Below are 72,089 nucleotides of genomic sequence, written 5' to 3' on the forward strand. Positions count from 1 at the left end.
GCCGTTCCTGGTCACTTATTGGCCCATCGCCACTTTTTTCATGTTTGTGTCAGGATTTGTATCGCCATGACACTAACCTTAATGCCGGACATTTCACCCGGTAGTGGAAATTATCGCCTGTCAGCGGCGCGTTGTGAATACGCCTCTAACACTGCGATAAATGTTTGCGGTAGATGGCAATAAAAAATTTAAAGCTAACTGAGGTTAGCATTAGTTTACACTGGATGTTTTGAATACCCCCCTGAGTCTGTTTTTATTGCGCCATGTCCTCTATGAGACTGAGTGCCATTTATTTTCGGTCTTGGAGCTGTGTCTGCCCACACCGGTTCGGAAGAACTTATTTCAGAACATTTAAACAAATAGTGCACATGTTTATTTTTGCCAAATTGTTTATTATTTGCTCTTTGTTTTTGCCCATGGTTTAGTCTGGCAGAATCTTCTTTAGCTGAGTTGCAATTTTATACAAAGATATACAATAAATATGTAGAGAGAGGCGCAATAGGTCAGCCCCTTGAGCCATGTATGTTGAAAGTGTCATTCACATTTAGGATCAGCTCACACTGCTGCAATTGAATACTGGACATTTACTGGCTACAGTGGAACCTTTGCAACAATGGTTTGCAACTGTAATCCTAGTTACAAACCACTGACTAGTTACAGACTTACTTCAATCCTTTCTACTTTTGAATCCATTACCCTTTTGGAATCATGACAACAGTTTCAGGGCACCGCTGCCTGCTCTCACAGAAGTATTCTGAAACGGAAAACTTTAAAATAAGGAAAAAAATCCCCGTTTAATTCAGGGAATCGGGGCTGCTCTAAAAAATCTATTTTGAAATACTTTCACAATGATGGTAGACTGCTATCCCGTACAGGTCACAATCCCTGTCAACACAGTCAATCAGAAAGAGTCCCAATTGGCACCAGCCTAATAAAAGTTAATTAGACAGGCTGCTTTGCGACCCCCTCTGATTCCTTATTTTGAGAACCAACCTATTACTACACAGGTCGCAAAATACATTTCTGATCTCCAAAAGTCAATGGGCTATTTTTTACTGCTACTTTCAAACAGCACAATAGTACAGTGGCTCATAGTTCCTAAATCAATTTCCTTTACCAGCAACTGGATTGTACACTTCCTTCTCTCTCTGTCCATGTACTACAGATGTAAATGGGCCCAGCAAACATGTACATACACCTGAGATGTCTGTGATCATAATACAAATGTCTTAGAGCAAGAAGAAACATTAAAATAAAAAAGAATCATTCAGCCATTTTCCTCTGATACTTATAAAGTGGACAAAATAATAAGAAGTAGGTGACAGACACCAGGTGGACAAAATCACACTTGTCCTTAATGGAGTTCAGAGGAAGAACACCTAAACAGAATTTCAAATGCAACATTTGTAGTTCAGGGGGATATGCTATGCTAAGGTACTCACCAAGGCCTAAATTTGGTTTTGCAGTAAAGACTTGAACGAGGAAGAGATGTATCCTCAGTTGCAGTATGTTGTAGGCAACCATTGTTTAAACTTGCCTATTATAAACAATCTAGCAGTATCCCTCAGCAACTCTGGATGCCCTCAACATTCTCCACACTCGATCTCATACACGAATCCTGATTTGTTTGAGCACAGCAAACCAAAATAACCGAACTTTTCCATTACACCAGAAACAAAACATGTTTGTGTAGCCCCCCTTGTAAGAGGCTCATCCATATTGATAACAAAAATAGGCTTAACCATAACCTGCTCTCTATAAAACAAATGTCTGTCACAAAGTACAGCTGGGTAAAAGGAGAACCGCAACACAATGCAGTAGGCACCTAATAAATCTGCTTTTCTTCAGTGGAGTGTGTTTTTCATCAGCACGTCCCCATTTCCTGCACCATAAGAAGCAGAGGACCCTACTTTCACATCATACACTATTAGCACAAAGTCCACAATTTATTTCAAGCCTGATCTTAACATAACCTATTGCATTAGTACCCTTGCAATGAACAACAACTCCTTTACTAATTTCATTTCTCCAGCCTAAACTATCAGAATACCTACCCATTAATTATTCAAATGTGTCTACTGGCCTCCTAACATTATCCTTGATTTTAAACAACTTTTTAAGAGGTCTTACGCTGTCAATTATCATAGTTGCTGTCTCACCAACATATATTGTTAGACCTTTGTCAATAAAGTATTGGGGAAAGCATCAAATAGCCTTTCCTTTGAGTGATCAGTCAGCGTCAACCACAGACAAGAAAATCAGTACATGCACTTGACTCATCCTCGGATAATCCAACCTCTGATCGAAAAGATATGCCTCCAGATCCTTAATAAAGAGGCAGAAAAGAGTGAGCACCAGCATAATACCTTGCATTACTCTTGTCGCAATGTTAAATGAAGATGATCGTTCACCTCTGCCAACAAAGCAAACCTTTGCTGTAGAGCTTATGTGGATATCTTGTAAGATCCTAGGTATCCTGGAGGCCATCTTGAACTTGACCACAACATTTCACCGTTAACCAGGTTGAAAGTGCTTTTCAAATCTCTGAACTAAACTGTGCTATAGCCACCTGCACTGCTGCCTTCTATGTAGGTGGTTTGTGATATGATGTGATGAGGTTGGAAATGCTGCTGCTTTCCGGCACATGGATTCCTACAAAATGCATCTGATGCAGTCTCAGTCTCTGAGCGCCACCCATTGTGTACCAATTAAAGCAACACTGCACTTATTGCTGAGCTCCATGGCTTTTGGAAGCAATTACAAGTGGCTACAGGCAAGAGAACAGCAACATTGATTTGATTTCTCAATTTTGCAGGCAGAATGAAGCAGGTTGGTTGAGAGTCCATGTTGGTTGAGAGTGACAGCTTCCCTGGGACAATTGGTGCATGCAGTATCTCAGGTTCTGAGGGTAACAGTTTAGTCTTTGCATGCCGGAATTCCCTTGCACCAGGGCCTATTTATGGGTTTCCCTTGCAGATGCAACCCTAATGAGAGCACTTCTGTAGTGTTCAGTCACTTCCAGCAGTAATTGCAGTTGGGATTTTAAATTCAACAGTTCGCCCTCACTGTTATTTATCTAGTGGTGAAAAGATCCTAACAGGATACCTCTTCCATGCTTTATGTCGCTCATTTAACCCTGAAGAGACTGACTGAAGACATACATATAGTTTCAGAGGAGGATTAAGGTATAACATGGACACAAACTCTGACTAATCTTTGAAGAAGTCCTTGACTGGCTTTTGTTTAGTTTGCTGCACCTTCACCTGTGCAATCTGTACTAACTAGCCATCACTGGCAGATTTCATGGCCCTCTCTCTGGTGGTCAAGCGCAGTTCAGAGAGTTGCATCTTGCTGGTAGAGATGAGCTGTTGGGTCGAGTTTCTTTTTAATATTTCTTGTTTGGGGCCAATGCCTCCTTTATGACAGCCAGAGAATGAGAGCAGAAAGGCATCATCTTTAGATCTGAGACTGGCAGACCAAGTTGGTTCAGAAATTTGTAGTCTTAAAGATGCCCCCCCCCCGTGGATAACCAGTGAAGAACTGTAGGGGAAAACCCCATAGACTCTCCAAAGAGAAAAAGCTTTCTCACTCTTTCATCAGACAGAAGCCGTATCAGGATCAGCAAAGCTGCCTCAATTGGACAATCTTCAAGACTCCAGCTGAGCATCTAAGGCAGGCAGAAGCAAAGAGGAAACCCAGAGCATGAAGAGGAGCAACAAAACAACATGTTTTTAATTCAGTGCCTGGTCTCAGCCCTCTTGTAACAAGCAATGCCCTGCATGTCCACATCAGCTTGAAGACGACATACATGTCCTGTTTTTCTGTAATGCGTACCATAAACCCAGAAAGTATTGGCTTGCGCCCCTTCTTAACAATTTAGGCTGTAGGCAATGTATCTCAGCCCTCAGAATACTCAAGACGGACCTATCCCCTCCAACTGTGTTTGCGGTAGCCACATTTTTGACTGCGATATGGCATAAGCGCTCTAGCTACATGGCGAACCCTGTCAATGAGCTGGCACCGGCACTCTAAAAATGTACTGTATTGACTTTTAAATTTGAATGGATTGCAACTAATTTTACCAAGTATGCTATTTCTGTCTTTATTTGGTCTTTTACAGTTCGATTCTCATTTTTGCACTAGGATTTCTTATGCATACCGAGCCGGCACCGACACTTTAAAAGTCTACTGTATTGATATTTATAAACCTGAACAGATTGCAAACAAATTTCTTAAGCATGCCAACAGTATTTTTTCTGGTTTTTAGCAGTCCGTCTCTCACTTTGCATTAGTACTTTTTATGAACATTGATAAATGGAATGTTTTTATGTTTTTGTATGTTAATTATGTACTCTGCGATGTTTTAAATTTTTGATGTGCATCTTTAAGGGTCCAAGTGACCGAAATAAAGATTGGATGATGATGAATTCAGTTAGATTCAAACATTTCATAGAGAAATTGAAAAAGAAAAATCATTAGATTGCAACTATAGAAAATATTCATAAAGACATATTTCTGAGGTACAATATAACACTAATTACCATATCTATAACAATTAATCAGGTTACTGGCCTTTACCCAAGGTGTCATATTCAGAAAAACTATACACCTTTATTATTTCTACAATGGCAACAGTATTCTATTTATTTTTTCTAATTTTCAGACATCTTAGGCAGCCAGCTGAAAAAAGTTGGACAATCTGATTTTTAATAGGCAGTTATTAATGTGAAAGCCACTACAAGAGTCCCAAAGTTCAACTTTCCTCATTCTGGAGCAACTATACCTTGACTTAAAAGGTGATCCAGGACTGATAATTTTTCTGAGCAATTAGAAAGGGAGATAAAAGGTACATTTTTGCAAAAACCTCAAGAGTAGAACAAGATCAAACTATGTGAGTTCAATATTCCATCTTAGAATTTGAGTTTGAAAGCAAGCTGGTCAGATCTATTTAAATTAAATGTGTTTAATAAAAATTACATGTTATATAGTATCTGTTGTGTCCCTTGCCTGGCACAGACGACAAGGACACATAGCAGGTATATTATCGTAACTTTATTCCAGCTTCTTCATAAACTTTCCTTCCTCCTTGAACCTCCTGCCCCTATCTAACTCCTCCCTTTCCATTTCCTCCCTTTCCTTTTTCCGCCTCCCTTGTTCCCGTCCCAGGTCCTAGCGCCCGTGGCTCTACAACTGCCTCGACACTACACCTCCCCTCTTCTTACACATTTTGAACTGATATCAACATACAATAGAACAAGGCAAATGAGGAAAAAAAAGAACATAGTAACAGTTCTTCAATTAGAGGCATAGGCCTCCGATGAATACGCTGTGGCCAGCAGGTAGCATCTTGACTGGGTCTTTCACGTTCAGCCAAAAGAAAAGGAGACGTGTGCTCCCTTCCTGTCACCTGAATGCCCTCTTCTGCTGTACTTTCTGGTACTTCTAATGTCTCTCTTGTGACTGGCTCCAATCTCTGAAAACTTGCGACCTTTCTTGTTAACCTCTTGTCATCAGAAGTGGCTGGGATCATAGTCCCTTTTTGCGTTGTTACCAGCAGAGGATGAGCATGATATCGACTGTCAGATTTCCTTTGTCACTCTTGTTGGACACGTACCCAATCCCCTTCTTTGATGGGTGATGGTTTGGCGCTCCAACGACGGTCCGCATATTCTTTAATCTTGGCTTTTTTTAGCTCCGTCTACTGCTGCTAACTCCTAATGTTCTGGATCTTGACTGCTACAACGAGTGAAATCTTCCCAATTTGGTATTCTCATGTGCACTCTGTGGCCCAGCACCAATTTGTCTGTAGAGCTGTGGGGTGTGATTTGATACACTCTTAACACCTTGTTCAGTGCTGTTTGAACATCTCGCTTGGAGAGTTCCGCTTGCTGGATGGCCTTCTTCAGAGTAGCCATGAATCTTTTGACCATACCATTGGTCTGTTGCCACAGGGGAGTGATCTTCCGATATCAAAAACCGAGATGATTGGCAAATGCGGCGAATTCCTGTCCGTTAAATGGAGGGCCATTGTCTGTCTTGACTACATTGGGAATTCCCCAGGCTGCAAAGACCTCATCCAGCACTGGTATGGTGGTGGCTGCTCTGGTTGATGATATGAGGTGAGCAATGTGGAAGCAGGAGTACTCATCCATTATGATGAGGATGTACTTGCCAGATTGTATGAGACCAAAGAAGTCTACTGCAACATGTTGCCACACACCCTCCGGTAGTTCTGATATTTGTAGAAGGGCAGGTGGTTCCTCTCTGCTGACCAGCTGACACTGAGATCAGTCTTTTAAGGTGACTTCGACCATCTTATCAAGAGAAGGAAACCAGACCCATTCCCTCAGTGCTCTCTTTGTGGCTATGATGCCTCAGTGTCCTTCTGGGCTAAATTGACAATGCCTTGAGGTAGTTGCTTTGGGATGACAATCCTTTTATCTCTTAACAAAAGGCCATCTTTGGCAATGGACAGTGCATCTTTTATGTGTCGGAAAGAAGCTAGATGATAGCTGTCAACCTGATTCTTGTGTCCAGGCTCTATAGGTGTCTCAACTGTTTGTCTGAATGCGATTTTTCACATCCTGTAAAGTGTCATCACCGGCTGTGGCTTCCAGAGAAATTCAGGTGGTTTTGCTTGAGCCACAACAAAGGTATATATTCCTCTGCCAACAACGGATTCAAGCTTGATGACTTCTTGGAATGTTGCGACATGTAATCTTCTGGCTTGGATCCTTTACCAGGTTTGTCGATGATAGTGTATGTATATTCTTGGAGACCAATTCCCCAGTGCTCTATTCTTGGTGGAATTTTTATTGTATTTCTATCTAGGACCCTAATTCGATATTCCCGATTCATGCCCTTATGTGGTTTTAATAAATAGTATCCTTATAAAGGCATAAGAATCATATCCATATTTAGTAATAGCCCATGCAGTCCAAAGCACGGCAACGCTACTCCCATAGACTCCTAGAAAGCACAACGCGTTCCTTAAACAAACCAAGCCTCCAGCAGCCCGGGAATCCCCCCCTGCTCTTGTTTTGATTTGCACAAGAACTCCTGGAGTCCAGAAAGAACTGTTAGTTCTTAGTGACGTCTTATGTCCAACCTTACGTCAAACCCGGCACCTTTCAGGTATAAATATACCAACGTTGCCTTAAGCAAACACACGGTGTTGTGGAGCAGAACGGTTATCTACTTATCCGAAGCCCAGCTGATGCGAGAGCCGAAGGAACCCGCCCCTACCCTTTGACGCGCTGGAGAAGCTGCCTTTTCTCAAGCCGAGAAAATCCAACTCCAGTGTTCCCGAGTCACCCTCGCGGGTTGCTGGGAGATCGAGTCCTGAGAAGTGAGATACAAGACCTCCTTCATTCTATAACCAAGGTACGGAACTGATTAAAACCATAGAGAGAATTCTTTATTCCAATACTTGGCAAAAAAAACCAACTTAACTTAAGACTGCAACTTACTTACTCCTTCCCACGTATTAGGCTTAGGTCAGGTACATTGGGGTAGGCGTATCTTAGAAGCACCAGTTGAGTTCGTTAGTCAATGTTTTTATGTATGTATATATTTTATCCATTTTAAAGTATCATATGGCTAAGAAACCATATCAATGCTTTTACAGTATTATTTCATAATACTACTTTTACTGTACGCACTTTACTTTATGATAAGTATTGCCATTGTGGCAATTCATTTCTCTTGCATGAGAAAGAAGACTGCTCAATAAAATAACACCTTTTATTGAAAACGCCCGTCTCTCTATTTCTCTGCATTCTGGTGAAACTAAGCATGCACGATAGACTGAGTGAAATAGCTGCCTATTGTTTTCACACGACTCTAGAGATACACTCTTTAATCTGAGGGAGCAAAGTTGTCATGTTTATGCGGTTGTCAGAAGCTGAATCCCTTCTTGTCTAATCAGGGAAGCTCACTCCTCCCTGTTCATTCAAGAAAGTTTCTAGTGACCTCTGAGCTGGCTGGCAAACCTAAATTAAGTCTACCATAGTCAGTAGAGACCTAGATGACCTCAGTCCTACGTCTACACTGCTGTTTATGTTATTCCAATGCGCAGAGCCTATTGGGAAAATAGGAACTACACTACATGGCGCCCAACGTTTGGTAAGGCGATAATCTAACGCAAGACACTAGAGTAACTCAGTCGTGCTTTTCACACAGACCCCTTTTCCCGTAAAAACTCCAATAGACGTCTGGAGTGGGTGAAAGGTTAATATCCATCGGAACTTAGTAGGATGAGAATCCTATGTATTAGTTTTTGGTTTAATCAACGTTGAAGGATACAGTGTTCCAAAATATTGTGCACCTAATCTTTGTTTCCTCAAAACTTGCTCTGCAAGAAACTTTCATGAAACAATGTCAAATCACGGTGACAATAACGACACCGATGAAGCCGCATTAAATGTGAATCAACTGGGTGTAGACCTTACAGGGTTTAATGAAGATAACTACCCGGATGCTATACTCATCCCGGTCAATATAAGGAAAACCATAACTATAAAACTTATAGAAAATGGATTAACATCAAGAGGTGGTACAGTAGTATTTGTGGTAGAGGCACATGAGTTTCGGCAGACAGAAGTATTCTATACCTGGATAAACTTTCCAGTAGCACATCCTGTAACACATGAGTTCCACTACTACAAAATAGCGGAAGCTCCAGAGGAATACTCTCCTTTCGAGGAAGTTGAAATTCCACTAACATACCAAGAGCACCTGCTCTTCTTTAAAGGTACCCTAAAACATCAAAATCATATCACCAGTAGGTATGGGCGGAAAATCCGTTCCGCTCGCGGATTTTGCGGATTTTCGGGAAATTCGCAATCCGCGAGATTCGCGAATCTCCCGCAAAATCCGCAAATCCGCGAGCAGCGGATTTTGCTCGCACTGCTCGCACTGTTCGCGTGAGTTCGCGCCCCGCGAATAAGTGCAAAATTGCAGAAATACGATCTTAGCAAAACTGAAAGTAACTACTTACCAGGTTCAAAAGTTCAGGCTCATCATTAGTAGCCATTTCCTGTAGTGCTTCCTGAGGGGCCCCTCCAGAGTTCAGTTGCCAGTTGAAACTATTATGTGACCCTGCTCTGAACCTCAGAATAGTTACACATATGCCACAAAGGTCCTGAATTACAGCTAAGGGAGACAAGCAGGAGCCAGGCTGGAAGTTAAAATCCATTAATCAGCCCCTAATTCATTATTGTCAGTTGGGGCAGGGCAGGTGTTGTAACTAATTTTGCAACAATGAAAGCACTTAGCAAGTGCAAAAGATCACTAATCAGGGCGCACTAAGGAAGCAGGTGCCAGCTAAAAAAATATTCTGTGACACATTAATCAGCCCCAAATTAATTCAGGTCACTTGAGGCAGGGAAGGTGTGGTTTGCTTTGCCGAAAATAATGTACACTGGACAACCAGAGGGTGTGGTGATGAAACAGAGGGTGGCATGGGTGGGCCAGAGGGTGGCATGAGTAGTCAGAGAGTGGCAGTGGTGACAGAGAGTGGCAGTGATGAAGAAGAGTGTCCCAAACAGGCTGGACACGTAGAAACAACAAGTTCGCAAAACTTGCGACCCGACAGGTAAGTTCGCAAATTGCGAAATTGTAAAAACCCTCGCGAACTGGCAGAAACACGGGCGAACACAAAAAAAAAAAAATCTGCAAATTCGCGGGAATTCCTGGATTTTGCGGATTGCGAGTTCGCAAATCCGCAAAATTCACGAACGTGAGATCCGCAAAATTCGCCCATGCTTAATCACCAGGCTCGGTCCACTAGGTAGACTAGGAGCCACGTGGCCGGTTCTAGCCAGCTACTCACCACATCCAGACATTGAAGCAATGTCGGCCATAGAACTTTTAGTTCAGTTAAAACAACTAATTAAAATACATAGACAATTGGTCCAATATGTCATGCGGACTTCAACAGTCCAACCTGCAATTAAACTTCCACAAAACACCCCTCATCAGGGGAACACAAACAAGATTACACCACAGAACATACAATCATGTCTTGGTAAAACACCCGCAAAACGGGAACAAATTCCATTCTGGTTAGTTTAGAAAATCACCCAGATAGAGGCAGTATTTCCTGATACTACCCCACACGAAAAACACAGAATTCTGACTATCTGCCTCCCAATGGGGATAGCACCACATGTAGAGGACTGTGACACTTGGGGCACAGTCTTTGCTTCTATCTACACAAAAACACATGGTGTTCCGTCTATGGCGGTTATACCAGATGTCCTAAGACAGATTCAAAATGAATACGGTCCAGAACCTGCTTTAACTCTGGGTATGACATTACTGAAGGACTTTAAGCAGGTTTCGGCTATATTATTAGCCAACTTAAAAGGAGAAGCAGCATGTGTGGCAATCCGCCAAAAATTGAAGGAGAATTTCTATCTAGGACCCTAATTCGATATTCCTGATTCATGCCCTTATGTGGTTATAATAAATAGTATCCTTATAAAGGCATAAGAATGATATCCATATTTAGTAATAGCCCATGCAGTCCAAAGCATGGCAAGGCTACTCCCATAGACTCCTAGAAAGCACAACGCGTTCTTTAAACAAACCAAGCCTCCAGCAGCCCGGGAATCCCCCCCTGCTCTTGTTATGATTTGCACAAGAACTCCTGGAGTCCAAAAAAAGAACTGTTAGTTCTTAGTGACGTCTTATGTCCAACCTTACATCAAACACGGCACCTTTCAGATATAAATATACCAATGTTGCCTTAAGCAAACACACGGTGGTGTGAAGCAGAGCGGTTATCTACTTATCCGAAGCCCAGCTGATGCGAGAGCCGAAGGAACCCGCCCCTCCCCTTTGACGCGCTGGAGAAGCTGCCTTTTCTCACGCCGAGAAAATCCAACTCCGGTGTTCCCAAGTCACCCTCGTGGGTTGCTGGGAGATCGAGTCCTGAGAAGCGGGATACAAGACCTCCTTCATCCTATAACCAAGGTTCAGAACTGATTAAAACCTTAGAGAGAATTCCTTATTCCAATACTTGGCAAAAAAACCCAACTTAACTTAAGACTGCAACTTACTTACTCCTTCCCTCATATTAGGCTTAGGTCAGGTTCATTGGGGTAGGCGTATCTTAGAAGCACCAGTTGAGTTTGTTAGTCAATGTTTTTATGTATGTATATATTTTATCCATTTTAAAGTATCATATGGCTAAGAAACCATATCAATGCTTTTACAGTATTATTTCATAATACTACTTTTACTGTACGCACTTTACTTTATGATAAGTATTGCCATTGTGGCAATTCATTTCTCTTGCATGAGAAAGAAGACTGCTCAATAAAATAACACCTTTTATTGAAAACGCCCGTCTCTCTAATTTCTCTGCATTCTGGTGAAACTAAGCATGCACGATAGACTGAGTGAAATAGCTGCCTATTGTTTTCACACAACTCTAGAGATACACTCTTTAATCTGAGGGAGCAAAGTTGTCATGTTTCTGCGGTTGTCAGAAGCTGAATCCCTTCTTGTCTAATCAGGGAAGCTCACTCCTCCCTGTTCATTCAAGAAATTTTCTAGTGACCTCTGAGCTAGCTGGCAAACCTAAATTAAGTCTAACATAGTCAGTAGAGACCTAGATGACCTCAGTCCTACATCTACACTGCTGTTTATGTTATTCCAATGCGCAGAGCCTATTGGGAAAATAGGAACTACACTACATTTTGGCTCTGGGATTTCCAAATATGGTTATCAGAGCTTAGTGGTCCGTGATGAGTGTGAGGTATTTACCATAGATAAAGAGGCAAAAGTGTTCACAGGCTCAGACTACTGCAAGACTTTCTTTTACCAGCTGGGAATATGCTTGTTACATATCCGTCAGGCAGTGGCTGGCATAAGCCACAAGCCGCTATGTGGCGTTGGTCACTTTCCTTGTCATACTGAGCCAATATGGCTCCCAGTCCCACTGGACTGGCATCCACTGTGATCTCAATCTTCCGATGAGGGTTGAAGTACGTCTTTTTTTTAAAAATTATTTTATTGAGATTCTTAAGTGCCATGCTTAATCATAATACAGAAAACAAAAATCATATTATAGTTTTCACAATATACACTATACAATCATGTCTGAAATTTTAATCGAAATTGTTCCCCCATATTTTATCAAATTTTCTCGTCCCCCCGATTCTTAATGTGTACATTTGCTCGCTTTTCTTGACTCTTTTCATTTTCTGCAGCCATTCCCGAATACAAGGAATCTGAACTGAACGTCAATTCTACAAAAGCAAAGATCTGGCAACCGCCATTACAATATACATTAATTTGACCAACTGATCAGAAAGCGCAAGATCTAAAACAATACCATAAAGCATTAATTTAACATTCAGAGGAGTTGCAATCTTCAAATAACTTTGACAGTATGAAAAGATATCGTCCCAAAATGGCTTAATTTTGGAACAATAAACAATAATGGAGACCAATTTGCCGGGGCATAATGCAAACATCTAAAACAATTAGCAGAGGTTATTAGGATACATTTTAAATATCGCTGCAGGAGTACGATATAGTAACCATTTTCCAAAATATAGCATTCTACGCCAATTGGCTCCTTTTAATACACTAAAGTTAAGTTTATTTATACTCCTCCATGTACTCAAAGTTAACACATGATTATCTTGGTTTAGCCATTTATCAATCGCTTTTGAATTAGTGCCCGTTTCCCGGCTCTGCGCTATGCATTTTTTCCACGCCCCAGGTTTCCTTGGCTGTTCGTCAAAAAAGATATCATTGGTCAATTGGGTAGGGAAACTAATTTGTTTGAGATCTAATTGCGCCAGGATTATATAAATTCTATTATATGACCCAGCCAATAAAAAATTTCCAGGAATCCGCACCATCATCTCTGACGGAGTTATCCATAGACTGTTATATGCGAAATCCATTATTATGGTAAACCCTACACTAGCCCAATTGGCGACTATCTCAGGTCCTATTTTAATCCCTAAAAACGGAAACACACTTATTAGGGGCGTTGTTAAATTAAAGAGAGAAAGAGCATATCTTTTAAGCATAATAGACCGTTTTTTATGAAACCAAACCAACATCTTATAGCGAGCATGCTTTGGGAGTTTGAAAACCTGCATGGGGGAGGGTATCTGAAATTCCGACCAGATTAAATCAAAAAAGAAATTGATAAACAAACCTTGACTATTACTATAATTTTTAAATCTTGATAAATATTGCGCAAAATATGCGTTATAATAGTCCCTTAAGTTGGGCAGAGAAAGGCCTCCTTGATCTAGCTCCTCATAAAGAGTTCCGATTGCAATCCGGGGTGTCTTTTTAGCCCAAACAAAGGCCGAAAACAAAGATTCTACCTTAGAAAAAAGAAGTGCCTGGCAAAAAACAGGGAATGGTGGAGAATAGAAAATTACATAAAGGAAGGATGGACATTTTAATTAGAGCGACTCGCCCAAGAATGGACAATGGAAGCGAATTCCACCGTGTAAACATTGTACGTATTTTCTGAAGAAGGGGATCAAAATTGAGTCTATACAAATCATTCACTGAAGATGAAAAAAAAAAACAAGGTATCTTTTAGATTTATTATTAATACAAGAAGTAAGATCGGAATGTAGGTCTGGGATTATTCCCCCACACACCAAAATTTCGGTCTTCGAGGGTTGAAGTACGTCAAATTGTTGGCCGATTCAACGGATGCTTTAATTGAGTGGAATGCTTGATCACATCTGGTGGTCCATTGGAAGGTGTGCCCTTGTTTGGTTGGTTTCCTCAATGGATAGCTGATGGTGGCATAGTCCTTAATATACAGTAGCTGGACATTCCTAGAAATAACTACATCTCCAGCATCTCAAGGGCGAGGGGTGCCGTTTAGGGCTGCAATTTTTTCAGGATCTGGTCACATTTCTGTCCCCGAGAAGATGTGTCCATAAAACTTCAAAGTGGATTTGTGAAACTCACATTTGTCTTTGTTGAGTGTTTGATTTGCTTCCAGTAATGTGTAACATACTCAATCCAGTGCTTTATTGTGTTCCTGTACAGTTGCTCCAAACACGAGGAAGTCGTCACTATAATTAAGAGTGTTGGGAATGTGATGGATAGACTTTGCCTTCTGATCCTTTCGTTGGTACTATAACTACTGGAGATACCCAGGGAGATGGACCAGAAGTTCTTTCAATGATGTCTGCCTGTAGAAGATCCTGCAGCTCTTCTTCCACCGACTTTTGAAGTTGAAATGGTATTTTCCTGTGGTGTTGAACTATGGGCGTCACCCGTTCATTGATATGCAGACGAACTTGAAAGTTGGTCTATTTTCAGAGTCCTGTAAACATTTTTGGAAACTTGTGAACTATGTCAGGTTCATCATTCCCTCGGCATAATATCTCCACCAGTTAAAGTTGTTCCGCTGTGGACAAGCTAAGGAAGCTTCAGGTCCTTTGATGATGTGATTGCGAGCTGAAATGGTTCTATCTCTGTATTTGAGGGAGGTCTGAAATTGTCCTAAGCATGGAAGGAGCTCTTTTGACATGCATGTGCATACTCCCACTGCGGCTTTATGCAGGAGCGGTCGTGGATTCATTTTATTGTATTCTGCCACTGAGATATAATTGAGAGATGCCCCACTGTCCAGTACAGACTTGGCTAAGTTCTCACCCATTTGGAGGTGTAGTCTTAGATATTTCTCGCAATACCGGTGTGAGGGACCTTGAATCCCGAGATTCTGATTGTCGCGATCTGTGAGGGACGTGAGAATAGAGACTCGAACATGACGAGCTGGAGGATGTATCTCTGCAATCTCGCACTGCTTTAAGTTCAAAAGTAAGTTTATTAAGGTAAGAACTACATTAATACATAAGATTAAAAGACAATGAAAATAAAAGAATTACATATAATATATCAATTGTGTAGTGGATGAATGAGAATGGTTTGAGTAAAATACAGTCTAACACGTCATGCAAAAATAGAAGAACATCAGCATATGAAAAGAAACTGCATCATGTATGATATATAAAAGTTTAGAGGTCAAACTAGAGTTTACATTGAGTCATATAATATCAATCTAAATGACGTCATGGGGTTTTAGCTACTTCTTGTTGTTGAGGAGCAGGAGGCAGAGAGCGTCTCACACTGATATCAATGAAAAGTGTGACAGGTGACCACAAGTCTAATCTTTGATGCCATGTGCAGTGGATATACAAAGGTTGTATCTAGTCTGTGATTATAACAGACAGCATACTACCACGGTTCATAAGATAGCTTGGTGAAGTCTTTCCAATTCTTGGTTATTTGCTGGAAGGCCACTGCCAGCAATAAGTCTATTATCTTAACATTGGACTTGCAATTTACTCAAATAGGGGACAGACTACCCAGAAAAATGTGTAAGGGAGAAAAAGGGTGATTGGAATTAAAAATTGAATTAATTTGAGACCACACCTTGTCCCAAAAGTTCTGGACAAATTTGCATATGAAAAGCATGTGATACAAGTCAGCATGTGGTGTCGAGCAGGACCAACAAACATTTGGGAGATGAGAGTGTCTCGGACTGAGAGTGAGTGGAGGAAGTAATAATCTATTATATATGAAGATAAGTGTCTGTGTGGCATTTGCAGCCCTAGAGGATTTCCGAAGTTTAAGTCAGACTTTACCCCAAAAGTCCACTGACCAGGAGGTCCCTAAATCGCTTTCCCACAACACTTCTATTTTGGTCTTGTCTCTCAGCCGAATAGGAGTATGTAAAAATGTATAAATAGTGGATGCCTTAGATGAGTTAATGACAACGGTTCTAAATTTATCTGCATGCATAAGCTTAAGTGAAATAGGTGGCTGGGGCGGTAAAAATTATGCATGAGCAGTTTGAATAGAACCCAATAAAAGAGAGTATTTGGACTTGAAAAGTGGAGGTAGGGCAAACAAAGTGCTGGCCTGCTCAAAAGATATAATTTGGTCTTGAACATAAAGTTGGTGAACCCAAATTAGGCCCGCTGCCTCCAAGATTTCCAAAAAATAGGTTTGTTCTTAATCAAAATATAGTTATTATGCCATATAGAAGAATTAAGGAATTAAGTTAGGAAAACAGGCGGGATTATCTTGGAAGTATATTTGAGTATAGGGATAGAAACAGACTGCGGTTTGCGCGTAAAGGAAAGGTATTCCTGAAATGAGAATGGGAAAGGAAGGATTGTTCAAGCGTAGCCCACTTAGGACAATTATTGGAAGTATCAGAGAGCCACTTGGATGCTTGGTGTTATAGGAAGGACTTGTGGTAGGTAGGGAAATCAGGAAAGTTTACCCCCTCCTCTGATTTTGGGCGAATCAATTTTGAAACGGACATGCGTGATTTTTTGCTACTCCATAAAAAAGAAGATAAAATGGATGTAAGCTTCTTGAAATATTTTGAGGAAATGGATAATGGATATTGGAAACTGTATATAAGACTATGGGTGAGAGCATCATCTTAATGGTGTCTAAACGCCCCCACCAAGATAAATAAAGGGGATGCCATTTTGTTGTTAAAAATGACAGTCTTTGTAAGCAATTTTCCAAACAGAAGGATATCGTCCCTGAAATAGTTGGAGTAAAGTGTAAGCCTAAGTACTTAATGTAATGGGGGCTCCTTGTGAAACCTGAGGAAGCGAAATCAGCACTGAGAGTGCATTTGGTGAGGGGCAAAATCTCACATTTATCCTTATCTAATTTGTATCCAGAGACAAATGCAAAAGAGTGACCTTCTTCTAAAAAAGCAGGAAGAGAAACCTGAGGGTGTGATAAGAATAAAAGCACATCGTCAGCATAAGCAGCCATTTTAACACTGGTGTCTCTAAAAGTACAACCATAAATGTTATCATTTTGATGGATCCTTAACAAAAAGAGTGCCAAGGCAAGATTTAAAAGAAATGGGGAAAGTGGACAGCCTTGTCTGACACCTCTACCAAGGTGAAAATAGGAAGAAATATCACCATTTGCTGAAACAGCTGCCCTAGGATTGGAATATAGAATAGAAATTAAAGCAGTAGTCTTTGGGCCAAAACCAAACCATTGGAGCACGCGAAAAAGATAAGGCCACTCAACTCTGTTGAATGCTTTCTCTGCATCCAAGGCTATGGCTGCCAAGGGATGGTAGATATGTGAGACTTTAGATAAAATATAAAAAAAATAAGCGAGTATTGTCTGAGATAAGGTGACCTTTAACAAAACCGGATTGTTCTGTGCCTAACAAGTTAGGCATGTGAGATTCCAAACGCAAAGCTAAAGCTTTTGAAAATATTTTATAGTCAATATTGACCAAAGAAATAGGTCGATAGTTTTTACAGTGTTGTGGATCCTTGCCCTCTTTAGGTATGAGACAGATAATAGCATCTAATAAAGAGCCGGAAGATTCACCAGATTGTAAAAAAGCGGATATGAGAGTGTGTAATTTAGGAAGAAGTAAATGTGCAAAGTGGGTAAAAAACTCTACAGTGAACCCGTCAGGGCCTGGTGCCTTATCCTTTTTGAGCGTTTTTAAGGCAGTTAGAAGTTCTTTCTGCGTTAAATCAACTTCTAAGAGAGAAAGGTCTGAATTAGTACTTGGGTCACATTGTATACGGGAAAGAAATTGAGTTATGGTATGGTCAGAGGACAAGGTCTCAGATGTATAAAGTGATTTATAAAATTGAAGGAATTCATTGAGGATGTCTTCGTCTTTGGATTTTAATTGATGATCTTGACCAAAAATAGACTCTACATTGAGCTTGTTTTGTTTGACCGTTAAATATTTAGCTAATAATTTGCCAGCTTTATTCTGACCACCATAATATTTTGCACTAGACTTTAACAAGTAATTTGAGGCATTGTTAGTTGTGTCCTGATTAAATTGAAATTTGGCTTTGATGAGATCGGATAAGCAGTCCTTGGATTTGGAGGAATAATAAGAGTGCTCCAATGCCTTAATTTTAGTTAGCAATACTTTAGTGACTTGTCGTGCCTTTTGGTGTTTTTTTGAGAAAAACCTAATTATAAAATCTCTGGCTGAAGCCTTAAAGGCATCCCAAGCCATATGAAAAGGTGTGCTACCTGTTTGATTGAAAAGAAAATATTAATTAAAGAAAGAGATGAAGGATGAAGTAAATATTGGATCTAAAAGCAGGGTGTTATTAAAGCGCCATTTATGGGATAGTTTGGGTTTGTGCAAAACATCAAGGTGAATATTGACAGGAACATGGTCCGATATTAAAATGGAGCCAATATCTGCCGCCACAAGTTACTGGAAAAGATTATGAGATATAAAAAAATATTCTAATCGTGATTGAGTATGATGTGTCGGGGAATAGAAGGAGTACTCTCTCGATGTGGGATTGCAAAGTCTCCAGGCGTCTGTAAGCCTATGTTGTTTAATGACTTGTGAAAATAGCTTGTGAGATTTATGAGGAACGAAGGAAGATAATAAATTCTGATCAATGAAGGGATCAAAAACTTCATTGCAATATCCTGCAAGGATAAAGTTATCATCGTAGCATTGTGTAATCTGTAGTGCTAAGGATTTCCAAAAGGAGGGATCACCTGCTGTGGGTGAGTAGATGTTCAATAGAGAAAGTGGGACATTATGTACTAGAAATTTAACAAATAGCAATTAAGCATGGGCAAATTTTGCGAATCTAGCGTTCGCGAATTTTGCGAATTTGCGAACTCGCGATCCGCAAAATCCGCGAATTCTCGCCAATTTGCGGATTTTTTTTTGTGTTCGCAAGGGTTTCTGCCAGTTCACGAGGGTTTGGTACCAGTTCGCAATTGCGAACTTACTTGTCGGCTCGCAAAGGTCGCGACTATGTTGTTTCTACGTCTGGTTCATCATCACAGGTTCCCAGCACCCTCTGTTTCACCATTGCCACCCTTTGTTTCACCCATGCCACCCTCTGGTACATCAATGCCACCCTCTAGATTATGGGGGGGAAAAGCAAGCACACCTGCCCTGCTTCAACTGACATGAATTAATTTTGGGTTGGTTTATTAATGTGTCACTGTTTTAAAATTCCAGTCTGGCACCTGCTTCCTTATCTGTAATTTGCTTTCTGTTGCAGTGCTATTTTTTTTCCAGGACCTTTGTGGCCTACTTGTAGCTATTCTATGAGCCTGCTGTGAGGGTCAGAGCAGGGTCATACAATTGTTGCAACTAGCAACTGAACTCTGGAGGGGCCCCAGTCAGGAAGCACTACAGGGAATGGTTACTAATGATGAGTTTGAACTTTTGCACCTGCTGAGTGCTTTCAGTTTTGCAAAACTCCCTTTTCTGCAATTTCGCTGGATTCACGGGGCGCGAACTTGCGCAAGATCGCGGAAGCCGCGAATTCGTGCGAATATGCGATTTGTTTTTTTGCGGCGTGTTAGTTCGCGTGGTTTTGTGCATTTTAGCGAGCCGCTGGTAGCGCAACGAGGCCAAGTTACCCTCGCAGTCGTACATGGGCACGGCCATCTTGTTTGCGTGACGTATTTCCGTTTCCGGGCGCGATGTGTAATCTTGCAAAGTGTGCGGCTTGCTAGTACAATTTCGCGTGTGATCGCGAGGAAAATCTCGCGCGAACTTACCCACGTGGTCGTGAACGGGATCGGCCATCTTGTTTCCCATTCATTGCTATGGTTCTGGGCATGCTGTTTGTATCCTCTCTGTATCTCTGCCATCCTTTGCTCATTGTCAGTGAAATTGCTCTCCCACCCTCGCAGCTCCACCATTAAGTGAGGTGTCCCTGCACTCTTGAGTTGACCTCTGTCTCCTTTCTCTCACTCTGCTCCTTCACTCGTTTTTCTATCCTTTCTATCTTTCACCCTTCTGCACCTTTCTGTATCTCTGCTCTTTTGTGCCTTATTTCTGCCCATTTTCCCTTTCTCTCCCTCTGCTCCTTCACTCGTTTTTCTACCCTTTCTATCCTTCACCTTTCTGCACCTCTGCTCTTTTTTGCCTTATTTCTGTCCATTTTCCCTTTCTCTCCCTCTGCTCCTTCACTCGTTTTCACTCGTTTTTCTACCCTTTCCACCTTTCACCTTTCTGCACTTTTCTGCATCTCTGCTCTTTTGTGCCTTATTTCTGCTTATTTTCCCTTCTTTCTTTATCCCTTCTTTCCTCCCTTTACCTTTCCCCGCCGCTGCTGCCCCCACGGCCCCTCCCCCCCCAGCGCGACCGGCCCAATCCAGCTCCTCTCCTCGCTCCCGCCTCCCAGCTGTCCAGCCCTCCCCGACCCCTACTTAATGGCAGCCACTGCGGGGACAGGCGAGCAAGACCACTGACTCATTGTCAGTGAAATTGCTCTCCCACCCTCGCAGCTCCACCATTAAGTGAGGTGCCCCTGCACTCTTGAGTTGACCTCTGTCTCCTTTCTCTCACTCTGCTCCTTCACTCGTTTTTCTATCCTTTCTATCTTTCACCCTTCTGCACCTTTCTGCATCTCTGCTCTTTTGCCCACCACCGGCCCATTGGCCGAGCCGCTCCCGCCGCCCAGCTGACCCGCCCTCTCGTCCCCCTTCTTATGACGCCCCCAGAGCGACCGCGCAGCGGACGCGCGCAGCGGGAGCACCGACTGAGCGCCGAAGGTGCGCCAAAGGTAAGCCCGTCTGCGCCCGTCCGCGCCTGGACCGTGCCCAGCGCCAGGACCCCTGGCCCCCGCAGACCCCAGCCCACCCGCCGTACGTACGACGCCGCCACCCTCAACGCACTCAATGCCGGCCGAATCCCAGGATGCTACCGAGCCACCCCGAGATGCACCCACGGACCCTTCTGCTGCAACGCCTGCAAGTTCACCTGCATCCGGACCATCACTACTCCAGCACCAACCAAGACCAAGACGAGCAACAGCAGCAGCCACCTGAAATGCATCCTGCTCAACACCCGCTCCGTCCACAGACACGTCATAGAGCTCTGGAACCTGCTCGACACAACCTCACCAGACGTCGCCTTCCTCATGGAAACCTGGATGAACGCCTCTTCAGCGCCCGACATCGCCATCGCCATCCCAGACGGCTACAAGATCATCCGAAGGGACCGCATCAACCAGACCGGAGGAGGCATCGCCATCATCCACAGGAACACCATCCGCATCACGACCAACACCGACGACACCCTCGCACCCGCCGAACACCTGCACTTCCAGGTCCACATCAACCCCAAGACCACCCTCAGAGGCACCCTCATCTACTGACCCCCGGGACCACGCACACAATTCAGCGAAGACATCGCCGACTTCATCAGCCCGCACGCCCTCCTCTCCGCTGACTACATCCTCCTCGGGGACTTCAACTTCCACCTGGAGAACAACAACGACCGCAACACCACCACCCTGCTGGACAACCTCGCAAACCTGGGACTCAAGCAGCTGGTCACCACCCCCACCCACTACGCCGGACACACACTCGACCCCGTCTTCTCATCCAGCAAGGACATCGCCTTCAGCCACGCCACCGGACTCCACTGGACGGACCACAGCTGGGTCCACTTCAGCTTCAGAAGGACCACGATCCACCACCACCAGCAACAGGTTGCACGCAGAAGCTGGAACAAGATCACAGCCGACCAGCTCGCGACCTCCCTGAGCATGAACCCTCCCACCAGCGCAACGAACCCAAGCCAGGCGGCCACCAACTTCGCGAAGTGGATCAGCAACTGCACAGACGACCTCGCCCCTCTGAAGACCCCGCCTAGCAGACCCGGTAGCAAGAAAGCCCCATGGTTCACCGACGAACTCAAGAGCTCCAAGAAGAACTGCCGAGCCCTCGAGAGAACATGGCGCAGAGACCCAACACCGGACAACATGACTGCCCTCAAGCTCGCCACCCGAAAACACCACCAACTCATCCGCGCCACCAAGAAAACCGCATTCAAGGAACGACTGGACAACAACACACACAACAGCAAGGAACTCTTCAACATCTTTAAAGAGCTCTCCAACCCCAACGCCGGAAACAACGACATCACCCCTTCGCAAGACCTCTGCAACTCCCTCGCCTCCTACTTCCACAACAAGATCGCGGACATACACAACAGCTTCAGCACTCAACCAACGCACGCCACGACCGAACCACCGCCCCCCACCACCACCCTCCGCGCCTGGACCCCGATCAGCACCGAAGACACCCTCCGCACGATGAACTCCATCCACTCCGGATCTCCTACCGACCCCTGCCCTCACCACGTCTTCAACAAGGCCGACGCTGTCATCGCACCCCACCTGCGGGACATCATCAACACCTCCTTCGACACCTCTACCTTCCCAGAGAGCTGGAAGCACGCCGAACTCAGCGCTCTACTAAAGAAGCCATCAGCCGACCCCACCGACCTCAAGAACTACCGCCCCGTCTCGCTGCTCCCGTTTCCTACTAAAGTCATCGAGAAGACCGTCAACAAGCAGCTGGCCGCCTTCCTCGAGACGAAAGGATCCCTCGACCTCTCGCAGTCTGGCTTCCGGGCCAACCACAGCACCGAGACCGCCCTGATCGCAGCCACCGATGACATCCGAGCACTGTTTGACAACGGAGAAACAGCAGCCCTCATCCTCCTAGACCTCTCCGCGGCCTTCGACACTGTCTGCCACCGTACACTAGTGCAGCGACTCAGCAACGTCGGAATCCAGGAGAAGGCACTGGAGTGGATCATCTCCTTCCTCGCCGGAAGAACACAGAGAGTCCGCCTCCCCCGTTCAGATCTGAAGCCACCGAAGTCATCTGCAGCGTTCCTCAAGGCTCCTCGCTCAGTCCAACCCTCTTCAACGTCTACATGAGCCCCTTGCAGACATCGCACGCCAGCACAGCCTCAACATCATCTCCTACGCAGACGACACCCAGCTGATTCTCTCCCTCACCAACGACCCCGCCACCGCCAGAGCCAACCTTCACGAAGGGATGAAAGAGGTAGCCGAATGGATGAAGAACAGCCGCCTGAAACTGAACTCGGACAAGACGGAAGTCCTCATCCTGGGATCCTCACCCTCTGCCTGGGACGACTCCTGGTGGCCCCCAGCCCTAGGCAGCGCACCCAAACCAACAGACCACGCACGCAACCTGGGCTTCATCCTGGACTCCTCCCTCTCCATGACCAGACAAGTCAACGCCGTCACCTCGTTGTGCTTCAACATCCTGCGCATGCTACGTAAGATCTTCCGATGGATCCCCACCGAGACCAGGAAGACGGTCACCCAGGCCCTCGTCACCAGCCGTCTGGACTACGGCAACTCCCTCTACACCGGAATCACCGCCAAACTCCAGAAGAGTCTCCAGCGGATCCAGAACGCCTCAGCACGACTCATCCTGGACATCCCCCGTCGCAGCCACATCTCCGGACACCTGAGAGACGTGCACTGGCTCCCGGTCAACAAGAGAATCCCCTTCCGACTCCTCACCCACGCACACAAAGCCCTACACAACCAAGGCCCAGGATACCTCAACAGCCGCCTCAACTTCTACGCTCCCAAACGCCAACTTCGATCGACCGGCCACGCCCTCGCCGCCGTCCCCCGCATCCGAAGAGCCACCACAGGGGGACGGTCCTTCTCCTACCTCGCCGCCAAGACATGGAACTCCCTCCCGACCCACCTCCGCCTGACCCAGGACCACCTCGCCTTCAGGAAGCAACTCAAGACCTGGCTGTTCGAGCAGTAGCGGACCCCCCTCCCCCAGCGCCTTGAGACCCTCTGGGTGAGTAGTGCGCTATATAAATGCTTTGATTGATTGATTGATTGATTTGAAGTTTTTTTTAATCTATTTTACTTATTATCTATCCCTCTATTTTTCTAGCTCTATATTTTTGTGTTTTCTGCTACTTTTGGTTAATTTTAAACTACTTTTTTCAACTCTTTACTTTTCTTCTCTTCCCTATTCTATTTTCTTTATTATTTAACTTTCATTTCTGCCCAGACCATGGTGAAGGGAGCCGGGAAGCATCCCGAGAAGGGGAAGGGTCCCGCACCCCGTGCTCGGCTCCCCTGTGGCGTTTGAGGGGGGAGCAGGTCATACCCCGGGAGATCTTCAGCCCGGAGGAGGTGGCCGCACTCATTTTTTATGTTCAGCGCCACCTCCCCAGGACCATCATGGCAGGCCGCAACATCGGTAGTGGGTACGGGATCCGGGAGCGCCGGAAGCGGTGGGAGAAGGTGTGCCGGGCCATGTACCACCACTCTCGGGTCCGGCGCACCTACAATCAGGCCACCCACCGCTGGACGGATGTCCTGGACCATGAACGCGATCTGCTCGACCTGCTTGGCCTTGAGATACCCAGTCTTGGTGAGTAGTAGTAGCTATTTCTTTACTACTCTGTTTTCTCCTGCTCTGTGTGTTATTATATTGCAAATTTTTATTTTTTACCAAGAGCAATAATGCTGCTCATTACATTGTAGGTAAATTATATTTCAAAATCTTCTGTGCATTTCAGGTGCACTGCTCTCCTTCTCAGTAGTGTTGCTACTATGCTTATTTGTTTTCGATTTTGTGTTCATTTCATTGGCCTGTGAAATTATGTATGAGTGTAGTTTAAAGAACTGCGTAATGCTAGACACTAAGGTTCAGATTTTTAATTACCGGCGCATCCCTGCAAAGTAGCAGGGATGCGCCAGTAATTGTGCGCCACGCCACCATCACCCATGGTGCGCCGTATTTACAATGCGGCGCACCATGGGCCCAAAACGTCACCAAAGCGTTACACATCTGTGCCGTAAAGGTGGCGCATTGCTGGAGTTGCGTCGCAACGATGGCGCAGCTCCATCAATGCTCTGGGGTGCCCTATCTCCCCAATGCTGCCTCAAGCCGTACGTCTGCTTCAAGCAGGCGCAGGGTTTGAGTCACGCATCATTGTTGTTAAAGTGAGTGATTGAAATCTTGTAGATTTCCCTCAGCCACTTTTAGGATGCGTTCCTGCGCAGGAACGCCCTCCCTTGCGCCGGAACGCCCCCTGATGGCGCAGGGCTTTACAACGTGATGCATCTCCCATATGCGTCACGTTGTTAATATACGCCGCACCATGGCGCCTCTTTTGTTCTGCCGCTGCGTCACAAAAGTCACGCAACAATGGAGCAAAAGAGCCGCAAGGGGCTTCTAAATCAGCCCCTACAGACTCAAGTCCAGTCCTTCCTTTGTACACATGGCGATAAGAAGAAATAGTGGTGGTGGATTGATAGTTTGAGTATTTTAATGACTGGTTAATGTAGTAGGAAACTTTAGTGTTGTCGCTGATCTGCAATCACAATGGACTTTGTCTGTCACTTCGCGTGCTGCGGACTTCTGCCTGCCAATCCTAGGCAAACCTTTTTAGTACTTTGTTTAGTGAGTTACATAAGAATTTTCCAATTCGACGGTCCGCAAATCAAGCAATACTAATAACGTAGTAGACCACATGAGATCGGTCAATAATATATCCCGTGGAATAGTTGTCTATTTGCTATTTCGCCAAAATATTTTGTTATTGTTCTTTTGAAATGTTTGATTTGGTTGACAAATATCATCCATGTTTTCTGGTCTTTCTTTCTTTCATGTTGTACATCAGCTCCCCCCAGGGGCAAGAGGACACAGGAGGAGGAGGAGGGTGCTGTTCAGGATGCAGGCCAGGATCGGGCAGGCGAGGGCTCCTTTGCTGGCCCCAGTAAGTTTTAATTTTAATATAGAGTACTTATTTTTTCCTAGCGTTCCTCATTCGATTTTTTCTAAATCGTCTTTGATCTTCTTGTAGACTGGATCTAAATTCTTATCCTGCCTCGACTATGACTCCCTGTGGTATTACTAGATTATTCTTATTAGTCTGTCTGTGTAGCTAAGATTGCACATTTGGCAATTCCATTCGACTCCCATTCTAGTCAGCAATAGCTCTATGCACTGAGTGCAGTCCTCTGGGATTGTCCATAATGTCTTTTTAAGTCTTCTAAATGTTTATGCTTTGACAATTGCCAACAATAAAAAGGTGAATGACCACCAAGAAAGAATAAGATACTACTTTACTTTTGGTTTGGATAGTAGGACAATCCATTCTACTACTGTTGCAGGGACAAATCTGCACAAACAGAACTATGGACACTAAATAATGCATTGCTTAGCTTATCAATTATAATAGGTACTGTTAGACTTTCCACATACCTCAGTGATAACAGACTTTGTAGTTGAACCCCCAATCTCCTTACTGACTAGATAGTGTGGCAGAGTCATTTAGCTCCCAAAGTCACTGATGATTGATCCCCAATGATGTCAGAGGCACGGACTCATGCTTGCAAAAATTCCAAAACCTTTAGCTCATCCACTCTAGTCTGGAGGACCAAAAACCACAGAGTCTATTTAAGTTTAAAAGCTACGTTTAACTGAAAATGGAAAAGTGCTTAGTGCTGATGATTAATTGGACACATTTCTTGTGGTCGAGCCGAGCTCTCACCTAGTTTGAACTTGATCCTGCTCGTGTTCTTAGAAGTCAAGCTTCTGTCTGTTAGGAGAAAAAGTGGTGCGTGTTAAAAATAAAAAGCAAGCATTCATCAGTTGTGCCAAAAAGTGCAGCAAGACAACAGCCTTCCCTGGAAAAAGGGACATTTTTACTTTAGAGTAGACAGTCACAAATTATTACATTGTATTCTGTTTTTTTAACATTTCTTTCTTCCTCCTAGACCAAATATTATATAGTAGTGAGTGGTGTATTCTAACATTATTAAATGTACTTTGTAGGTGGAACATCTGGAGGCGGGGCCAGCGCGGAGGTGGTGGCATTGGACGAGGGGAACAGCTCTGGGGAGGAGGCGGTGGAAGTGCCGGACATGCCTGTGAGGGTTCACACGGTGGTGGCGGGCAGAGGTAAGCTATATATTCCTTACTTATTGAGATTGAAGACTGCAGAGTGTGCTTTCTGCACGGGTGTATTATAAATCAACCAGGTAGTAGCCTCCTCTAAATGTACTTTGACTTAGCTGTGAAGTTTTTGGCGAGAAGAATCCCAATCAGATCTGAGATAAACTTGATGGATGGGATGAACGAAAAGCGAAAGAAGGGTGTAAGTAAGTGTGGAAGGACGAGAAATTTAATGATGACTGGCAAAGAAGAATGATATGTGTTTGCTTGGTCCCCCAGGTGGCTGGGAAGGAAAGAATATGGTATGGTGCATGGCTGGGTGAATGATGAAGCAAGGATGGGTGGAAGGAGAACAGCCTGGGTGGGTGAAACAGAAACTGTATGTGTGCATATACTTTGAATGGATGGATGCCTGGATAATGGTAGTATCTGACTCTTAGATAGCATATGTGTATCTAGAGAGAGTAGACGGTCACTGGATGAACTAAGTGTTACTTTGAAGAGCATGTAACACCGCACCCGCACGTCCGTTCCAGTCTAGGAAAGGCAAGGAAAAGAAGTTGTAATTTTGTCCAAATACTACCATGAATAGTAGCAGTAGTTTGTATTGCAACTGCAAGCACAGCATATATCCGGTTATTACGGTGGACACTCCCTACCTCTCTTAATAACTTTAGTTTAGTAGTAGTACGTCATTCATGTGTGGGTGTATCACTGTTCACTCAATAATAAGCAAAGCACCTAAAGTCATCCCATATGTCATCAAATACATCCCATGTGAAGTGATAGATAATCAGATTATTTAGCTTCTTCATTTTCCTTTTCTAGTACTCATTTGCACTGTAGGGTGAAAGCTAAATTAATTAAGCAGTAGCCCTTTTAACAGAGTATTCTCAGTGCCACCCGTAATAGAAAAGTAAGAGCTTCACCACCTGCATGTACTGGACCGGTACAGGAACGCAAGTCTGTCTCACTCATCATGGTGTGCGTCTGTTTTTCTCAGGTGCAAGTTCACTGCGCTGGCATTATGCCGGCTTGCATAAGATAACGTACCAATTTTCCTAAACAAGAGAGAAGAAGAACAATAAGACTGGTGTACTGTCATAGTCGACTGTAATGGAAGCCCATAGTGCTTGTAGAATTTGTTCCTTAAACTCCCACTAATGTTAGAGCAAGGATGAAGAAGTGGGAGGTTAGATAGATACTGTCCTCAATTGTTATGTACTGTGCTTTCAATTTGCTACTTGTACTGTGACACAACTTTCTGCTCAATCATTTTGTGTTAATCTTAAGGAGCATTGGTTACAGACTATGTCTTTCTTTCTTCATATAGTTGCTCCTTCCAAATCAAAGAGACCATCTAGGAAGGAGCTGGCTCGAATGGCCCGGCAACGGAGGCTGGATGCCACTGTTGCCGAATATCGGCGGCTGGTGGCCCTGGAGGAGGAAGACACGCAGTCTACCAGTACAACAACAACATCCACTGGGACAGCTGCATCCTCCTCCGTGCCCCCACGGGCTGCCAGCCAGCGCAGTGCTCCAGCGGTACGGAGCCGGGCTACCAAAGCCAACCGCCACCGCCGAGCAGCAAAGACAGCAGCTTCCCCCCACAGGCGCTTCAAGGCACGCCAGCACCGCCTATCCCTCAGAATGTCCCAACTGGAGCAGGAGGTCCTAACTTACAAGACCTTGTTGGAGGGCCTCCGCTCTGACCATGCCACCCTCCGCAAGGAGCATGATGCCCTGGCCGCTAAAGTCAACAACAGCACCCTGCCGTAGTGTCCCTTGCCCCTTTTTTAGAGACTTTTGGGGGGTGGGAATTGGGAGTTGTTTTTTTTTGGGACTTTTGAAGGACAATCGTTGGGGTTAGGGACGGTCTTGCGGGAGATTATTTTGTTAGGGCTATAAAAATATACTTTTTGAAACTTTATCTGACCATACCTGTTTTTACTGCTTTTGAGTCTGGTGGGTGGGGGTTTAACAGTAAGTTTGTTTTCCTGAATAGTCCTAGGACTTTAGTAGTACTACCGTCAATCTCTCGTCTCTCCTAATACTCCATTATACTACCTCCAACCAAACGCTTATCTTACCTGTAATTTGTGTTTGAAAGTAGGCTAGGCCCAGGGCTGGCTCCACGGGAAATGGCGAATAAGGTTGGCAATCCAGGGCGGATGAAATTTCCTCCTCATTGCGGTGGTACTAATGGTGTGACACAGTGGCAGTTGCATGCCTATGGAAAAAAAGAAAATGAAACCTGGTTTGTCCTTACTGTAGCATTACAAAGGTACGATAGAGAATATAGCAGGTGACAGTACACTAGAACAGTGCCACAATGTAGCCTAACAAATGGTAAAGTATTCAAAGTATAACTTGTACTTGTCTTGGATTTCTTTGACATTGGCTACTACTACAAGAAATAGTACTAAAGCTGAGTAAGTCTAGAATATATCCTCGGATTCCTTCACCAGCCTGTTGCTATGACCTTATCCTCCCCAGCAAGTGTGTGGAATTATTGATGTCATTTAGTCACACATCAAGCAAAACCACACAGCCCGGGGGAAGAGGGTTAGGGTTTGTAAAATGGATAGGAATGGGGGTTTCTTTTTGGGTAGGTTTTGTTGAGAGAAGGAAAAAAAAGCACAGCATGGACAAACAATAATTGAAGATAAAGAAATCTTTGGGTACAAAGCTAACCATAAATCTTTTAAGTGACATAAAGGAAGTGCATGCACTACTGCATGCATTGTTACTGAAAAGTAAGTAGTACTAGAATGCGACAGTACAGGGCTGCAGCGTTTTCACTTGCCTATCTCTGCACTCAGAGAAACACTTCTTACATTAAATTAGGTTTAAAAAATAGCCAAAGTAAAACCCATAGAATGGCTGTAGGGATCAATTTAGAAGCAGAGAGAGATCCAAGAAATGCAGTCACAGTCATAGAAGAAAACAATGGATACTGTATCTGTATGTTGTTGTAGTTGTCCTGTTGAATTTGGTAAGTAAGTTGCATGCAGAAAAAAATTCCTCTTATTAGCGGCACTCCTCCATTCCAGCTGACGCTTCGTCCATCAATGTTGGTGACCAGAAGACACCCTGTAAAAAAAGCACAGCATGGACAAACAATAATTGAAGATAAAGACATCTTTGGGTACAAAGCTAACCATAAATCTGTTAAGTGACATAAAGGAAGTGCATGCACTACTGCATGCATTGTTACTGAAAAGTAAGTAGTACTAGAATGCGACAGTACAGGGCTGCAGCGTTTTCACTTGCCTATCTCTGCACTCAGAGAAACACTTCTTACATTAAATTAGGTTTAAAAAATAGCCAAAGTAAAACCTATATAATGGCTGTAGGGATCAATTTAGAAGCAGAGAGAGATCCAAGAAATGCAGTCACAGTCATAGAAGAAAACAATGGATACTGTATCTGTATGTTGTTGTAGTTGTCCTGTTGAATTTGGTAAGTAAGTTGCATGCAGAAAAAAATTCCTCTTATTAGCGGCACTCCTCCATTCCAGCTGACGCTTCGTCCATCAATGTTGGTGACCAGAAGACACCCTGTCCACTGCCTGCCTGGCGGATGCTGAATTGCGGCTCGCTAATGTGAAGCCTGACTCCATCCTTTTTTCCCCATTGCACAGACTGAAACCCAGCCTGTAATTATTGAGCGAAAAACAGGAAGTGATATAATATTACAACACCACTAATAAATAAATATAAGGTATGTAGGCTGTGTAGTGCAAAAAGTCACACTTTGATTTTCCTAATAGACAGTACAATATTTTTGAAAGTGCGTACTCTGTCTGAGTCACCTTTTGAAGGATAAATAAGTATGGGCAAATTAATGTAGCAGATCTTTCCCCTCAAGCTAGGTGTACTGTAAACTGTGTTTTAGAACAAAATTAGACCTTTCCAGCAGTGCTCCCACCCAGACCCTTACTAAAGCCAGTCGCAAAAATGTAGAAGACCCCCAATCAGATCTCAAAAAACGAGGCCTAGCAGAAAACTGGTGACAAAGCGTACTTTGAAAGTAAAAGTAGGCCCAAATACCCCCTTACCCACCGTGGATTGTATTCAAACCACTTGCAAGCAAGCAAAAGTATCCATAGCCAGCATCGCTACAAGACTCGAAAACCCCCCCACCCAAACACATGCAATAGAAATACTGCTAACCCTAACGAGCCCTAAGTTAAGAATAGTGGCAAAGGCTTTCTTTAACTATGCCAAATCCCCCCTTTCCCACCATGGATTTTCTTCAAATGACTTGCAACCAAAATTACACATTCTCACGAGTGCTCTAAGACCCCAGAACTCAGTTGCAAAAATCTAGAACACCCTGAAACACATGCAATCCTGCTGCTAGGGCTAACCCTAACGAACCCTAAGTTCCAAAAAGTGCCAAAAGGCTTTTCCTTATGGATTTTGTCCCAACCACTTCTATCCGGTATTAGACCTTCCCAGGAATGCCCCAAGACCCGCCAACCTACCCGCCAAAAAGCACAACACCCCCAAACAGCCAAAAAGGAAAATCACATACTTACAATATTTCTCAGCCTTCGGTCCATACGCGCTGTGCAGCTAGGCCATAAATCCCGTTTTCAACCACGGATTTCCTGAAAAGCAAATGCAATCAAGATTAGACTGTCCCAGCAGTGCTCCCAGACCCCGAAACCCACCCACAAACACCAGGAAGCCCCCCAAAAAGGCCCCCAAAAACGCTACATTGAGCAAAATGTCAGAAATAGCAAAAAAAAATTCAGCATGGATTTTGTCCCAACCACTTCTATCCGGTATTAGACCTTCCCAGGAATGGCCCCAGAGCCGTCAACCCAGGAGAAAACTAGTAGAAGACCCCCAAACAGCCAAAAAGCAAAAGTACAAAAATGGGGACTTAGTCATTTTCTTGCCAATTTCCCAAATCACTCCGCGCGCGCTCTGCAGCTAGGCCCTAACTCCCCTCTGCCACCATGGATTTGCTTCAAACCTCTTGTAAAGTAAAGTATCCATAGCCAGCAGTGCTCCCAGACCCCGAAACCCACCCACAAACACCAGCAAGCCCCCCAAACAGGCCCCCGAAAACGCTACATTGAGCAAAATGTCAGAAATAGCAAAAAAAAAATTCAGCATGGATTTTGTCCCAACCACTTCTATCCGGTATTAGACCTTCCCAGGAATGCCCCAAGACACGCCAACCCACCCGCAAAAAAGCACAACACCCCCAAACAGCCAAAAAGGAAAATCTCATACTTACAATATTTCTCGGCCTTCGGTCCAAACGCGCTGTGCAGCTAGGCCATAAGTCCCGTTTTCCACCACGGATTTCCTGAAAAGCAAATGCAATCAAGATTAGACTGTCCCAGCAGTGCTCCGAGACCCCGAAACCCACCCACAAACACCAGGAAGCCCCCCAAAAAGGCCCCCGAAAACACTACATTGAGCAAAATGTCAGAAATAGCAAAAATAAATTCTGCATGGATTTTGTCCCAACCACTTCTATCCGGTATTAGACCTTCCCAGGAATGGCCCCAGAGCCGTCAACCCAGGAGAAAACTAGTAGAAGACCCCCAAACAGCCAAAAAGCAAAAGTACAAAAATGGGGACTTAGTCATTTTCTTACCAATTTCCCAAATCACTCCGCGCGCGCTCTGCAGCTAGGCCCTAACTCCCCTCTGCCACAATGGATTTGCTTCAAACCTCTTGCAAAGTAAAGTATCCATAGCCAGCAGTGCTGCCAGACCCCGAAACCCACCCACAAACACCAGGAAGCCCCCCAAACAGGCCCCCGAAAATGCTACATTGAGCAAAATGTCAGAAATAGCAAAAGAAAATTCAGCATGGATTTTGTCCCAACCACTTCTATCCGGTATTAGACCTTCCCAGGAATGCCCCAAGACCCGCCAACCCACCCGCAAAAAAGCACAACACCCCCAAACAGCCAAAAAGGAAAATCTCATACTTACAATATTTCTCTGCCTTCGGTCCAAACGCACTGTGCAGCTAGGCCATAAGTCCCGTTTTCCACCACGGATTTCCTGAAAAGCAAATGCAATCAAGATTAGACTGTCTCAGCAGTGCTCCCAGACCCCGAAACCCACCCACAAACACCAGGAAGCCCCCCAAAAAGGCCCCCGAAAACGCTACATTGAGCAAAATGTCAGAAATAGCAAAAAAAAATTCTGCATGGATTTTGTCCCAACCACTTCTATCCGGTATTAGACCTTCCCAGGAATGGCCCCAGAGCCGTCAACCCAGGAGAAAACTAGTAGAAGACCCCCAAACAGCCAAAAAGCAAAAGTACAAAAATGGGGACTTAGTCATTTTCTTGCCAATTTCCCAAATCACTCCGCGCGCGCTCTGCGGCTAGGCCCTAACTCCCCTCTGCCACCATGGATTTGCTTCAAACCTCTTGCAAAGTAAAGTATCCATAGCCAGCAGTGCTCCCAGACCCCGAAACCCACCCACAAACACCAGGAAGCCCCCCAAACAGGCCCCCGAAAATGCTACATTGAGCAAAATGTCAGAAATAGCAAAAAAAAATTCAGCATGGATTTTGTCCCAACCACTTCTATCCGGTATTAGACCTTCCCAGGAATGCATCAAGACCCGCCAACCCACCCGCAAAAAAGCACAACACCCCCAAACAGCCAAAAAGGAAAATCTCATACTTACAATATTTCTCGGCCTTCGGTCCAAACGCGCTGTGCAGCTAGGCCATAAGTCCCGTTTTCCACCACGGATTTCCTGAAAAGCAAATGCAATCAAGATTAGACTGTCCCAGCAGTGCTCCCAGACCCCGAAACCCACCCACAAACACCAGGAAGCCCCCCAAAAAGGCCCCCGAAAATGCTACATTGAGCAAAATGTCAGAAATAGCAAAAAAAAATTCAGCATGGATTTTGTTCCAACCACTTCTATCCGGTATTAGACGTTCCCAGGAATGGCCCCAGAGCCGTCAACCCAGGAGAAAACTAGTAGAAGACCCCCAAACAGCCAAAAAGCAAATGTACAAAAATGGGGACTTAGTCATTTTCTTGCCAATTTCCCAAATCACTCCGCGCGCGCTCTGCAGCTAGGCCCTAACTCCCCTCTGCCACCATGGATTTGCTTCAAACCTCTTGCAAAGTAAAGTATCCATAGCCAGCAGTGCTCCCAGACCCCGAAACCCACCCACAAACATCAGGAAGCCCCCCAAACAGGCCCCCGAAAATGCTACATTAAGCAAAATGTCAGAAATAGCAAAAAAAAAATCAGCATGGATTTTGTCCCAACCACTTCTATCCGGTATTAGACCTTCCCAGGAATGCCCCAAGACCCGCCAACCCACCCGCAAAAAAGCACAACACCCCCAAACAGCCAAAAAGGAAAATCTCATACTTACAATATTTCTCGGCCTTCGGTCTAAACGCGCTGTGCAGCTAGGCCATAACTCCCGTTTTGCACCACGGATTTACTGAAAAGCAAATGCAATCAAGATTAGACTGTCCCAGCAGTGCTCCCAGACCCCAAAACTCACCCACAAACACCCGGAACCCCCCCAAAGAGCACCTGAAAGGCAAGCCAGTCAGCAAAAACACAAAAAAAATCCCGCCTCCGATTTGGTCCAAACCACTTTTGTCCGGTATTAGAGCTTCCCAGCAATGGCCCCAGAGCCGTCAACTCACCCACAAAGAAGTAGAACACCCCCACAAGTGCTGAGTCTTTCTTCATTGGGCGTAATCCAGCCCTCTGCTTTGAGGGAAATAGGAGTCTGGAGGAGGAGGATAGAGGAGCATGTTCTTCTGAACTTGTGAACCTGAGGAATGCAGACTGCAGCACCTTCAAATCAATAAGCAAACAAGTGAAGACAGTTCTGCTGATGGGCTTGTTTTTGTGATTAGGTGATTAAAGTTTGAATTATATTAACTGTGCACAACAAAGAAAGACAGACAGACAGGAATAAAAGTGAATAAGGACGAAAAAGAAAGTTATTGATTCATTGTCTCATTTTCAGGGCTCGGTGTGGTCCAGGAATAAGAATAAGGCTTCGTCATCATACTCTGCGAATTCAGGCAGGGTGAGCTCAGTGTCACCTAACAGAGAAGAAATTCCCTCATCTACGTTGCTGTCCACCTCGTCTTCATCCGGCGTGCTTTCTCGTACTTTGTAATCTGGTGGTATGAGGTGCTGATTCATCTTGATCATTGTTAACCTCTCCACATTTTTGGGCGAGAGGCGGCTCCGTTTGGGAGTTACAATGCCACCAGCAGCACTGAAAACACGTTCAGAAGACACGCTTGCGAGTGGGCAAGACAAGTAGTTTAAAGCCAGGTTGGAGAGCTGTGGCCACAATTCTTTTTTCCCATGCCAATACGCCAATGGGTCAGCATTAACATAGACCTCTGTTGAGTCATTCAGATAGTCCTGCACCATCGACTCAAGGTCCTCCTCCAATGTTCCTCCACTTTGCTTAGCTGTTGCTGTGACCTTTTGAGAACCAAACCCAAGCCAAGTTAGCCAATCCTCTTCAGCATCCAATGTTACTGTTGTGTCTGGTGCAGATGATCCGGTTGCCGGTGTCTTTAACGGCTGAGAGGTCACTTGTGCCACAGCCACAGGTGCAGAAGTGGATTGTTTTGACTGCGGATGGCCTGCTGATGCTGATGTACTGCCTTTTCCTTCAATGACCTGCCGTTCTCTTTCAAACCTCTTGGCTGACAAGGCTAGCCAACGTTTGTACTTTGTAACATCTTCATCAGCAAAAGGAAAGAATGCTTGGCCTGCCAGCGCCTTTTTGTAGCGTGGATCCAGAATAGTAGCACAAATGTAATGCTGTTCTGAGTGGATCATTTTAAGACGTTCATCACCTTGTAGGCGCTCTAATAATTTCTCCGCCAAAACAAAAGGGTCTTGGTTTTTTTCATTTTTTTGAAACACAGAAGACACCGCCTTCAGTTGGTGCTCCAGCATGTACAACAATGGGATAGCTTTTCCCAAATTACAGTCCTCCTTGCTGACTGCACGCGTGAAGACCTCAAAAGGACGAAGCATGCCTGTCAGGCTTTTAACTATTTCCCATTTCGCCGCATCCATCCTCAGGTCCTTGTGAGCTGTACCCTGTTTTTTTTTTTGATCAAATTTATTTTTATTGAGTTCCACAAAGCAAGAAAAAAACACGTATACAGTGACCAGAACAGACAGGGGGCACATTCGCTGCAACCGTCCCCTACGGTGCATGATACCCAACTGCGCATTCAATAAGTGAGGCAAGGCCATGTGTCCATGTATGTGTGCACAGTGGGAGGCCTGCCCCCCGGTGTCCGCTAGAACTCTTTTCCACCAACCCCCCCCCTTACCCGCTCCCCCAACTAACCCCAACTGTGCCCTACCCTTCCCCTCCAACAAATCCCTCTCCTCCCATCCCCCCTCCCGCACCCGGTGTGTTCCTCGTAGCGCTTTGTGGTGACTATTCGGGGTCAGGCTAAACCTTATGTTCCACCCTGGCTCTTTCGTCTCGAAACCCTTCCGCCAGTTTCAGGACCCTTAGGTATTTCGGGCACGTAAGCTCCGTAAATTCTTGGGAAAGCAGAGAAATGAGTGGCTGCCATGTTTCTCTGAAGGTCTCGGAGGACTGCGTGAGCGCGGCCTGAATCCTCTCCATCCCCATGATATACCACAGTCTATGTAACCACCCTGTGTGCCTGGGCTTTCTCGTGGTCCCCCATAGCGACAGGATATGCTGGGTGGCTGCCCCCATTGCCAATCCCATCTGTTTTCCCCGCATGGACTTGAGTGGGAAAGTTAGGCTGTTTGGGAGTCCGAGGATAGCGTAGGCTGGGAAACGTGGAATGTCGGTGTCAAAGTGTGTGTCTATGTCCTTAAGTACCGCCTCCCAGTATTCCTGTACCTCCGCGCAGTCCCATAGAATGTGTAGCATGGACCCTGTCTGCCCGCACCCCCTCCAGCATTTGGGGTCCTTACTCGGGTTTCCCTGGTGTAGGCGTTCAGGAGTCAGGTGCCAGTAACAAGCGATCTTTACCGCCGCCTCTTTGCTAGCCGTGTTCCTGGCCGTGTGGTGAGCTCGGTAGTATATGTCCTGCCATTCTTTAGCAGAAAGGGTGCGTCCCAGTTCCCTCTCCCATCGCCTCTGCCCGGCTGACTTCTCCGCAGGGGGGGGGAGGAGATAGCATCCAATATAAGTCAGTGATGGACCCTGTGTCCGAGGTTTTGGTCATGATCCATCGCTCGTAGGGGGTAAGAGTGCGGCCCGCCAAAGGCGCCACATCGGCGTGCGTCAGCCAGTGCCTAAGCTGGAAGTACTGGTAGCGGAGCGGCTTATCCAGTGAATAATCTGCTGGCACCACGTCCCAGGTCAAAAAGCCCTCCGTGTCGAACAGGTGGCCCGCGGAGCGGCATTCGGAAAGCCTCCACTGGGGGAACGAGCCCGGGGGCAGGCCTGGTGGGAACGCCGGGTTGTCCAGCAGCGGTGTCATGGGGGAGGGAAAGGTTGTCAGGCCCCTCGAGCCCGCGGTCGCATCCCACACTTGCATTAGGGTCCTGGTGATAGGGGATTTCTTAAGGTATGGTGGCCTGTCCGAGCGTGCGAGGAAGGGAACTTTCCAGAGGGGCAGGCCAGCCATGGCCCTGTCCTGGAACAACCAGTGCTTCTCCGAAGTTGGCCGAGACCACTCCAGGAGGAATCTAAGCTGAGACGCCTGGAAGTAGCGCCTCAGGTCCGGGACCCCCAAGCCCCCTTCCGCCGTCGGTCTCGTGACCAAGTCACGCCGGAGCCTAGACCTCTTGTTCGCCCAAACATAGTGGTTCAGGGTATCCTGCAGCTTTTTCAGCATCCCCAGTGGGGGAGTGACTGGGATAGTCTGAAATATATAGAGGATCTTGGGTAGAAGGGACATTTTTATGGCTGCCACACGGCGTGACAGCAGGTTAGCGTAGTTAAGGTCCACCGTTTGGGTTTGGGTTTGGGTTTGGGTTTGGGTAGTGGCTGGCGTCAAGTCGATCCCCAGATACGGTATGGTGGTGCTGACCTCGAGCTCCCCTAGTGGCAGCAATGCTCTAATAGCTGGCTGGGTGTTACTACCTAGCGGCAGGACGACGGATTTTTGGATGTTCATTTTAAAGCCTGATACCCCCCCGAACGCGGTCATTTCCGACAGGAAGGCCGGTAAGGAGACCCTCGGGTTTTCCACCGCTACCAGAATGTCGTCTGCGTAGAGGCTTATGGTTTGCTCCATGCCCCCGAACTTGATTCCGGCAATGGCATCGTTGTCTCGAACGCGCTGGGCGAATGGCTCAATGTAGAGAGCGAACAGGAGCGGCGAGAGAGGGCAGCCCTGCCGCGTGCCTCTCTGGATATCGAACGGCCTGGAGCTAACCCCATTGACTTTGACGGTCGCTTTAGGGGACGCATAGCATCCTGCCACCCAAGAGCGAAAGCGGGGACCCACGCCGAACTTAATCAGTGTTTGTTCCAGGAATCTCCAGTCGACTCTGTCGAACGCCTTCTCGGCGTCCACCGAGAGCAGAGCCGCGTCCGAGCCGTTGAAATGAGCTTTGTCTATGACATGCATAATGCGCTTAGTGTTGTCAGCGCATTGCCGGGAGGGGACAAAGCCCGCCTGGTCAGGTTCGATAATGCCCGGTAGGCACGGACCGAGGCGGGAGGCCAAGATGCCCGTGAAGAGCTTAAGGTCGATGTTGAGAAGTGAGATCGGCCTGTACGCTGCGCATCTTGAGGGGTCTTTGCCCGGCTTTGGAAGGACTATGACTTCAGCCTCTAGCATCTCCTTCGGGATCGAACCCCGGCCCCCGAATGAGTTGAACAGTTTCGTGAGGACCGGTGCTAGGAGGGAGCAAAAGGTCTTATAGAAGCCCGCGGAAAAGCCGTCTGGACCCGGGGCCTTCAGGGGCTTGAGGCGGGCGATGGCCGCTATGACTTCCTCCAACCGGATAGGTGCGTCTAGCGCCGCGGTGTTCGTATCGTTGAGAGCGGTGACCTCCATGGTTTCCAGGTAGGACTTCCCCGCTTCTTCCCCGACGGTCCTGTCGGCAGCATACAGCCGTGCGTAGAAGGCACGGAATGTCTCCGCTATGCGGGCATCCTCCCGGGCCTCTTCGCCGTCGTCTCTGCGAATCATTGTGATCTGAGAACGGACGGTTTTGGCCTTAAGTTTGCTAGCCAGCAAACGGCCTGTCCTGTCTCCCCCTACGTAGTAAGTGTGGCGGAGGCGGAGCGCCGCATATTCTGCCCTGTCCAGATCTAAACTCGCCAGTTGTGCCCTGGCCGCCTTCAGCTTGCGCCAGATTCGGGGAGCGCCCGTCCGGCAGTGAACCCGCTCCGGCTCCAGCACCTGCGTCTCTAAATCCCGCCTCCGTTCCTTCCGTTCTTTATTGTCCGCCGCCGCGATTGCCATGATTTCGCCCCTAATGACCGTTTTAAGCGCCCCCCACAGTGTCGCCTGGGTCACCTCCCCTGTGTCGTTGTGATCCAAGTAGTCGGTAATGCTTTGGGACAGTTGTTCCGCCACTCCCTTGCGGGAGAGTAGGCTTTCCCTGAGTCGCCATCTGCCTCTGTGCGGGGGAGTGCGGGGAACCACCAGGCGGAGGATCACCGCATCGTGGTCCGAAAGTGCTGCCGGGGTGGTGTCGATGTCATGTATCATGGGTAACATGTCCCGGGAGCCCAGGAAGTGATCTATTCTAGCATAGGTGTGGTGTACGTGCGAATAAAAGGTGTAACCCGGGGCCGTGGGATGTCTGTCCCGCCATAGGTCAATCAAACCCCTGTCCTCCATCCACCGCTTCCCGGCCACCGACAGTGCTCCGATGTCCCCAAACCTCTTCCCGGACCTATCCACCTCGTTGTCCATGACCAGGTTCAAGTCCCCTCCCACCACCACCTGCCTCATATCGCCGGCCAGCGCCTCAGACAGCGCTCCCCTCAAGAAGGCCTCCTGTTTCGTGTTGGGCGCATAGAGGGATCCTAACGTGAAGGAGGAAGTGCCTATATGTATCGTGTGTGCAAGGAGTCTACCCTTGATCTCTGCCACCCTACTCCCAACCCGCCCTCTGAAGTGTTTGGCCACCAGGATGGCCATGCCAGCCCTCTTCTCACTTGTCGTAGAGTAGAATTGGTGTGGGAAGGCCCTTGCCTTCATACGATGCCAATCCTTCGCTAGCAGGTGCGTTTCTTGCAACAAACAGATTTCGGCCTCAGAGCGCTCAAGGAAGGAGAGGACTGCCCTCCTTTTGATGGGGTTATTGAGTCCCTTAACATTAAGGGAAAGTATACGTATGGTATCAACAGCCATGGGTAGACGAGCCTCCCGCCTGCGTCAACCCGAGCCCCCCGCTGGCCCTACCCTGAGTTCCTGTCGCGAATCCAGGTTGAACACCCCGAGCCCCCCCCCATGCCCCCCCCAGCCCCAACTCCCCCCCCAACCATCCCTTACGCCCCCCCCCCCAACTGGTGAACATAGTCACAGGCCAATCATGAGATAGTCTAGGCCTGTAGTGAATGAGTCAATGAGTGGGTGTGTGGCAGTGGTGGCTTCTCGGCCCCCCGGCCCCCCCCAACCAGGAGTCAAAACTTAGCTGATGACGACCGTCGCTGGAGTCGACTCAGGGAGCGGTGCCGGTGTCCTTAGATACTTTGTGGATTGCTGCGGCCTTCTCCTGGGCCACCGTGTCCGGGTCAGGCTTGAGATTCTTCTTCCGTAGCCTGTTCCGGCGCACCTTCTGCCATCCGTCCCCCGACGTCCCGGGGGAGCTCGACGTGGCTCCCGGGGACCGCCGTTCGTTCGGGTCGTCTTGGGATGGTTCCTCGTAGGGGATGTCCAGTACTGCACAAGTGTCGCGCAGGGAACGCAATTGGTGGAGGGCGCCATTCCACTTGAAGACAAGGCGAAAAGGGTGCCCCCAGGAGTAGGGGACCCCCTCCTTACGCAGGAAGGCGGTGGCAACCTTGAACGCCCTCCGCTTCTGTAAGGTGGTCGCAGCCAAGTCTTGAAAGAGTTCCACATTGTGTTCTCGGAAGCGGAGGGGCTGATTGTGACGGGCCTCTCTCAAGATGCGCTCCTTCAGGGGGTAGTCAGGCAGAAAGGCCAGGATGTCCGGTGGGGGGCCCTGGGTCCGGCGGGCCGGCCCCACCCTGTGGGCCCTGTCGATGCGAATTACAAAGTCCTCTCCCTCGCCCAGCACCATCCGGAAGAGCGCTTGTAGGTACCCCGCCATGTCGTCCCCCTCCGCCTTGGGCGGCACGTTCCGGATCCGAATGTTATTTCGCCTGGAGCGGTTCTCCAGGTCCTCCGTGTGGGTCTGTAGGTCCATCTGCTGGTCGTGAAGGCGGACGATCTCTTGCCTGAGAAATTCTATTTCCTCGCTTCTGGCCTGGCCTGAGAGCTCGTTGGCCGCCACTCTTTCCCCCAGGTCATCGACGTCTCGCCTGAGTTCCTTGTATTCCCCGGTCATCTCCTGTCGGAAAGTTTGGATATCCTCTTTCAAGGAGGTGAAGAGGGCCTCCATAAATGCCTTAGTTGCCGGCGTTTCGCCTTCTGGGGGATCCTTCCCCTTGGGGGGGGGGTCCCGATGCTGACTTGTCCGGGCTTTTGTCCGCTTTGGGGGGTCCTTTGGTCAGCATCTCCGAGATGTTGCGGTTGCCCTTGCGACCGCCGGTCGTCATGGCGGTCGCAGTCTGTGCCGTAGGCCTCAGCCTGGTTGGGGCCCCTGGCGCCTGCGCGGGGTTCCCGGGCGCCCCCCGGTCGCGTGGTGGGAGGTCGGCTTCCGTTCCCAGGTGCTTCCCCTCCGGGCCCCTTCTCTGCTGCGTCTGCTCGTGCCTAGCGCAGGCCCCTGCGTACGTGGTTGGTCCCTTGCCTGGCCGCCCAGGCCTCCGCTACTCCAGGACCGCCGCCCCCGCTAGCTGTCCCAAGGGCCTGGTCTCGCCGTAGGTTCCGGGCCTTACGTGACCCTGGGTTGCGGCCCCCTCCACAAGCAGGGCCAATGGTGGCCTGTGCCTCTGCGTTTGTGCCGCGGCGCTGCTCTTGCTAGGGGGAGGGGGAGGGAGGGTCTCCAGCCGCACCCCCACTGCTCCCGGTCTGCCCACCGTTCTTCTGTTGCCCTGCACCCGGGCCTCGTGGGAGCTCGCTGTCCCCCGGGGGGGGGGAGGGGGCGTCCACACTCCTCACCTACGGTGATGCGGCCACTCGTGCTCCCGGTTGCCTCCCGGGTCTCGCTCTCTGCTGCCGCCGGCCCGTTGCGCGCTCCGGCTGCGCCTGTTACTGCTAGGCCCACGCCGGGGCCTCTCGTAGATCCGGGGGCCGGCAAGCCCGGCACTGCTCCGCTCTCCTCCTGTCCGACTGGCTCCCCGCCCGGAGCGTCGCTCCTCGGACCCCGCGGATGCCACCGGAGGTCCTTGAGTCTCCTACCCCGCTCTTGCGATGCTGTGTGGCGGCCTCGCCGGGCCTCCAGGAGCCGGGGTACGGGTCGGGGCAGTTCGCGCCCTCCGACGGCGGCCCGGAATCACCGCTCCTCGGCGCTTCTCTCCGCACCAGGATCGTGTCCGCGTCTCCTCGGCCTCGGAGGGCTGCTGGGTGCCTGTCCGCTCGCTTTGGCTGGCTCGATCAAGGCTGTGGTCCGCAAATATCCCTGGCGGGGGATCGGGCCTGGGGAGCCTCCGCGGAACACGTCCTACCAAGCCGCCATCTTGGCCACGCCCCGCTGTACCCTGTTTTAAGAAATAGTGATCGAGTACCGTATACTGCTCATACAGACGCTCAAGCATGTAGAAGGTTGAGTTCCAACGTGTTGCCACCTCCTGGATGAGTGCTTTCACTGGCATTCGACCTTCATGTAGCAGGCTCCTCAGATGCTTCCGGGCCTTAAAAGAATGGCTGAAATGGTTGCACATTTTTCGGCAGGTGTCCACTACCTAGTACGCTGGACTGTCTTTATCACTCAAGAATTTTTTAACAACCAGGTTTATACAGTGCACCAAACACGGCACTCTGAAATAGCGACCCAGCTCCATGGCCTTAACTACATTGGCGCCATTATCCGTGGAAACATAACCAATCTGGCGTTTTTTTGGGGACAGCCAGTGAAGGACCTTTGTGTTAAACTCATCCAAAATGTTTTGTGCTGTGTGACGTTTCTCCAAACCAAACATGGCTAGTGTTGCATGTTTCCGAGCAGCTTTACAAACTTGGTCCGGGTCAACACCTGCGTTTAGCTTTGCTTTAACCCCTGAAAAAGAGACCCAGTGTGCAGTGATGCACATGTAATCAGCGTCTGCGCAACTGGTCCACATGTCTGTTGTCAGATGTATAGTGTGAACAGCACTCTTCTGCAAAGCTGCCCCAATCACCTCCAGCACATCTTCATGTAGTGCTGGAACCGCAACTCTGGCAAAATAAAACCGGCTAGGAACCTTCCATTTAGGGCAGAGCGCTGCCACTAATTCTAGAAAACCAACCCCTTTTACAAAAGAAAAAGGGAGAAGGTCCAGAGCTAGCATTTTAGCCAGCTTAGTGTTATACAGACGCGTCAGTGGGTGGTTGCGTTCATATTGCGCTTCTGTAAACAACATCTTTTTAATGTTGCCCTGGACCAAGCATTTACGGGATGATGATGATTTCTTCGACCCAGTTACGCTCGCTGATGAACTTTTTCGCATTGGTGTCTCACTCTCTCCCACACTCTTAGTGTGGCTCACATGGGGTGTGCTGCTGACAGGGGTACTGGTTGTAAGTGAAGTGTTTGACACGTCTTCTTCCTCCTCGTCATCATCAGATGAAACATCAACGTTTTCATTACGTGCAATTCGGGCTTCCTTGATCGCCTGTAGGTGCGCAAACCATTGGACAGCGTGCTGTCTCTTAAGATGACCTCTCTGGCCTCCGGTACCATAGTTGGTACCAAACTTACCACGACTAACTCAAAGCTTACAAATGCTACAAATGGCTACGTTTTCCTTTTTTGGGCAAATACTATAGAAGTCCCAAACTGCGGACTTGAAATGTCTTTGGGGGCCGGAGGAGGCGGCGATACTGGTGGTGGTGGTCCTGCTGCTAATGCCAGATGAAGTGGAGGATGTGGATTGCCGAACTTCAGTACGTTTTGCACTTTCACCACCACTAATTGAGGTCGAGGTGGATGGAGGTCCCTTCTGGCGAGTAAGAAATATGGAAGCGGTAGGTGTTGGTGTACTAGTTAACTCCAATGATTGTGGTGTTTCTTTCATTGCCTCCTTGTCGACAACATCATCACGCTCAGCAGCTTCTCGGGCTAGGGTCAAAATGTCTGTTTGCTGCATGCCCGCTGGGGCTGCAGTGACCTTTATGATGACTGGTTCGTCGTCGTGACAGTTTTCATCAGCAGCAGTATCCGCCACTTCTTGTTGAGCCTCATCACACTCCATAACTATGAGTTTTTCGACGACCTTCCTTTTACGCTTAACTACCTTTGTCAGATCATGGTGTGCCTCACTCTCAGACAGCCGTGGTGGTTCCCAATCTTCATCCATATCATCAGAAGGAGGTGGGCTTGAAGAAGATGTAGATACCACCCTTGATCTTTTCCTTGCTAGGTATGTGGAAGACAATGAATGATCATCAGGAGGAGTGGCTTCCTCAAATGATACCTCGGCTTGATTGTCGATTTCCTGATGTGCCCCTACTTCGGAAGGAACAACTATTGTGGGCACTTGTGACCCTCCATGCACCTCTGCTTGCGCATCTCCTTGCGCATCTCCTTGCGCTGCCTCTCCTTCCACATGTACTTGGGCTTGTACTTGCACATGTGGTTGTTGTTGCGGCTGTGGTTGTTCAACACTCGTCAGATGAGTTACAACAACCTGTGTTGATTGAGGGACATTGCTGCTACTTTCCTGCGATGAGCCAACATCACTGGTCGATGGTGATTGAAGAAGTACAGGGGCTGCCTCTGCAGCACTCAAGGGCTTGGACTTAAGTTGGCGTGGTGGTGATGGAGGCACTGAGCCCAATGGAGCGGGGGTGCTGCTCCCAGCTTGGTCCCCAGCAGATCCCGCTGCTGCTGCAGGCGTACCTTTTTTTTTAATCCCAAAAAATGTGGCGGGCGGCACACCAGTCTCCTTGGTAACTTGCTTCTTCTGCTCCTTACTGGCAACTTTCTTGCTAGAGGAGCTACGGGGAACTTTTTTTGGGGCCATCTTCTTCAGATCAGGTCAGAACAGCAGGCCGCAGTTGCACGAGTTGCAGAGTTGTCTGTGGCCAGACGTGACGTTGCATGACGTTATGCTGCAGCTGCACACACACACCGCTGCAGGACTTCTTCCTGGCACTGGTGGTTCTCTTGAGTCTTTTGCACCTAAAAGCAATGGAAGTCAGAGGAACATCAGTTCAGTTATACACCCCAAAAAATCGAAAATCACAGAAAAATCAGCACAATCCCAAGCCCTCCATGATGTTTAAATTCAAGACACCCCACAGAAAGACTAGGCCCATGCACCACTCACTACCCCTGGGCATAAAGGTTGAAAGCTAGGCAAAATGGTTGCAGACCTAAGAACACTGCCTGCATTCAAAATGGCCCCCTGCCTCCCAGCACATGGCCAGGGCCTGCCTGTACCAGCACTCAAAATGGCCCCCACCCACATGGCCTGTCCCCATGAACACCCCAAAAAATCGAAAATCACAGAAAAATCAGCACAATCCCAAACCATCCAGGCCCTTCATGATGTTTAAATTCAAGACACCCCACAGAAAGACTAGGCCCATGCAACACTCACTACCCCTGGTGAAAAGGCCACAACAACAGGCCAAAAAAACGAAAATCACAGAAAAATCAGCACAATCCCAAACCATCCAGTCCCTCCATGATGTTTAAATTCAAAACACCTCACAGAAAGACTAGGCCCATGCAACACTCACTACCCCTGGTGAAAAGGCCACAACAACAGGCCAAAAAAACGAAAATCACAGAAAAATCAGCACAATCCCAAACCATCCAGTCCCTCCATGATGTTTAAATTCAAGACACCCCACAGAAAGACTAGGCCCATGCAACACTCACTACCCCTGGTGAAAAGGCCACAACAACAGGCCAAAAAAACGAAAATCACAGAAAAATCAGCACAATCCCAAACCATCCAGTCCCTCCATGATGTTTAAATTCAAGACACCCCACAGAAAGACTAGGCCCATGCAACACTCACTACCCCTGGGCATAAAGGTTGAAAACTAGCAAAATGGTTGCAGGCCAAGAACACTCCCTGCATTCAAAATGGCCACTTGCCTCCCAGCACATGGCCTGCCTGTACCAGCACTCAAAATGGCCCCCACCCACATGGCCTGTCCCTATGAACACCCCAAAAAATCGAAAATCACAGAAAAATCAGCACAATCCCAAACCATCCAGGCCCTCCATGATGTTTAAATTCAAGACACCCCACAGAAAGACTAGGCCCATGCAACACTCACTACCCCTGGTGAAAAGGCCACAACAACAGGCCAAAAAAACGAAAATCACAGAAAAATCAGCACAATCCCAAACCATCCAGTCCCTCCATGATGTTTAAATTCAAAACACCTCACATAAAGACTAGGCCCATGCAACACTCACTACCCCTGGTGAAAAGGCCACAACAACAGGCCAAAAAAACGAAAATCACAGAAAAATCAGCACAATCCCAAACCATCCAGTCCCTCCATGATGTTTAAATTCAAGACACCCCACAGAAAGACTAGGCCCATGCAACACTCACTACCCCTAGTGAAAAGGCCACAACAACAGGCCAAAAAAACGAAAATCACAGAAAAATCAGCACAATCCCAAACCATCCAGTCCCTCCATGATGTTTAAATTCAAGACACCCCACAGAAAGACTAGGCCCATGCAACACTCACTACCCCTGGGCATAAAGGTTGAAAACTAGGCAAAATGGTTGCAGGCCAAGAACACTCCCTGCATTCATAATGGCCACTTCCCTCCCAGCACATGGCCTGCCTGTACCAGCACTCAAAATTGCCCCCACCCACATGGCCTGTCCCCATGAACACCCCAAAAAATCGAAAATCACAGAAAAATCAGCACAATCCCAAACCATCCAGGCCCTCCATGATGTTTAAATTCAAGACACCCCACAGAAAGACTAGGCCCATGCAACGCTCACTACCCCTGGTGAAAAGGCCAGAACAACAGCCCAAAAATCGAAAATTCCAAAATTGTAGTTGCAGCAACTGTAATGCCCCAAACAAACTTACTTGTGAAATTTCTAATCCAAAAGTGATCCAAAGAAAGTCAAAAAGGCCTCAAATCCAAATATCCAGCAGCATCCACAAAAAGTAATCCTTCCAGCTCCAGATCCAAATGAAAAGTGACCAGGAGATGGACAAAGCACTGGGAGGAGCCTGCTGGACAGGAACAGGAAGTTGGAGACTGTGGGGCACTTCCTTCCTCCCACCCCCCCCTCCCCAAAATGGACTCCTCGCAAAAAAAGTGCAGGCAAATGTCAACCTGAGGAGTTATTCAGATAAAAATCATTATTTCCAGAAGGTGTATGCTGCTTGCTGGTGGATTTCTTGTGCAGAATTGCAAATTTTGTATTTTCGCGAGTGCGAGATTGTTGCTGCTCGCCGCGTCTACAAGGTCGCAATTGCGAAGTCCCACGATATGTGATCACGGCATACTCGCGTTGACAAACTCTCGCTGTGCAAGTTGGCAAGCCGCGATGACGTAATCGCGCTCGCCAAACTCCCGCGGGATCCCGCAGCAAGATCCAAAATGGCGCAGCACTCGCAAAATATCGAGAAAAACAACTCGGCAAACGCTGAATGACGGTAAGTGAACGCCGCACGCCGCAAAATTGTATCACCAAGAAAAAAAAATCCGCTGCGTGCGAATTTGCGGATTTTGCGGGAAATTCGCGAATCTCGCGGATTGCGAATTTACCGAAAATCCGCAAAATCCGCGAGCGGAACGGATTTTACGCCCATGCTTAATACCAATCTGCCTGTTTGATCAGCACAATGTGATATGACCTTAATCGAGAGTGATTTATGAAAAAGAATGAGGACACCATTACGTTTACCATCGCCTGGGGAAAAAAGAACTTCAGCTACCCAACCTCTCTTCAGTTTTGCAGATTCCTCAGCTGATAGATGAGATTCCTGTATACATGCAATATCTGTTCCCAATTTAGCCAAATGAGTCAAAACTCTCTGTCTCTTAATAGGTGAGTGTAAACCCCTGACGTTCCATGAAGCATTTATTAAAGGCATAGAGTAAAATCGTAACAATATAATGCATACGAAATAGAGCAAAACTTTGAATAAATAGAACCTTATTCAACAACAAGCCAACTATACGTAAAAAGAGGCAATTGAAGTGAAGAAAAAAGGAAGGAGGGAAAGAAAACGTAGTAGTTAGAGAATATTGAAAAGGCAGAAGGATAATGAAAGGTAGAAGAAGATGTTTTGGTAAGTAGAAACGAAGATAAAGAAAGTAGAATAAGAGAAGGATGTGAAAAGAAGAAGATAGCGTAAAAGAAGAAGAGAGTAATGAAGACAAGAGATTTACAACTATTCCAGGACATACAAAAAATAGTACAAGAGAAGAAGAGAAAAGTGAAGACAAAAGACTTACAGATAATCCAAGATAGACGTGATAGGGTAGAGGTATGGAAGGCCACAGGGAACAATGACGTGTTCGAGACCCATGGGGGAGGACAGGGAGGAAAACAGAACCAACGGACTCCAGCACATAGGGGATGGAATAAGACGCTGGAACAACCTATAGGAAGGAAAGGAAACATGTAAATGTATGCTAAAAAACATTAAGAACAAAGGTGTTACATTGCAAATACATTAATAGGCCATATTTCAACCATCAATAGAATTAAGGCATGTGAGAAAAATCAACAAATAGAACAGAGTCGCAAAAGTCTATTTGAAGTTTGACTAAGAAGCGGTATCCATTGGGTCAGCATGATAGGCATAAAGGAAGCTTTTAGCTTTGTTGGATCCTCATAAGTGGTAGTCTTGTTATTGATGGTCACTTTAAATAGGCAGGGGTGAAAAAGACCATATCGCGCGCCTATCAAACGCAGTTGAGGCCGTAGTGTTAAGAACTCTCTGCGACGATCTGCTGTTTCTTTAGCATAATCCTGAGTGAAAAATAGAGAGTTACCTGACAAAATGATTTTATTTATTGCTCTAGCTGCAGACAAAACCTTTAATAAGTCAGTGTGCTCAAGAAAGTATAAGATCACCCCCCTTGGCTTTCTTGCTGAAGAAGAGAACGCCATATGCGTTGTTGGCCCAATCGATGAGCTCTTTGGATGTTCAGAACTGTGCTTTCTAAAAGTTTTAGAAAAGTTTTAGAAGCTTTGGAAGAAAGGTTTTTAAGAAGGTAATTGAGTTCTTTCAGGTAAACCATGAATACGGAGAATATTTCTCCTATTTCTGTTTTCTAAGTGTTCTATTTGCTTGTGCAGTAGTGATACTTGGGAACATAAAGAGTCTACTTTGGAGGTGGAAGAAGATAAGGACTCAACATTCTGCTCCAAAGTAGTGACATGTTCTTTCACACTTGACCATTTGTCAGAGAGAATCTGGGGCTTTGAATTGGTCTCATCAACAAATGGGCGTAAAGCCCTAATTTCTTCTAACAGCAAGTCCATGGTGACTGAAGAGGGTTGTTTAGGAGGAGAGGGAGGATCTTTTTTCATTCTTTTAGTTGACACTTTTGTACTAGTAGAACTAAGAGTAAACACTGACGCCGATGCATTTTTAGGTGAGGTGCTAGTTAAGTCACCCATGGCTAAACAATGGTAGCGGGAGCTGGTTTGAAGTAGGAATCTACTAGATGAGGATTTAGGCTAAGCTAAACCTTTAAGTTGTCTTCCCATAAATGAAGAGAGGCAAGTTCCAAAATAAAAGGTCAGTAATGGCAAGGTCCTATTGTACAGAAGTTTGAAAATAAGCACTGTAATCTAATAAGAGCAGAGAAACATGTAAATAAGTACATACAGCATATATAACTAGGTAAGTTACTGTATCACTGTAATTATGTCACTGGTAATCTTTCATGAATAAGAAAGTAAGAAAAAGGCGCAGGGACCTAAGTGCATATTCATCAAACAAGTGTAGGAAATAAGCTATATAAGGCCTATGTTCTACGAAGAATAAATGCTCTGTAAAGCTTAGACAAAAGTATAAACAATGCATAAGGTAAAGTTCATATATAAAAGTACCAGAGAATAATAAACCGTTAAGTTCAATAACTGACATACACTGTGAATAGCAATATTTGAAATGACTTCAAATTAGGCAACACTCAATTGTGCTTTGAAGAGGCTCCATCTACAAAAAGGAGAGCAAAAGGCAAAATAGCGAGCAGAATCACAACAAATTTGTAGCATACCCTGCCTATGAGAGAAAAGATGCTTGCATGCCATAAAAATGTCTTAAAGGGGAGCACTTTTAATAATTTTGAGTTCGCATAAGTCGCCTGTGAAACAGGCAAACAGTTGTGGTGGTATAATCAGAGCATTGAAAACAGCTCTGTCAGCAAATACCATAAAAGTATATTTATTGAGTCCAGTGTCAAAACAAAACGTTGCAGAAGTCAATGTTTGAAGAAGACTTCAAGTTAATTAGTGCTTAACTGTGCCATGAGGGAAGTATGTAAGAACCGCATTGTAAATAAGCTCCGTCGGCTGTAAAAAACAAAATGGGGGGGCAGAAGCTCAACGGAGTTAAAATGCAATATGCGTGTGAGAGGGAGGTATCACACGGACCTTGAATATGCTGCGAAGGAAAATACCTTTAAGGACCTTTGAAATCACGCGTCTCATCCTGTGGGCGAGCAGCGAGTGCAGCAATAAACAAACCTCATAGGAGACAGCTCCTTCGGCAGTCAGCATAAAATGGCAGGCGTAGTTTTGACAAAGCCGCACCACTGCTCACTCTGCATTAATATTCAGCTGCAAACCGGGGAGAGACTCAAAATGAATCATTTTCGTTTCCGGAGATGTTTGCACGCCTCATGCTCCGTCCCAAGGTCGGTGCGTGTGAGTAGAAAGTCGCGTCGGGCCGTTCTCACTCCTGTCGTCGCGGGAGAGTCACAAAGCAGCCGCCATCTTGGCCGGGTGCAAGCCACACCATCTCGTACTGCTTTAGCATGATGTTGAGAGCTGTAGTGTTTGGCTTGCCTGTGAGTTTCTTCGCGAGTTGCCCTGCATACCTTTTCAAAGTGGTTTTCTTTGCCACATCACCGACACTTCTGACCTAATGCGGGACACGTCTCAGTGTGAGGGAAGTCTTGACCGCAGCGATAACATTTGAGCTGTAACTCCCATCCCTTGTCAGGATGATGACTTGGTCTTTGAGAATATTCCTTGGTCTTGGACGGTCTGCGACCTGCAGAGGAGTGACTCTGTGTGACGAGGTTGAATTCGGAAAGCTTGTTCCTGTTTTTCACCGTTTCCAGCTTCCATTCGTTTTTCATGTTCTTTTGCCTGATCATTGACTCTCGTCATTTCTTCAATTTCATCTAAGGAGTAGCTCTTCTTTAGAAGGTGTCTGCTTAGGGACTCGGATTGACACCCTTCAATTATGCGTAGGCGGAGAGCATCTTCAGTCGTGAAGGAGTCAAACGCACAGTAACGTGCTAGCCGTTTAAGGTGCAATATGAATTCTCCCATTGATTCATACTTTTCTTGGACGGCTAGATTGAAAGTATAACGTTCAAAGTCAATGTTTCGTTAGATCATGGCCGTCAACCTGATTCTTGTGTCCAGGCTCTTCTAGGTGTCTCCAACTGTTTGTCTGAATGCAATGTTTCACATCCTGTAAAGTGGCATCACCGGCTGTGGCTTCAATGATGGCTTCCAGAGAAACTCAAGTGGTTTTGCTTGAACCACAACAAAGTGTATATATTCCTCTGCCAACGATGGATTCAAGCTTGATGACTTTTTGGAATGTCGCAACGTGTAATCTGCTGGCTTGGCTGCTTTACCAAGTTTGTGGATGATAGTGTATGTATATTCTTGAAGACCAATTGTGGTCCATGGTGTCTTTCCCTTTCAATGGCAGTATTGGGCGCTCTCATGTCAACACTTTGCCTTCTGATCCTTTCATTGGTACTATAACTACTGGAGATACCCAGGGAGTGGGACCAGAAGTTCTTTCAATGATGTCTGCCCGAAGAAGATCCTGCAGCTCTTCTTCCACCGACTGTTGAAGATGAAATGGTATTTTCCTGTGGTGTTAAGCAATGGGCTTCACCCGTTTATTGATATGCAGATGAACTTGAATGTTGGTCATTTTTCCGAGTCCTGTAAACATTTTTGGAAACTTGTGAACTATGTCAGGCTCATCATCCACTTGGTATAATATCTCCACCAGTTGAAGTCGTTCCGCTGTGGACAAGCTAAGGAAGCGGTAAGCTTCAGCCCCTTCGATGATGTGATTGCGAGCTGAAATGGTTCTATCTTTGTATGTGAGGGAGGTCTGAAATTGTCCTAAGAATGGAAGGGGCTCCTTTGGCATCCATGTGCATACTCCCTCGGCAGCTTTATGCAGGAGCGGTCGTGGAATAATTTTGTTGTATTCTGCAACTGAGATATAATTGAGAGATGCCTCACTGCCCAGTACAAACTTGGCTACGTGCTCACCCATTTGGAGGTGTAGTCTTGGATATTTCTTGAGCCTGTCTGGGTCTGCGAACATGCAGATGTATTCCTTCCTGTCTTGTAATACCGGTGTGAGGGACCTCTATTCCCGAGATTCTGATCGTCGCTATCTGTGAGGGATGTGAGAATAGAGACTCGAACATGACGAGCTGGAGGATGTATCTCTGCAATCTCGTACTGCTTTAGCATGATGTCGAGTTCTGTATTGTTTGGCTTGCCTGTGAGTTTCTCTGCGTGTTGCCCTGCATACCTTTTCAAAGTGTTTTTCTTTGCCACATCACAACACTTCTGACCTAATGTGGGACACGTCTCAGTGTGAGGGAAGTCTTGAGCGCAGCGGTAACATTTGAGCTGTAAGTCTGTCCCTTGTCAGGATGATGACTGGGTCTTTGAGAATATTCCTTGGACTTGGACGGTCTTCGACCTGCAGAGGAGTGACTCTCCATGCGACGAGGTTGAATTCCGAAAGCTTGTTCCTGTTTTTCACATTTTCCAGCTTCCATTCGTTTTGCATGTTCTTCTGCCTGATCATTGACTCTCGTCATTTCTTCAATTTCATCTAAGGAGTAGCTCTTCTTTAGAAGGCGTCTGCTTAGGGACTCAGATTGACACCCTTCAATTATTCATAGGTGGAGAGCATCTTCAGTCGTGAAGGAGTCAAACGCACAGTAACGTGCTAGCCGTTTAAGGTGCAATATGAATTCTCCCATTGATTCATCCTTTTCTTAGACTGCTAGATTGAAAGTATAACGTTCATAGTCAATGTTTCTTTTGTGAAGACATTTTTTCTTAAGCGCTTCATGCACATCTGGGTAAGAAGATGCAACATCAGCTGGAAGCTCATTGATTATTTGGCCAACTTCTTTCCCAACAAGATTGCGCAGTGCAATGAGTTGTTGACCAGGATCCAACACATGGGTGCCTTTCATGAAGTCCACAAATAGACCGATTTAAAAAAAAAAATGGATTGACGAATGATAGCTTTAGAGCTAAGCAATCTACAAGGATCTTATCATCGGGGGGTAATTTCCTCGAGTAAAGCATAAAGTGAGAGGTATAACATCTGGTACAATAAGCCTCTCCATGGCCAGACAAATCTTGATAGAAGATCCTATGAGGAATAATCATCATGGAACAGGAAGGCTAGGGTCAATTATCCCAGATGGGATAATTAACAACACTGGGACTATTAAAATAAGTTCCATGGTTACAAGAGATGACAAGCAAGAGTGGTCATTTTCGACTAGGTTCACTATCTCTAAAAGAGAAACAACACTTCCTATTTGAAAGAGAAATATATAGGGTTATAGATTAACAACTCATAGAGTAATCCATGTGCTGGTGCACAGCAGTCTGTATAGCCAGAGACTGAATGCTGAATTATCTCACGCATGTATCTATGACACAGGGCAAATTTGCATTGTGGGGGGGTCACCCAAACGGAACCTAAGTGATGTTGAGAATCAGTTCTCTCTGATTATTAGGGTAAACCATTAGACCCAGACTGGTTTGCTCAATGATTAGAGCAGATTTATCAAATGCCAAAAGAATCACCATAAAAGTCTCCTTTGGTAATAACATTGAGAGATTTATCTTTGACCCAGAAGTTAGAAACGGTCTCCTGTCACTTGACAAGCATAATATCACTTTTACGAATACCAGAATCCACCTTAAAGCAAAGCCTCCGATTCAGTCTGATAATTATATTGCCACTAGAGATGCTAGCTCTGACATCAGTGTACCTCATAATGGAAATGATTTGCATGATCCAGTAAATCGAAAATAATGATGCATTAGGCTGACTCCATGATTGTGAATTTAAATCAATAATGGATGGGGCTGGTCCAATAGTAGGAGAGCATGATGCTAATAATGTTAAAGACAAGGGGCCAGATGTACAAAGCGTTTCTGATTCAGTAATCAGTCGCAAACTTGTTACTGACCAAAGAAGGTCTGTTTCACATGCTATTTTTGGGATCCAACTAATTACTGAATTGCTATTTTAGCAACTCCAAATACCGAGCCCTTATTTGTGATTGCATAATACTGATTCGCTATTTCAATGTATGAAACATTCACAAATAGAAAAAAGTCCCAGGTGGATCAATTTACCAACAACTGGAAACAGTTTGTCGAATATTCTTCACAACCTCCGTACATCTTCCCCAAAAGCTTTAAGTTACTCTCTTGGAATAGTGCAGGGCTTAAAAATAAAATCAAGGACCGTAGTTTTGAGGTTCTGAGTGACATCATAGATAACATGAGCTTCGCTCTCTTTGTCTATTTGATGTCACTCATAATTTGTCTGTAAAAAACATCCCTGTAATTCATTGTTGCCCTTCTATAATTCTCTATGTATACTGAGAACTTTGCCAAAGTGAGATATGGCTCAGGTGGTTATACTACAGCAATATTCCCTATAAAAAAGGTATCAAACAGGGCTCTGTTTCTGCAACAACACCATTTTTTTTAATAGTGTAGTAGAACACCCAGTATCTCATGTTCATGACACTATCACACAAGAAAGGCAAAACATTCCTTACATTGTCATTTACTGATGATACATTATTGGTTCCAAAGATGGTGGGTGGTTTGCACAACCTCTTACACAACTTCTCTTTCTATTGTCACTGGAATGGTTCAGAAATCAACACCCCTTAAACAGCGGTGGCTGCCATGTACAAAGGGCGGTTGGGTGAAATAAACAAATAAAAAATAAATAAAACACTTACCTTTGAGGTGCAATGTCCTCCTCCACTGGTCGTCTTTCTTCTGTTGGACCCAGTCAACTCCTCTAATCAATGCTGATGCTACTCTCACCAGCATGAGAGCAGCATGAGAGCAGCTCCAGGACTGGTTGGAGCAGCCTCACTCAGAGCTCTCAAGAGCACTGGAGGCCTGCACTTTCTCTAAGACAGCTGGGATAGAGAAGATTAAAATGTGAATGTCTGGCTGGCCATCACAGGATGGCAAGTTAAAGAGACATGCATATTTTAAAAGACACAGCTCCTTACTGCCACTGCACAGCACTGGCCCTGCTCTGTCCTGTTACTCAGTTCAGAACGGGTCAGTTGTTGAAAAATAAAATGGTAAATAAACTTTATTACCATTTTAATTTTGAGCTCTGGCCTGTGGGTCGAAGCTCCTCAATTCAAACGGAGGAGCCGCCCCCTCACTTAAACAAAGGTAATGATTTTCTTTCCACCAAAATGTTATAAAAGAGCATTTTATCTACACAATGCATTTTTTGAGCATAAGTTTGATTATTTGCACATTTGTCTGTCAGACTCTATTAAATGGATAAATCAGATTGCCAAACACACAATTATGGTTAACCATAGACCTAAGGCTACAAGAACTGGATCACAGTCTATTTCTCTACCTGTAAAAGTTTCTAGAGCATATGCCACGACCGTAGCATCATATGGGGCTGGGTTGTGGGGCTTTAGTTAGCTGAATAAGTTTGAGGGAGTTGAAATTATTTTCTTTAACTCCTGAACGTTTTTTCAAAGTGATGAGCCCTTTTTGATATTTTGGGAACATTGTACTTAAGCCTTCACTATTTTTTTCACACAAGTATCCACAGAAAATGTGTGTCCTTTTTACCAACATCCTGGGAATTGTAAAGGTACTCAGGGTTTGTAGATTTCCATCAAGGGAAAAGAGAAAATAGACAAAATATAGCTGAATATAGTTTTTATTTGGGGGGGAATGAGAAAGAAAATATGCTGTGAAATCATATTTTTTTTGTTAAAAAATGGCAACACAAAAGGTTTCCTTCTGAACTTCCAGGATAAAGCAGAAGTGTGAAAAAACCAATTACCACAGTTTTTGCATTTTTCGAAGGGGCAGTACAGTTTTCCAAATTTTTGTGGTTTACCATGCTTACCGTTTGTATTGAACACAGGTGAGAAAGTAGACAACAATATAAATTCAGAACACCTTTGTGTACATCTGTCAAGATTTTCCAATGGAAACTAATAATTGAAATCAAAAACTAATGACCCGATTACGATCTCGCTAGGAAATCGCTCCGTACTAATTGGATCCAGAAAGCTTTCCTAGCAAATCCCACTGTGAGAGTCTGACCGAATGAGTACGATGCATCTGTATGCTGACGGACTTGGTTGGCTCAGTCTCCCATTGTACTCTATGGGAGCCTGTATACTGAACACGCACACAGGCTCCCCTAGCAAAAAGGGGTGGGTGGGGAAAAGCGTAGACCCAGTGGCGGGCACCCCATGGTGCCCGCCACACTGTGCATGCTTAGATCGGGGGGACCCATGGGCAGCCCCCCATGATCAATTCGGAGGGACCGAGTTAAGGGGGTCCTGCTACGGTCCCCAGAAGTCCGATTCCACAGCTGTTTCATCTCGCTGATACCGAGGAGATACGGCTGTCCGAATCGTGCATCGTACTCGCTCTTTGGGAATCCGGCTCCATTGCGCGGCACGATTCGGGTGTGAATGAGTTGTATGGACAAAATAAGGTTCGGAAACCATTCAGTCGACGCGAACAAGATCTTCGCATCGTACTTGGTCGTTCAGAATGGGGGACGATTTGATCGGTAACAACGGCTATGAATTGGATCTGGGGAAGCAGAGCCCGATTCGGAGGCCTTCCTAGAGAGATCGTAATTGGGCCCTAAGTAGGAAAAATTATCCATTGGTGAAACATTTTTATTTATTATTTATTGCCTTGATGGGAGATTAACAAACGCAATATACTGTTACGTCCAATAGACCCTTCTATATATGTATATTTAAGGTTTGCTGGTTCTCCAAAAACACACAATACCCAGAGCTACTACCAACACCAGAGCTACTACCAACATCCAAGCTGCTGCTTTTAGTGGTTTTCCATTGTGTACCAACCATACAACAAATCATCTTGTAAAATATAATGAATTAAAAATTGGTATGAAGGAAGCCAATGTACTTCTGAAATGTGCACAAGATATTGGGCCTTATTTATGAAAAGTGACGCATCGCTGCGTGAAAACAGCGATGCGTTACTTTTCACTGCGCACTCCTTGCGACACCAATGATGCGTCATATTTAATGTATGACGCATCATGTCGCAAGGAGTTACAAATACGTCAGTATTTCTGACGTATCTGTAAGCGCAAAAGTGACGCATTGCTGGAGTGTGTCACAAAAGTGACGCAACTCCAGCAATGCGTCCTTTCACATGGGGAAAGCCCCATGTGAAAGGGCTTGCGTCAGTCTTACGCCTGCTGTGAGGCAGGCGCAAGATTTTGACGCAACAGCATCCTAAAAGTGACGCCGTGAAATCTCATAGATTTCACTGCGTCACTATTACGGGGCTTTTTGCGGGGGAACGCCCCCTCTGCATACATTATACCTGACGCAGGTATAATGTGGCGCAGGGGTTTAAAAAGTGACGCATCTACCTAGATGCGTCACTTTTTAAATATGGCGCAACAAGGCGCATGTTTTACGCCGCCGATGCGTCACAAAAAGTGACGCATCAGCAGCGCAAAACTGACGCAAGGCCTCATAAATGAGGCCCATTGAGTTTAGCAATCATGGTTACGTGTCTACTTCCACATTTGGGGTTATCCATACAATCATGTGGTTTAAAGGGCATCTTACAAAATGTTTTCTTTCTTGCACACTGACTTACATTCAGAAAAGAAAAATGCAGACGAAATATAATTGGTAATAACAAATGTTCTACTATTCTGTATTCCCACTCATCTCCCGATAAAAACAGTGTCCCACTTGTTTAGCTGGACCTAGGGACCGTGACATAAAACACAACAAAACACTTCAAATTTCATCCAGCATAATCAACGCTTTTTCCAAAGTAGATTGCAGCAGAATTTGGGTCATAGCTCAATCGCCACCCAGGGACACCTACGAAACCTGTATATATTACTGCAAACTAGATACCCAGGGTAGCACAAGGCGGTCTGGTTTACATGGATTGCACAATTTTATTTTACTCAGAATGCCTTTGCAAACCTAAAAACCGACTACCGCAAATTTTCTGAGAGGGAAAGTTCCGTGATCAGCGGGTATCCACACATTTCCTACCACCCAGAGTTCCCACACTTGTTTAAATAAAAAAAATAAAAAACCCAAGGGAAATCTGCAAACTCAGATACTTCTGGAAACTAGACACTCAAAGGTATCCATGGTAATCTGGCCTGCCTGGATCTCATGAAACCATTTTACCCACAATGCCCTTCAAACCTCAAACTTCTGTGAGGGAAAGTTTTGGCTTGGACACCCAAATTGCGCTGCGCAATCTTGTTGGGAAAGAAGTTGGCCAAATAATCAAGGAGCTTCCAGCTGATGTTGCATCTTCTTACCCAGATGTGCATGAAGCGCTTAACAAAAAATGTCTTCACAAACGAAACATTGACTATGAACGTTATACTTTCAATCTTTCAGAGCTGCTTCAGTTTTTCAATTTGTCACTCGGAGGCTGGGACTCCAAAGCAGTGGCATGCGGAATGCTCACCCGGAAATGTTATTGTCATAACCAGGCCTTCTGCTTTTTCAGGGGTCAAAGGCCGCACCTTCAAATTATGCTCCTTTTCGATCTGCTTTTGAATATAAAGTCCCCAGGGTAGTGCAGCCCCTGCTTATCCCTGCTGACTCGAATACCTCATAGATGCGACAGGAATGTCTTCGGCGATGTAATACCTTCCATCAGACTGGTAGAAATACGTGATTGTCATGGCTGAACTGCAGTTTATAATAGCTTTGGCCATCTCTGGCACCACCACCCCCTACCTTTTCAACTACCTTCTCAATTTGCATGACACCCGTTTCGGGTGACCTAATAATCTGTGCATTGCGTGGGTCTTTACCACCTTTGATCCCATTCCTATCTGATATATGCTACTCGCCCTTCTTGTGGAACCCAAACATGCAGCTTTCTTTTTGAAATGGTAAGAAATAGCTCAAATTAATTCAGCATGCCATGTGCTGTTGACAAAAAACTGGGTTCGGGAGAAAGGTAATAATTAACAATCAATTTTAAATTCCATGAGTGACTGCTGGCCCCATCTTTTATGCCACATCCAAGCTTGCCCTTTGATTATAGTGTGTGACGTACTAGGTGATGGAGGAACGAAAGGTCATTTGTTGTAATTTTTGATTCTGAATTGTTCAAAACACTTCAGAAGTTGGCAGGGCATGAACTCAAAAGGCTCGCTGTTCTTTGTGGAAACAGAGTGCTTTTAGTATTCAGGAAAGCAAACCTTTTAGAAAGTCACTTGACTTTTAGTTATTTTGAAGGATACACTATTGAAAGGCACATCCATTCAACAGTCATACACACTACAAACCCAAGTGCGCTGTGCAAACAAAAGAAAATCACATGTTCATACTGTACAACTTGAATATGTGCATACCAGACACAGAACAGAAATAATGCATACACCTAATAAAAGGGACAATCTCTTAACACTTTTTGTTGTTTAGCGAGACTCTTCCACCACATCGAACCTTTTAGGAGCCTTTCTAAAAGAAGATTTAGTCCCCGCAAAATAAAAACTTCTATTAAAATGTGTTTAAAATCAGGTAGAGCCGTGTTTATTTCTATATTTTGTGTATATAGCTTTGCTTTTGGGAGAGTATGTCTGGTATAGTCTTACTCACCCTTCCTGTCGTAACAAGCAAATGTTGTCAGTCATCTGCTCCAGGTCCTGCCAGGCATGTCTCTGGGAAACCCCTGGAGGCAGGAGGCATGGCGGCCAGTTTTAGAAGGGTCCAGGCTATGGTCTGCTGCTCTCAGCTCCCTGTGGTGATAGTACGCTGTGCCAATGAGCTTCATATGCACAGCACAGCCATAATGAATGCTGCACTCCATCAACATGCCTCTAATTGTCCTACAGTCAGCGGCCTTTTCTCAGAGCGCATCCTGTGCAAAACCAAATTTGGCACCCCCTGGCAATCATCCTCTGTGGTCGTCTATGCATTGAACATTTGAGAAGAGTAGGGAGAAAGTGAAGGAGGCGAGATTAAGGAGTGCCATGAAAAGAAAAGCACACAAAAAGCAGACAAGGGTGCCAACAGCTGTCAGAACAAGCATTTACAATGTTATAGGTCTCACATTTACGCCCATGGGGCACCTTCACTTTAATGTTGGCCACGCCCCTTTCCTTAGACGAGCGGTATGGGGTGCTTTTACAAAAAGAAAGCATTTGCTTGTCAACTTGAAAAACTGCTGCTTTTTTTGTAAAAGCGCCCCGTGCCACCGTTTCACTTTAATGATGGCCGTGCCCTTTTCTTTAGTTGTGGCATGGGGCAATTTAAAAAAAAGTTAAGAAATAGTTTAAAAAAGTATTCAGCTGAGTTCAGGGCCACAAATAAACTAAAGGCATGACCGCCACTTTATGTGCGTGCTGTGCCATGAAAACAAATATTCAAGCAATGGGGGAGAGCATGTCCTGCCTGCAACAGAGAAAACATTTTAAGCAAACAGTGCTCGAAAGCTGTAATTAAAGCATACCGAGTAACAACACATGTAACAGGGGGTGTTCTCATGGGAGGTTACAAAATGAGACAAGGCAGTACTAAGAAGGTACTACTAAGCCTATTGACCAATGATCCTTCCAAGGACCTCGCCAAGGACATACATCAATATCTCAACCAAAGACAACCTCGGCTCATCACCCTATACACCCTGACGAAGATCCACAAGAACCCAAAAAATCCACCTGGGCGTCCCATCGTTTCCGGATGTGGATCAATGCTTGAACCATTATGCAGGTATATAGATCATTTCCTTAAACATATAGCGTAGACTACTCGGGCATATTTAAGAGACACAATGCAAACTATCAACCTTGTCGATCAGCGCCGTTTTGATCCGAGTAATCAACTTCTGGTGACCTGTGACATTGTGTCCCTATATACAAGCATACCGCAACAATCTGCTCTTGACGTAATGGGGGAGGTACTGGATCAGAGACCGGCACCATCAGCAGTCCCGACAGAATTCATCATTGGCCTACTACGCCTAGCTATAATGAAAAACTTTTTCTTTTTCAATGGCCACTTCCATTTTCAAATGAAAGGAGTAGCGATGGGGGCTGCCTTTTCTCCGGATTAGGCCATTATTTATACGGACCAATTTGAAAAATCATTTGTATTCAGTGAATCAGACCCCTACATCGAAAAGGTGTCTATGTGGAGGAGGTATATAGACGAAATACTCATGATTTGGACTGGTGACTCAATAGAACTGGGCAGTTTTCACTCCTGGCTCATTGGTAGGAGCCCAGACATACAATTTATTATACATTCGGATCCCAGAGAAATAAACTTCTTGGACATTACCATCAGGAGAGAGGAGAATCAACTATACACCCCTCTGTATCGCAAGCCCTCTTGAGAAACTGCTGACAACCAAAGAGAAGTGAGATGGATCCATGCAAAGGATGATATGTGTCACCACTTTTTCCACACAAATTCATGCCATCAAAAAAGTTATAAATAGACACTGGGGACTGATATCAGATGACATAGAGCAAAACAATCCTCCCATGTACTCATATAGGAAAGCGAAAAGTGTCAAGGACCATATAGTACGCTCCTTCCTAGGGACCCCTGAGGCACTGTCTATTTAATCTCTGTGGAATCTACCACCGACGCTTGGCCACTTTAAGTGTGGTCAGTGCAAGGCATGTCAAACAACCATCCAAACAAAAGAGTTCACGTAAAAACACCATGTGATTAATGTGAAGTCTTTTACGAACTGCAACACGAACAATGTGATCTATGGTATCTTGTATCCGTGTGGCCTTATGTATGTAGGCCAAACATAACAAAAAATAGAGGCACATATTCTCCAGCATTGCAGCCAAATAATGTGTGGGGTACAGGGAGCACCCTTGGTCGAACATTTTAGAACTGCGGATCACAGCCCAGATGAACTACAGTATTGTATTGTATTGTATTGTATATAGCTCTTGTATAGCGCAACTGCCACCCTATGGGTATCTTGGAGCTTTTATAGAGAACCTAATCAGATGGAGCCCGCCGAAAGCAGGGTTGATTAGTGGGTACTGAAATCTCAGATTTTGGCAAATAGCCAGGTCTTTAGTGGGTTGTACTTGAGAAGGCATCCCTTGGTCCCGGGGGAGGCAACAATGGAACAATTCTGAATGCAAGAGAATGTACATGGATGTCTCTCTTAGACTCCATACAGAATGGTTTGAATTAATCTGAAGCTAGTCACGCTCAATGAGCCTGTCTCACATGTGAAGGATTCAACAGATGTCCCTTGCAGGGTACGCTGCACACTTCACCCTTATGTATGTATAATCATATATGTGTGACCTAGCACCGCTGTCATTTTGAAAGGTCATGAAATGAGGCATCTTTTGACAATTCATATAGCTGTCCTGACACTTTGTACAGCCTGGCCTTTGTAAATATAGTTAAACTGCAACTTTTCTTTGCGCATATGCATTGCAACTTGAACACACATATCTAAGTATGACAACATGGTTTGAAGAAGGTGGAGAAGTGTGGCTCACTGGTTAGAGGAGGCAGACCTGAAAGCAGAGGTCAGCCCAGGACCAGAGTTCAATTCCCGGCTCGGTGAGGTCTTGAGTCCTAAAAATGTCCATGGACTTGATAATTCTCACTCCGGTGCCTACTCAATTCACAGGTTCACACTCTGCGACTCTGGGCAATAGCTTGCTTAATCTCCACAACGGCCACTCGTGGCGGGATGCCTGGCTTTCACCTTGCGGATACCCTGCCGGGGTTATCTCACAGGGTAATACCAGGACGGGTTCCCTAAGCAAGCGCTTAGAAACCGCTCGGTGATTTGCGCTATATAAATTCCTGTACATTTACATTTCCTTTTGGGTACACATACCATATGGTTTCAAAAAGGCGCAAGTAAACCTTACGATTTCAATATTCACTTTAGCGATGTTTTCAAAGCATTCACACAATCCAGCATCATGATGCTTTTATTCTCGAGGTAAGACAGGCCATAACTAATTTCAGGATTACCTCCTTGTAAATTCACGGAATGAGGCACCCTTTGACAATTCAGGCACATCATATCTGCCCTGACACTCTGTACAACAGCCTTGCCTTTGTAAAATACTGGACCGTTATTATATCTGTTTCCTTTGCGCTTATAGAATACCTATCATTTCAGTATGTTAAGTTTGGCAAAGTGTTTTGATATTTCCATTGATTTTCCGTTTTGTATTCATGCAGTGTAGTTCAAAAACGGCTTTTATTCTTGCTTATATGTACGTCTTTTGTAATGAAATGGTCTCACTGCTGTGATGTTTTTATGCAATCCAGTATCACAATGGATTTATCCACGAGATGGGCCATTATTTCTATATCACCCTTTTAGAGAGGACACGTAATGCAAGAATTTTGACAGTCTGTCTTCGCTTACATTAGCATCTGTCATGCTTGACATGACTCCCCTAGAGCCTGCCTGTTTGACCAGCAGGGAACAGTGCTCCGGTTTGCCCATCGCGAACGGAGATGTTTCCTGTGAGCAGCGGTGAGTTGGAACAATGCATGTAGCCATAATTAACACTCTTTACAATTCTAAAGTGGTGGATTCTGTTTACTAACCGGAAAATGTGCCCTTTCATTTACTTTTAGAGAACCGAACAATAAGGAGCATTTCTGCCCGACTCGAAGACTTTATAAGGTGTTTACCCTTTTCAGAGCATAACTTGGAACACGATTTAATTGGTTTCCAGCCCGAGTGTTGGTTTATTAATTTTTGGGTCCTGATTAGCGTTTTCTTCACTTTTATTTTTAGAATAGAACACAATCCAATGCCCGGCTGACTAATCCTGCTCGGTCCGGGGCGGCCGTAGGCATGTGCAAGCTGTCCACCTGCACAGGGCCGCCAAACCCCAGGGGCCACAAAACGTGCCTACACCACCCTTTCTTTATATTCAATGTTATTTATCAAGGTTGAACCAACCATTTTTAAATTCGACCAGGTATTTTTTATTTTATACCATTCATTTTCTTTTTTTCTTTAGAAAAACTCTTTATCAGCACCTTAATGTCAGAGATCTTAAATCAATCGGGATCCAGGTAGCGGAGATGTTCGAAAGCTCGAGCTCGAGCACAAGGTCCTGCGCTCATCGAGAAACTTATAAAGATTGCAGCTACTGGCAAATCGATACAGTGCTAAGATGCAACAAGCCGGTTGAAGTGGTGATTCGGCAAGCGTAAATAAAAAAAGATTTGCATCTATTGTAACACACCAAAAAAAGAGTGGTGCGTGGATTATAAATGTGGCAGCAAGAGTAAGACCTGAATACTGCGAGTGTGGAGCTCATTCCAACTTATTTTATTTATTTATTTATGGTATTTATAGAGCGCTCTGCAACCCTACGGGCATCCTGGCACTGTGAGAGTATAACTGGAACGATGTGCATCATGGGTAGGAAGGATGGTCATTTGATTCTAGGGCAGTTAGATTTTAGGGAAGAGCCATGTTTTTACCTTTTTTCGAAATGCCATCAGTTCGTCTGTTTTCCTGATAGAAATAGGGAGGTTATTCCAGAGATGGGCTGCCGCTATACTAAAGGCTCTGCCACCATATGTGGCTTTCCTGATCCTGGGTATACTGATGAGGTTAGTGGAGGAGGATCGGAGGGTCCGAGTGGGTTCATACCATTTGAATTTGTTTTGTAGTGGTATGGGGCCCATCCTGCCTTAAAGACAGTGCATAGGGATTTAAAGGGGATCCTCTGATGTACGGGCAGCCAGTGTAGTTCAGCCAGTGCAAGAGTGGTGGAGGATCTTCGTTCTCGGGAAAGTGCCATTTTGGCTGCTGCCGCCTGGATGCTCTGCAGTCTGGAGATCAGATAAGCAAGGGATTCCAGTAGTAGAGCGTTACAATAATCCAGGTGGCTGAGAATGGTGCTCCTGACTGTGGTGGCTCTAGCCTGTGCTGGTAGAAGGGGCAGCAGCTTTCGAAGGCCTCGCATTAAGGCGAAGCAGCTGCTCACCTGCTTATTGACATTGGTCTCCAGACTCAGGCTGTCATTAAAGCTGACCCCTAGGTTCCTCACTGATTTTACTGGGGTTAGTGGCTCCCCTGACTTCAGAGGCCAAAAATCGGCGGGCAGGCTTCTAGTGATTCTGCCTACTTTGCAGAGCATTATCTCGGTTGTATCACTATTAAACTGTAGTGAGTTCTTATTTAACCAAGACGCCATTTCCAGCATGCAGGTATGGAATGACTCGAGTGGATCTGCATGAGCACCATCAAGAGAAATCATCAGCTGCGTGTCATCCGCATAGTTGATCACGCTAATGCCGTGAGCCTTGATGATGCCCATCAGGGGTTGCATGTACACATTAAAAAGTATCGGGCTGATTGCAGACCCCTGTAGGACCCCGTGTGGGACTATAGCCAACTCAGACTGGTATGGAGGGAGTGCTACTGCCTGCCATCTGTCCGTCAGATAAGAACGGAACCAATCGAGCGCAACTCCCCCTACTCCAAGACTTTTCAGTCTTGTCTGCAGAATGTCATGACTCACCGTATCGAATGCGGCGGACAGGTCCAGCAAGATTAAGATTGCTGATTCTCCCCTGTCCGCCCTCATTCGCAGGTTATCGAGGACCATCAGCAGAGCTGACTCGGTTCCATGAGCTGGTCTGAAACCGAATTGCTCCTCTTCAAGGATGTTGTTAGTTTCCAGGAAGAGGGACAATGATCTGCTGACCAGCCGTTCCATGATCTTAATTGGATACGGTAGGAGCGATATAGGTCGGTAGTTTTTATGGCAATTGGGGCCCAAATTTGATTTCTTCAGTAGGGGGGTGACAACTGCCAATTTCCAGTCTTTTGGTACAATACCTGTGTCGAGGGATTGATTACACAGCTGACGAAGTACTGGGAAGAATTCATCCCCTAACTCCTTTACTATTTTGTGAGGTAGAGGGTCCAGTGGGGATCCCGATGATATATTGAGGGCTGTTTGCGCAAACTCTTGTTCTGTTGGAGTCTCGAATTTATCCAGGATAGCCTTTGGTATGGGGTGTCTTTCCTTCCTTCACTCTTCTTCCCGTTCTCTATGTTGCTATTACGCTGCGCTAGGGGGGTGGGTGCATCCTTCAAGCTCTCAATGATCTTGGTAATTTTTTCTTGGAAAAAGGAGGCCAAACCGTCGCATAGTTCCTGTGAGGGCTTGATTTTGCTATTAGCACATTCAGGATGGGACAGCTCTTTTACTATCCTAAAGATGTTGCGTGACTTGTTGGCGCTTTTTAAGATTAAGTCTGCATAATAATTTGCTTTGGCTGTGGTAATCTCTTTCTTGTACTGAATAATTGTCTGCCTCCAGAGTAGTCTGTCCTGCTCTAAATAGTTTCTCCTCCAGTGCCTCTCCGCTTTTTTACAGAGGTTTTTCAGCCGTTTCAATGTTTCCGTGTACCAGGGCGCGGAAGGATTACCTCTTTTTCTGATTACTTTCAGCTGTGCAATATGATCAGGTTTTCTGGTTACCTCATTGCATAGTAGGCGATAATTTGTGGTGATATCGTTCTCTGGGTTAAACAAGTTCCCCACTTGAAAGAGGTCAGACTTCTCTTCCTCTTTTCTTTTTAGTAGACCCTTCCAGTCACGGCTAGTGATGGTACGGGTCTGCGTGTTTGTCAATCCTATATTAACCAAAGTGTGGATATTGAATGTTAGGAGATGGTGGTCTGACCATCCTACTGGTTGTATTGTTCCCATGGTTATGAGATCTTCTGCAGCGAATATTAGATCCAGAATGTTTCCTTCCCTATGTGTGGAGGTAGTTATCCATTGTTTTAACCCTAAATTGGTACAGGATTGCGTAATGTTATGAAAGGCCGTGTCTAGTTGGCCGTTGGTCCACAAGTTGAAATCTCCCAGTACGAATAGTCTGCTATGTGGGATTGACAGGTTGCTAATGACGGCGATCAGTTCCTGCTGTTGCATGGCGTTGATGTGCCCCGGTGGCCTGTAGCAGATTAGGCCCGTAAGGCAATGGCCTGAGTCGTGCCTGATCGATATCCTGAGAACTTCAGCACATGAGATCGTATCAATGTCCAACGTTACAATATTCAAATCTTCCCTAAAAACGATTCCTGTTCCCCCCCTCGTCCCACGGTCCTAGGTTTATGGACAATCTTATACCCTACTGGGCATGCCAGCCCCAGCTCTGACTCTAGTCCGGCTGCCGTCCATGTTTCGGTTAGAAACAGGATATCTAGGTTACTGGATTCGATCAGTAGCTGTATCTCGGTGGCATGTTTAGGGAGAGATCTAACATTTAGCAACCCACTTATTAACTCTCTCTTAGGTGTATGTCTTTGTTCTACATACGAAGTCTTGTTTAGCGGGATATGCCTATTGCCTGGGGTCTGATCAGATTTAGATAGTAGTTTGAGTGGGAGGGGGTTGATATGTAGCAAGCAGATTAGGCAGTTAGGGCAGGGATTCATATCCGTAGATGTTGTATTAGGGGCTAGTCGAGGGCAGGTTGCTTTGCCGGCCAGTGGATCCAGCATTATCAGGGCTTCCCTGCTATATATGTGGGTCTCAATATCCGGTGCAAGTCGGGCAGGGAGGGTGGCCCTGGGCCCGGTCTCGGCGCGGACGAGCGCAGATGAGCTTGCCTTAAGCGCGCCATCGGCGCGCAAACGTCGCGCCCGCTGCGCTCGTCCGCTGCGCTTCCGGTGAATACACATCCTTTATGGGAGTGGAGTAGATGAAAAAAAGAGGGGCGTGGCCGGCGAATGGCGTCCGGCCCAAAGAAACACCCGCCCGCTGCAGTGATCGATCCGCTGTGCGGGGATGTTTGTGCCTGAGAGATTTAAGTGCCCAGGGTAGCGGTAAGACTTGGATTCTTAAAAAACACAGTATTACAGATTAAAAACACCAATTGTCACTACTCCCGGCTGTGCCTCAGGAGGTTCCAGCTATAATGCGGCACTTGCATTCAGCGCGCGCTTTGTACCTGGTGGCCGGTACAAGTGGGCGTGTCTTGTGATTCCGGTGAATGGCCGGAATCACACGAACTTAAGTACGAACCATTTATTGGCAATAAAGAAAGTACTTTCTACAGCCCCCGCTTCCTGAAACAACCTGACAAAAAGAAAAAAGCCCTGATGAGATTCCAGGAACTGGTTTTCTGGTTTCGAAACGCGTCGGCATACTTGGAGGCATACTTGGAGGAGTGAATGAACTACAGTATATTCTAGCAGCAGCTAGTTTATAAGATTATTGATTGGTTTCATTTATTGAATGCACTCCCCACTTGTTTACTTTGTCCCTCATTTCCTGAAATTGATTACACAAGAATTTATAATGTTTTGTTTTTTCTAAAATTCTTTTTGGGATGGATGATGTTAGGAATTTATTTTTTGTGTATATATGTATTGTTTCATCTATGTTTGTTAATGGTATTGTATATTAGTGTAATATATATGAATGTACAGTTGTTTTGTTCTCTGACATTAAGGTGCTGATAAAGAGTTTTTCTAAAGAAAAAAAGAAAATGAATGGTATAAAATAAAAAATACCTGGTCGAATTTAAAAATGGTTGGTTTGACCTTGATAAATAACATTGAATATAAAGAAAGGGTGGTGTAGGCACGTTTTGTGGTTGTAGTTTGAAAAAGGGTCCAGCCTACCCCATGCCCCAATGGGCCTAACTCCTTAGGGTTACAACCCCCAGGGGCCGCCACGCCAATATAAATCCTTAATATAATAATCCTCTGAGGATGGATGCATATTTGCGTAGTGGCCCCTGGCAGGGATTTGGTGGCCTCCGGCTCTGTTCCACTTCCAAACACCCTGACCCCCCCCCCCTCTTCACTGGCCTCCGCGCCTGCGTTCCTCCTGGTTCCTGATTGGCTTCTTTTTTTCCCTACCCACTGCTGGCCCGCTGGTACAGGCGTATATAAGCCACGGCCACAGGGGCCACCAAGCACCCACACCCTCTTCCGGGGCCCCCTACCTACGCTCCCTGCCCAGGGCCGCCATGAGCCTAGAGCCACCCCTGGCTCGGTCTTTCTCTTTTTTATGAATCCATACCTGTACAAGTTAATTGACTGATCCAGCCTTATCCCTTTCCAATGTAGCTTAATCACAGGAGCTTTCTCTGAACCTGCACCTTACTTTTGCAGGTGTCTACCCTCGCTCTCCTCCCTCTGGAGCCTACCCGCCCAATTTTCCATCCAGCCCTCAGTGAAGGGCTTTCCATGGTAATTATAGTGCTCGGCCCTTCATTCAGTCTATGAATCATAGTGATATTTACGGTTCTAAGGTTCTTTATGCTCCATCCCTAGGTACCCCTTTCCTTTCACTCCTGTCCTGAGGAAGAACCAGGCATAAGGGACACAATAACCTACTACTTTCTAGGGGTCGAAACGTCGACATCTGTAATACTAGCCAGCTTGACCAACAGCCATTAATCTCTGTGTTACGGTTTCAAACCATGACTATTTACTGTTTGGATACATTGTGAAGCTTTTGGCTTAAATATGAGCCTTATGTTTTTTAAGTAATTGACTTTGTGATTCGCACTCCATTTTTTATTCACCTTCTTATCCTCACTTTCTTTCACAATACCCCCACCTTCCCCCTTCTTCCTCCTAGGAGAACTGCATTTTACATGTTTGGCATTGTTCAAACAAATGCTATAAATCATTATATGTTCAGTGTGATTAAATAACACTGGGTACTAACTTTACCACGTTTTCTTCTAATTTAATTTTGTGTGATTATAGTATTCTATGTGGTGATACACTGACTACTGGGACCACTGTTCCAATGTACTGTCCTACATCCAGGACCCACTGGCATAATTTGGGGTTACCCTTTTAGGTAACAATGAAAGCCACAGTTTCCAAAGGACTATGACATAAGCCAATGAGAAATATGGGCAGAGAGTGGGCGGAGCTTCAGGTCTATACCTGAATACAGCATGCCTCGCAGAGTAGCACATGCGCTGCCCAGGCTTGACCTAAAAACTGCTTAAACCCTCTTTTCTTTAGACCTAAGTCAGGGGGAGACTGCTTCAGGGTGATGCAATCCCGTCTGGAGGTCGGTGCCTTGAGAGAGGGCCCAGCTCGCACATTCTAAAGGCTGGCTCTGCCAACAGTCACCAGCTTGGCAATGTGGCTGTATTTAACAGCACAATGTATTCTGGCCGCAGCACAGCAAATTTGGGCAGCTGCTCCACCATTTTCATTAAATATGTTGGGTCGCTGAAGGGGCAGTGCCCACATGCCCAGTCAATGAGACTTCTTCCTGCACACAGAGCCAAACGCTGGAACCTGACTCACAGGTTTAGGTGAGAATCTGAGACAAAAGGAACTATCAGTTCCACTGGGGCTGTGGATGCAATCTGAGCAATGAAAAAAAACTCTTTTAAAAAAATACAAAAAACGTAAGGCGAGTGAACAGCAGGCCTAGGAGTTTGGCAATCCAGACCATTAGAACACAGACTGCAGGGCGATGATGGGCACAACAACAGTTGAAACTAAGTAATGTTAAATATAATGTGATGAGAGTGCTCAGAAGCGGGTCCTGTGTTCTCAGCCCTCGACCTTAAGCTGTGTCTCCCTGATGAGACTTAGTCATGCAGAAATCAGTTTAGGGTTGCTTTTCTTCCTATCCAGACGGACCCCTTCCCGGTAGTTTGGAACGGGCTGCTCCATTTGAGGCAGGGCCAAGTTTGGTTTGCTTATCCCTGTCAATAATCACACAATTAAGATAAGAACTGGAATGTACCTCAAGGAATTAACAGTGGCTGAGACTGATTCAAGCATTCCACCCATACTTTTTATGTTTTCCCAATGGGATGATATGTGTGTGGTGGGTATGCCCAGGTACGGGTCCCATACTTGCTGTGCTATAGGATTTAAGCTGCAACTCCCTGATGAGGACAAACATGGCCAAAACCAGTCAAGGAGTTGATTTTGTTACCATTTATAGGTGACATGGGCAGGCAGTTCACACTGGACTGTTTATATTGCAGCAGGACCATGGCTGATCTGCATGAGATTGGTCCCTTTCTGATGCGACATACTCGACAAGAACTGATTGCCTGGACTTAAAAGTTTTGGCTGAGGTTAAGTAAAGCATTTCACACAATAGTTTTTGTTTTTCTAAGTCTTCTTTCTTTCCATGATAAATATTGGTGTTGGTCTGTGGAGGGCTGTGCGTGCATGCGTGTGTGCACGCATGCATGCACCACCCCCCCCACACACACACACTCTATGCTTAACCAAAGGGCTTCCACCTTTCAGAGTTTTTAAAAGAGCCTAAGTGTATTTGCCACATTGGCGGATTGACTTAGGGCTCACAGATCCCTGTCCAACATGTGGAAATGTCTTAATCGAGTATGGGGAACTTTTACCCAAACAGAGGGCGTTGTGAAGTCATGGGGTAGGCTGACTCAGAAGACTTACAGGCTGACACTGTAGTTTATAAGAGACCCTTTGTCCATAAAGACACACTGCTGCTGTTTAGCTACGAGAAATGTATAGGGATAGACAATCCTGGTAGACCAGACGCATAGAGAAGTGTAAGACAAATGGGGTAAAAGTTAATGACACAACATGTGAGATAGCTACCTAGGTCTGTGTAGCCACCGCGCTTTCAGTATGGATATGTGCCACATT

Source organism: Lissotriton vulgaris, chromosome 11 (assembly GCF_964263255.1).
Source record: "Lissotriton vulgaris chromosome 11, aLisVul1.2, whole genome shotgun sequence".
NCBI lineage: Eukaryota > Metazoa > Chordata > Amphibia > Caudata > Salamandridae > Lissotriton > Lissotriton vulgaris.